A 60,948-nucleotide genomic window follows, 5' to 3' on the forward strand; every position below is an offset into this window, starting at 1 on the left:
CTCGCTAGTGTTGAACAGTTGGGACGCCTTGCACTTTATGAGAACCCTTGAGTTGTTTATCGTGTGCGTTCTTGGCATTAATGCATTTTTTTTTAACGTATAAGCCTGTTGAACCTTTTTTTTTTTTTTGGGGGGGGGGGGCGACTACATGCTATATCTGGTGTGCTATTGAGCCAAATATTTAAATATTATTATGAATGAATTTCAAAGCTACATTCTATGCTGAAGTATTTGAAATGTTGCCGTTTTTGTATTAAAGTATTAAGTATGTTGCCACTGAAGTCTTTAATCTTATGAAGCTTATGTAATAGGATTTTCAATAGGCCCGCGATGCTTGTAGATTATTACTCTGTCTGTCTGTCAGGGTTGATTATTTTACCATTTTTTCCCCACGTCTCATGAAATTTCGCACAATTATTAATTGTCAATGACAACAATAAAATTAACCGAATAAAAAAATTAACCGATAAGTTAATCGATTAGTCATAAAATTTATTTTGTTTTATTTAGAAAAGGAGATATAAACCTTGCAATATTGAGAAACAGCGCATGGATTGAGCGGTGCTGTTCTCTTAATATAGGCTTCGTTTAATTTGTTTTTTTACTTTGCTTTTGTAGTTAAGGTTTGTGGTTTGAGACACACGAATAATCATTCTAAAGATTTAAAAAAAAAAATGCAGTACTGTTTTTGTTTTGTCAGCCCAAAGCAGGAACGTTATTCGCCGAGGAACGCCTTGATAATGTTGTAGTTAGAAGAAGTCTCTACGCCACTGTTGAACAGGACAACGGGAATACAATCTATTTTTATCCTTACAACTTTACAACTGGGTTTACTGATTTGTAAGTTTCTTAGTTCGAAATATGTTATAATTTTTTCTGATGATTTTCTCATAAGTTGACTTTTTAACATAATTATTTTTAAAATATGGCAGTCCAAAGTATGATAGTTGAAAATATCGCAGTTCAAAGCAGTATAGTTCAAAGAATGATAGTTCTAAGCAGGGGCGGACTGGGTGTCAAAATCGGCCCTGGCATTTCTATAAAATTCGGCCCACAAATTCTTTATCATGTGATGGGCATCCATTTCTAGGTGTATTGGTCCTTAAAAATCATTGTTAAGTTTGATAATGTATCGATATGCATGCATACAGTGAACTCTATATCTTAATAAGCAATATAGCGTCTTTTCAAATCAACAATTATGTGGCCCTAAAAAGATGAAGCCTACTATTAGCACTGTCTACATTCTGCATTTTATTTTCGGATAATGTGTTCGATTAAAATACTATTACACTGTAATGTCTGTGGAATACTTTTTTTAAACACGACGCTCAGAGGGCCTGTTATACAAATAAAAATAATAATATAACAAGAATATTATAAAACCTTTAACAATTTGAAATGTGCCATAGTGGATTCGATCAGGCCATTTCGGTGACCCTACCGGCCCATTTGGGTACCGGCCCACCGGGCATTTGCCCAAATGCCCATATAGCCAGTCCGCCCCTGGTTCAAAGAATGATAGTTTTAAGTTTGGCAGTTCAAATTATGATAGCTAAAAGTATGATTATTAAAAGAATGATAGTTCAAAGTATGATAGTTCGAGGTAACTCAATTCAAGGTAACTCAGTTCAAAGTATGATATTTAAAAGTATGACAGTTCAATGTTAGTCAGTTGAAAGTGTTTTTTTTTATTATGTTATTTCAAAGTGTGCTATTTCAATAATTATGTTTTTGAAGTGTTTTTTTTTCCAAAGCGTGTATTTGTTTTTTGAAGTTGTTTGTTTAACTTGAGAATTTCAAAGTGTCTTCTTGAAAGCGTGTTATTTTATTCAAATTTATTTTTCAAAATGTCTTACTACAACGTATGTCCTTAATAAAAAAAATTAAGAAATAAATTTCAAAGTATTTTAAATCAATTTTGTTTATAAGAAACATTTTTACGAAGCGCATACAGAGTTTCTATTATGTGATACATTCTTAGATTCCCTTTCAATCAAAATAAATCTCAATTTTAAACTAAAACTTAACCCCAGATATTGTTAACTCTTTCTCTCCGTAATTATTTACCACATTCTGGTGGAATCAACGTTGGTATCGTCAGTTAGGAGAGAAAGAGTTAAGGAAGATCTTTTTGTTTTTCTCACTTCGTGAATGTATTGTAATGCCTACAGGAACACAAGTTTTGACAAGTCCCAGCTCAGTTGCTTATTACCTACTGATTTGGACTACACACACGAATGTGATAGAGTTGTTCAGCCGTCCACCACCCTTAATAAGGCTTTTAATTTCGTCTCATGGCCATACTGTTCTAAAGACAGGAAGGTAATCAATATGCTATGTTTTTATCTTGTCAACAAGGCTTTGGTATCGGCTTATCCAGCATTCAGTTTGATTCTTTTTAGAAGTTTTTTATTTTTTTTGTTTGTTAATTATAAGTTTAGCTACATTTGGTTCAAAGAAAGTAGACATTGGTTTAGTGCAGTAAATTTATAATCCCTATGACATAAATTATGCAAAATGTTTTTTACCAGACGAATGATAAATTAAAATACATACTTGAAAGAAATTAGTGTGCGTTTTGAGGCTACAAACGAAACAATAAACTTATAAAAGATCACTATATTTTCACACATGGGAGTTAATTTTCAGCATACTATCAATTTAACATGTGCATGGTATCTGCCTGCAGCCGTTTACAACATACATTGATGTACAGTTCAGTACATAGTGTAGTTATTATATGGTGTTCTTTAGTAGTTGATGACTATACAATATAAATAAGTTTTCGTTTGTAATATTCACATTCGGAAAACTATATTTGTTTTTATTTCTAAAATGTTTTAATATTAAATGAAAAAGATAATAAAGCGGAGCATAGCACTATGCTATACCCTAATTTAATATGAAATGCCATAATTTACTATTTTAAATCCATTTTTTTAACCTCAAATCAACCTATTAACAAAATGTTGACATTTCTGCAGAATAAAAATAGTGTATTCCTTTCAGACCTTGTGATCTATGAATCAATAAATCAGATGATTGAAAATTTATCTGGCCGACCATTAACTAGGGTGTCATAGATCCTGCAGAAAAACCAAAATCATTTACATTTCCTTATTAATGCTAGGTAGCCATTAGAGTTACTATATCAGGAATTCAAAATCTTAAACTTCATCGGCGTTCCCATCCACGACACTTAGAAAGCCAAGCCCTCTGTCCCTCAGCCACCAAGTCCATTGTACTTTATTATAAATAACAAAAACCGTGACCTCGTCCTATCAACTTGCATTTGCTCCTAATATTTGCGTCCAATGAATTTGCATTTGCTCCTAATATTTGCGTCCAATGAATTTGCATTTGCTCCTAATATTTGCGTCCAATGAATTTGCATTTGCACCTAATATTTGCGTCCAATGAATTTGCATTTGCTCCTAATATTTGCGTCCAATGAATTTGCATTTGCTCCTAACATTTGCGTCCAATGAATTTGCATTTGCTCCTAATATTTGCGTCCAATGAATTTGCATTTGCTCCTAATATTTGCGTCCAATGAATTTGCATTTGCTCCTAATATTTGCGTCCAATGAATTTGCATTTGCTCCTAATATTTGAGTCCTATCAACTTGCATTTGCTCCTAATATTTGAGCCCTATCAACTTGCATTTGCTCCTAATATTTGCGTCCCATCAACTTGCCTTTGTTTCCTATATTTGAGACCAAAATATTCACAATAGATGAAGTGTTGACTTAAAGAAGTCTGTTTCCTTTGATCTTAGAATCCACCAGTGTACAGCGCTGTGTTGACATGTGACACCATCAAAGTCAGTTTTACAGAAGTAAGCCAACTCTCCTCGACTCCAGAGGACCAAAGACAATATTTCGTCTTGACCAAGACTCAAAAGTAAGTGGCAAGCTCTGCAAGCTATTGAAAGCATAAATTACATCAGGTTCTCAAACCTTGTACCTGCCTACCCCCTCCCCTTGGCGAATAAAAATTTAGATCATCCCCCTCCAGCTCATGGGATCTTTGGAATCGTTACATGTTTCAGAAATGGGGTCCGGGAGGTTTTATTTTTGTTTAATGTACTTTTGTTTCTTTGCATATATATACATACTGTTAAAAACACTTTTTATTGTGACTGTGGGTCCCTATATATCGCAGGTTATGGTGGCTCTCGCTTTGGTGGTAGAGGAGCCCTGTGCCCCAAAATGCTTGCTTTGAAAATGATCTGCAGAGCATCGTCATTGACTTCTCAAGCGCACGCTCAGACTTTGGCCTTAACATTAACACAAAAAAGACTGTCTTATATTTGCCTGCTCCAGGGAAAGCCTACTCGGATCCAAGCATCAAGATAAATGTAAATAATATAAACGCAGTGGACAGATTCACATATCTTGGCAGCACACTCTCCAGAAACGGAAAGATCGATAATGAAATCGACCTACGTATCGCCAAAGCCAGTGCATCCTAAGGCAGACTGTCTAAAAATCTCTGGAACAGACAAGGTATCACCACAAATACAAAGCTAGGGATCTATCAAGCTGTCATCCTCCCTACATTGCTCTATGCCTCAGAAACGTGGACAGTGTACTGAAAACAAAGCAAAGAAACTGAACCACTTCCACATGACATGTCTAAGAAAAATACTGAATGTCAAATGGCAAGAACTAACACCAGATACTGAAGCATCCAAACAAACTTGATGCAATCCCAGCTGCGATGGGCAGGACACGTCTTCAGAATGGAAGACAGCCGCATCCCTAAGCGACTCCTGTATGGCAAATTAAGAGAAGGAAAGCGCTCGCAAGGCGGACAAATGAAACGTTTCAAAGCTTCTCTGAAGGCGTTCAGCATTGATCCAGCCACCTGGGATACAGAGGCACATGACAGAGCATCATGGCGTCTCGCTGTGAAAACTGGCGCACAGGTTGCTGAAGAAAAGAGAACTGCGCTGGCAGAACAGCGCCAGAGAAGAAAAGCAAGGCCAATGACACTAGCTCCAGCTGGAATAACCTTGCCAGTGTGCAGCCGTACATTTGGGCTCACATAGGTCTCACCAGCCACATGAGGAGGCACAAAACCACAGTGCAAACCCCTCAGCCCCCTGGATGACCAATGTAGCTCTATAGTTATTAGTGAAACAACAGAAAGTTCCTACTCCCTACCCAACCAAAAAATGGGATTTTAGGGAGCTTTGAAACTCGACAACAGGATTCGGTGCCAACTGTTTAATCACGTCTCAGTTACAGAAAATCATTTTCCTGGAGTCTAGAACATATTGTTTTTGTGCACATTAAGAAGAGCGCTGGTCAAAAAAAAATTTAAGTGAAAAAAAAAAAGGGGGGGGGGCGAGTTTTCATGAATTCTAATTACAGAATTGCATTCTCCAGGTGTCTTGTAAAAAGAATATAAAAACTATTAACTCAAAGGAGGTAGCACTTGCAAATATTATAATGCGATGGACATTCGGAATAAATAATGGACATTTGATCCAATGCTTCGTTACCGTAGCAATAAATAATTCCATTTTCATTTAAGTCTTTAAAATTCTGCCCAAACGCTCTGCTCAGGACTTTAACATTCTTAATTCCTTCATTGCGTTATGAGGATAGCCCTCGAATCCCTGGATAAAGTGCAGGCTCATGTACTGTGTAGTGTCCATCTTTCTGTTTTCACCATCCACTAGTCCCGTGATCCCGTTTAATATTAATCATTAAATTCTATTTGTAGCTTCTACGATCATTAATCCATCATTATTGCATAGTATTAACATTGTTTGTTCTTGTTGTCTACAGAGTCCCGCTACCAAAATCCTACACAGGAAATCAAAGATACTTCAGATGTCCCTGTAACTGAAGACAATGACATCTTACTTAACGATATATAACGTATACATATTTTTGTATAAATACTTACAGTGTGTGTAGCGCCAAAGTCAGTTTTCCTCCTTTGTTCCATTCAGCGTTTGCAGCCCTCATGACTTTCCAGCATAAAATCTGGTCCTGATTATGTTCTAATATCTTTAATGTAAAGCTGTACAAACCAGAAGCAATTGATAAAATATAAGATAGACAGCATCTTTTGTCAGCCTTGCTATTATCAGAGATTTGAATGTCATTTATGCATGACGCGTAGGACGTAATCATCTTCTTTTTTGAAGTAACGTTTGTACTATATAAGATTTAGAGGACCAGTTCAGTATCCACTCCTATATTTTCATTTTTTCTTCCCTTGTCACTTAAGCGGAGTGTATTGAGGTGCAGTGTCGATCTTAGTAATTATTTTTTCCATGTTAAACAGTTGTTTTTATCGCTTAACCTATACAAAAATTGTTTATACCTATCGCATTCAATTGTTCAGTAAATGATCCCTAATGAACTAAAAAAAAAAATTATTCAAGAAACATATACCCAAGAAACAGGCAATATGTTATGAATAAGAGCCGGGCCAACCTTAGGCATAGGCAAGCTGATTGGTCTCCTAGGGCCTTCGATTGATGGGAGCCTCGCACACGACCCTATACAAATATTTCAGAGAAGAAATGGTGAAACTTGTCCTCAATGTTATTGTTAGAAATAACTAAATTTTTTCTCTGTTTATATTTTATTTTTGTTTTGGGGACATCAGATTCACTCCGACTAGAGTATCCAATTATCTAAGGCCGGCCCTTGTGAGAGATTGATAGATGTTGTAGAGACTAAAGTTCATTCATAAAAGATTGAAATGGATGATCTAACTATTTCGATACATTGTACTGTTTAGTCTGAACGTTGCCAACTGTGAGAACTATTATTTTGGACTAAATGTCATCTTTAGCTTCACTTACTTTGTTGTTGGTTATGATTTCTTGTTCACTTCTACACCTAAATAAATGGTTTTTATACAGTTAAACCTCACTTTGTTATTTTACTTTGATTAACTATGTTTTAGTTGTAAAAAAAATTATTCATATTCATATTCACATATGTATAAAGCTCATGCAAGTTACACGTCCAATAATACAAAGTAGAAACATCTTATTTGCTAATACACGCGACGACGCGGAGGCTACCACATATCTAAATCATAAAGGTACATTGCTTGATTTATATTCTAGGACAATCAGTAAAAATTTCCTTCTTCTTTAGTGCAATTAGAACATGAAATGGTTGGCCTGAGTCAGCCAGGAAAACCAACGGCTTGACAGAATTAAGTCATTGATTAACACGCATGACTAGATTGACCTAAGGAGCGTAATCATCTTCTTTTTTTTAAAGTAAAGTCTGTATTTTTTAAGATAATAAACATAGCACACGCAATGCCTCTACCTGGTCGTGTGGTATGCGCTCTGGACTGCTGTCTCAATGTTGCCGGACCTTACTTCAGGTCGCTAGGATCACAGTCTCTCTCTCATCCTCAACTATGATGGTAAGACCAAAGCAAGTACCACAAACATACAGCTATTTTTTTTAGATTTGTTAATTTGCATTTTCCATACAGTTTATTGAGGACGCGTCGGTTGAGTGCCTTAGCGCTTGGCTTCCGAACTTGGGCTCCAGGGTTCGAATCTTTGTGAAGACAGGGATTTTCATGATCGGGATGTTAGGGCGCCCTCTAAGTCCACCCAACTCTAATGGGGACCTGACTTGAGTCGGTGAAAGTAAAGGCAGTTGGTCGTTGTGCTGGCCGCAGATTGATCTAAGGACCGCCTAGGGCGTCATCATACGTCTGTATTTTATGTGCTGGCCACGTGACACCCTGCTCGTTAACCATTGGACAAAGTAACAGATGACCTTTAACATCATTTGCCCTATAGATCACAAATTCTAAAAAAGCAAATTTACTTTTTTGTACTTTTCCATACAGTTGATTACACAATCAACAATGAGTTCCATTAATTAAAAAAAAACGAACATAATTTGATATGTTTTTTTATTCATATGGCTAAAGTTCGTAGATCTCAGCAGAGTAACGACAGTCGAGTTTTGTGCGGGAAATCCTACTTTTAAATTTTTGTTGCTAAAACATTGGCTAATAGAATTATGTCAGCGTTATTCCACTGCCATTATTGCAGTATAACCTAACCTTCTAATAGAAAATCATGCATAAGGAAAACTATATTAACAGTAGCCACATTAAGTATAAGCTGGCATGCCGTTATAGTTAAGGGCCTTTTTGGGGTTAGGCTCTCTAACGATTATTAAAAGAAAACATTTTGATCACTATGTTACAGCAAAGTACATATATATGAATAAACATGGCATGTAACATATAACAACAGCAGCACTAAGGTGCCAAGGTTATTAAGAGAAGCAGGTGAAGTAAATATGGCGAAACATAAGGAGGCCCAGACGGACTCAACAACTGCCCCCCTCCTCCATCCGGTGCTTTTACCTTGCAGCGACCAGGTATCTAACACCCACTTTAACCCTCCCGATCTTAAAAAAAATCAAGCTTTCAAACGAGTGCATACATTTGGTCCCGCATTACCACCCAGAGGCTTCTTGCAAAGACAAACAAAGACCCCAATTTAAATTGCACCCCTCTCTCCCTCTAACAATACAACAAGACGGCTGTAATACATAACGTAGACTAGTTTCGAAGTAGGAGTAATTATAGTTTCGAAGTAGCAGTAATTATAGTTTCGAAGTAGCAGTGATTATAGTTTCGAAGTAGAAGTAATTATGGTTTCGAAGTAGCAGTAATTATAGTTTCGAAGTAGCAGTGATTATAGTTTCGAAGTAGCAGTAATTATAGTTTCGAAGTAGCAGTAATTATAGTTTCGAAGTTGCAGTAATTATAGTTTCGAAGTAGCAGTAATTATAGTTTCGAAGTAGCAGTAATTAAACTAATAAAACATAAATGGAGTTGTAAGCCATATTTTCTTATCTTCTTCTCTCAGTAACCTTGGTATCTTTAGTGCTGCTATTATAATGTCTCATGTCATGTTTATTCATAATTTGTTTTACCACTAAAAAGCTTTAAAATTTATTTATAAAGTACGCAATTAATAAAAGCTATTTATGATTCACTCTCCTGCTCCTCAAGCGCATCCATTGCTTTCCGAGACAGCATTAGCCCAAATTTAAGGCTCTTATAAATTAAATTATGATTATTTGATTGACTAAGATATTGACAACATTCCCACCTTTTCAAGTGTTACAAGCGAGCTGAGCAAAGCGCGCAGGATAATATCCACTAGTTGCTTTTTTTTTTAAATAATTCCTTTTAGGTTGGTAATACATGGGTAATGATTTAACTTGGACACGGATCTCGAAAACGGCTCTAACGATATGTCCATGAAATTTGACATTCAATGTATATCTTAGAAGAAAAATTACTAGCTTAGTGTCCACACTGGGAAAACTTTTATTTTACCGTTATAATGCTTTGAAATATTAGCTTCTAAAATTAAATCTGGTCTTGAAAATCTTTATCCTGAACAGACCACTAGCGGATCCAGAACTTTGTAGTGGGGGGGGCGAATTTTTTTCAAACCCTAACCCTAACGCCCAGTAAACCCTAACCCTATGCATAAACGTGCGTACAGCGCGCGCGCGCGCACACACACACACACATATATATATATATATATATATATATATATATATATCATTTCTCAACCTTCGGCGAAAAACAAAACAACTGGGGCAGAGCTATAAGGCCCCGACGACAAAAGTGTTTTCTTGCTTTTTTCACTGTAGAAACGTATTCTCCTGACATCTACAGCTCATTATTCATCAGTGGAGTTCGGGGCGAAGCCCCGACGCCAAAAGCGTTTTCTTGCATTCTTCACTGCAGAAACGCATTCTCCTGACATCTACAGCTCATTATTCATCAATGGAGTTCAGGGCGAAGCCCCGACTCCAAAAGCGTTTTCTTGCATTCTTCACTGCAGAAACGCATTCTCCTGACATCTACAGCTCATTATTCATCAATGGAGTTCGGGGCATAGCCCCGACGCCAAAAGCATTTTTTGCATTCTTCACTGCAGAAACGCATTCTCCTGACATCTACAGCTCATTATTCATCAATGGAGTTCGGGGCGAAGCCCCGACGCCAAAAGCGTTTTCTTGCATTCTTCACTGCAGAAACGCATTCTCCTGACATCTACAGCTCATTATTCATCAATGGAGTTCGGGGCGAAGCCCCGACGCCAAAAGCGTATTCTTGCATTCTTCATTGCAGAAACGCATTCTCCTGACATCTACAGCTCATTATTCATCAAAGGAGTTCGGGGCGAAGCCCCGACTCCAAAAGCGTTTTTTTTTTGCATTCTTCACTGCAGAAACGCATTCTCCTGACATCTACAGCTCATTATTCACCAATGGAGTTCGGGGCGAAGCCCCGACGCCAAAAGCGTTTTTTTTTGCATTCTTCACTGCAGAAACGCATTCTCCTGACATCTACAGCTCAATATTCATCAATGGACTTCGGGGCGAAGCCCCGATGCAAAAAAGTTTTTCTTGCATTCTTCACTGCAGAAACGCATTCTCCTGACACCTACAGCTCATTTTCATCAAAGGAGTTCGGGGCGAAGCCCCTACGCCAAAAGCGTTTTCTTGCATTCTTCACTGCAGAAACGCATTCTCCTGACATCTACAGCTCATTATTCATACTATTAAAAAAGGACCTTGAAAAATATTCTAATATAAATTTATAGGCCCATAATACATTGCAAATAAAACTGATTTGTTCCTTGAAAAGATAGGATACCCCACATATTTAGCTTTTTGCTTTGAGGATCGCCGCCGAAAAAAAAAATTATTCGATAAATAGTATTTAAGAAAATTGTGAGTTATAGTCCCAAATTTATTTAACTAGAAAAATATCAGATTGAGTAAAGGTTGGGAAAAGGCGACTATGGAAACACTATTTGAGCTTAGAACTCATCTCAATCATGACTTTTATACTGAAAAATTTCGTTTGAATGCAAAGTCTTTCTTAAAATAATTATGATAAATTCATGTGAAATTATATAAATAAACTCTGTCTGGAAATGGGAGGGGCGGTAGAGTGAAAATGATTAATCTTAGCTTCTTTAATATTTTCTGCTAAATATTGCATTTGGCATTAAAGAATAGGGGTGGGGCGACTCGATATAAGAATTTAATTTATAGTGTATATAAATTATATTAGTGACAGATTTTTTTTAATTTTGTAATTTCTTAACTATAATACAAAAAGAAAAAGTATTGATTTTTCCGATGGGGGAAATGCGATTGCATGTATCGCCCCTCCCAACTGGTACAACCATCTTTCATTTAAATTTACTAATGATACAATTTGAGATTAGAATATGGTACGACATAATAAACAATGGGTCACATATCAATACGTAGTTTATATTATATAGATATTCAACTAATTTTGTTCACAAACTATGATTCTCCACAAAAATAGGACCGCCCCCCCCAACACTCAGAGGGCTAGAGTGGGGAGGGCAGTACATGCAATCGCCCCCCCCCCCCCTCACCCCACCGAATCGGCTAATATACCAGAAAGGGAGCGACATAATATAAAATGTATATATTAATTCAACTAATTTTGTTCACAAACTATGATTTCTCCATAAAAACGGACCGCCCCCCCCCCACTCAAAGGGTTTAGTTGGGAAGGGCAGTAGAGGTATTCGCCACCCCCCCCCCCACACACACACACCAATCGGCAAACAGGGAACGACATAAAGATCGGTTAAAATATCAATAATAAGTTTTAATAATATAGATATGTAATTGATTTTGTTAGCAAGCTGTGATTTCTACAAACAAATTGGACCGCCCCCCCCCCACTCGAAAGTGTAGGGGGGAGGGAGGGCGCGGGATTGATACCATCGCCCCCTCCTGACCCCACCAAATCGGTCAACATACTAGAAAGGGGGGGGGGGAAATAATCTAAAAATAGGTTGAAATATAAATAATTTGTATATATTTTTAACATAAGTAATAAATTCGTATACAAATTGTGTGAATCCTATACTAAAGTTCGTCCGCCTCCCCCCCCCCCGGGGGGGGGGGTCGGCCGAGTGGGGGGGGCGATCGCCCCTACCGCCCCCCCCCTGGATCCGCCAGTGGAACAGACTGATCAGCGGGTATTCCCGCATGTAGGCCATTTTCTTTAAATAGACGTTCAGAATTATTTAGAGTACTATCTTCTAAGTCTGGTCTGGATCTATAGGTTTATAATTAGAATTTTAGAAACTCGATTAACCAGATTTTTTGTTTCGTAGGGATGGGGAATTGGGGCGGCATAAAAAATTCCACTTTTTAAATTCTATCGTTCATTCGCTTTTACGAGTAAAATAGTCGTTTTTTGTAGAATCTAGAAATTAATAATCCCACTACTCACCAGGATTTGAACCCGGGACCACTTTACGCAAGCCAATAATGTAACTTGTTAAATTAAATAGTTGGAGTTATTATAAATGAAATTAATAATTTTTTGGGTGAAAAAAATGCAGCAATTTTTTTTCTCTATTTATTTTTCATTTGGTTTTGGAGAAATAATAAGCCCCGCGGTAAATAATGATACTAAGTCACATAAGAATAATTACACAACAAACTCCAATATTAAATAATGAACAAAATTTAGCATTGTTCCTTGTAAACAACAAACACATAAACACACATAGAACAACGATATGAATCATTTTTTAAAAGAGATAATTAATTCTTTTTCTTCTTTGTTTTCATTTTTTTTTATGTTGGAGCGTTCAGATGACTAGACATAAGATGAACTGCGCAGTGGTTTACAAATCAGGGAGCTCTCCATATAGTTTTCTTTCTATTGGGATGCTTTGGGGCAAGTGTCTTGTACGGGCCTCTAGGTAAAGAGACAATTTTGAAGGACATGGTCAGCATTATCTGGTGACATTCCACATGGGCAGATTTCAGTGGTTCCAACTTTGACATAATTAATGATTATGTATAATGTGTCAAGTGTCTAAAACATTGAGCGTCGAAAATCCAATGCGGACAAAAACCTAATATCCACAATGAACCCGCGGTCTGAATAATCAAAACACGTAACATCATCTTATCTTATAAAATACAGACGTTACTTCAAAACAGGTCCTAAGCGTCATGCATTTAGTCATGCATATTAACCAATGACTTGAATTCTGCCAAGTCACAGGTTTTCCTGTCTAGCTTAGGCAACCCATTCCATGCTCTAATAGCACTAGGGAAGAAGGAGTATTTGTACTAATTTGTCTTAGCATAAGGGATGAGGAATGTGCCTCTATATTTGTGTCTTTCTGAGTATTTTATTATTTGAAGATTATGGATTGCTACTTTACTTTTGAGTCTTGTCTCCCGAAGGCTTTTTAAATTTAGTGAATTTACTAAAGTTGTTACGCTAGTAAAATGTAAATATTTGTTATGAATCTCACTGGTCTATTTTGAGTCTGTACCAGTTTCTTAATGTTTACTTAAGTTACTGAAGCCTGACATTATATTTAAGAAATCAACTTAAAATTAGCTTACTCGACAGTCTTGCATCAGCACATCGGGTATTTGCAAGGGATTTTCAACAGTCTGCGAACCAGCCAGCCAAATACAAGTTTTATTCAAATTACATGGATATTGGTCATACGCCCTGACCATTCCGCAAAATAGCCGGTCATTTCGCGATCTGACCACACTTCAGGTTTTATGCCGTAATATACACATAAATAACACATTTCTAGAAAATCGTTGATGAGCAGTTATCAAAATACTCGTCCGGTCTACTTATCTATTCTTGCCTAAGAAGTTTGCAACCTTATCGGAGGAAAGTGTAGAAAGGGGCGTAAACGAATAAAACAAAATCAGACAGAATTTAATCTTGGTTGTCCCCCTTTCTGCAAGAAGGATGTTTTTATAGTTATTTACTCAATAAGATTAAGTTTTACTTTAATCTTGTATGCACTATCAAACTACGTCACATCATTGGCTATTGTAATGTACTAGTTTAGAGAGTATGTTAGTTTTGTTAGACAAATATATTTGTGTATAGTTTTAGCGACGGTAAAAGTAGTGACGTAGTAAGACAGACTAATGACGTAGGTAGACTTTGGCGAACAAGAGGCCAACATGGTGTTATGTTAGAAGTAGGTTGTGTTTCGAATAGTAATTGAATAGTAGTTAGATATAGCGACGTTTTAGAAAGACTGGACGGATTTCCCAGTGGTTAATAAAGTCTCATTTTATAGAACTGAATGTTGTTATCAAGTACATCTATTTTGTAATGTTCTGTGGCTAATGTTAAAGTAATAATTGATGCATAGTTGGAGTCAGATTAGATTAGCCCACAACACTATTTAATAATATTTTGGTGAAACTTTCCCGACGTTTCGGGTTCATTTACTCCATGCCCTATATTTTAGACGGAGCGCCGGTCACCGGAGAGCTCTCCATATTCGAGTGGTGAAGCGGGGGTAACCGGTTCGAATCCTAGTGAAGTTTGGCATTTTTAGTTCCAGGGTCTATAGGGCAACTCCGAGTTCACCCAGCTCTATAGGGTACCTTACATTAGTTGAGTAAAGGTAAAAGGGGTTGGTCGTGATGGACATATATACACTCTCGTTAACTTTGGGCCACAGAAACAGACGCGACATTTTTTTTTACATTTTATGACTGATTCCGGCCATATTAAAATATGAGTTCTCTGCTCGGGACTATTCAATTCAATAAAACATAGAGAAACTAGAACAGAAGCAAAATAGATCCGTAAGGTTAAAAACAAACGAATATTCTCTATTTCGTTGTACTACGAAAATAAAAAATGGAAAGGTCATTCCTTCAACGGTAGATAACTGTTGGAAGTACATCATGTATTTTAAATTATTGCAGTATTACTAAATTTAGAATTTTTTAAGGTCAATTATAATGTCAGAAAACAAAAAAAATTCTAATTATGATTTAAAATTTAAAACATTCTTCTCATTTCTTAAATTTTTGTTTTTAATCAATATTTGCATTATACTGAATTATAAGTTGTAGGGCTAGGTTTCTGAAAATATAAAATTCAAAGTATGTATAAATAACCGTTAATCTCACATTTTGATTTTGTTTAGTGGCATTTGCGTAGATCATTGGCCTTTGAAGCGCAAGGTACAGAGTTCGATTCTCACGTTGTGTACAGTTTTTTTTTTTAAATACTATATTTTTTAAAAATGAATAACAGTACTAAGATAATCAAAAAATGTAATAAAATAGCGCTTACAGATTTTTTAAAATACGTTTATTATCATCGATACATTTTAAAGTTGTCGCTAAGGTGCTGTTACGTTTCGCTTAATAAAATGTCTTCACTCTTACCAGTTAGCAGCTACCATTTGCAGAAATCAAAAGATACTTCGGTCCATTGTGTGACGTCCAGCGTTTAGCTTTACTTTGTAATCTTATACCTTTTGTACCTTTATGAATGAGGATTTTGATGTGAGTCAAATGACAGTGAGTCAAATGACAGTGAGTCAAATGACAGTGAGTCAAATGACAGTGAGTCAAATGACAGTGAGTCAAATGACAGTGAGTCAAAGGACAGTGAGTCAAATGACAGTGAGTCAAATGACAGTGAGTCAAAGGACAGTGAGTCAAAGGACAGTGAGTCAAAGGACAGTGAGTCAAAGGACAGTATGTCAAAGGACAGTGAGTCAATGACAGTGAGTCAAATGACAGTGAGTCAAATGACAGTGAGTCAAAGGACAGTGAGTCAAAGGACAGTGAGTCAAATGACAGTGAGTCAAATGACAGTGAGTCAAAGGACAGTGAGTCAAAGGACAGTGAGTCAAAAGACAGTGAGTCAAAGGACAGTGAGTCAAAGGACAGTGAGTCAAAGGACAGTGAGTCAAAGGACAGTGAGTCAAAGGATAGTGAGTCAAATGACAGTGAGTCAAAGGACAGTGAGTCAAAGGACAGTGAGTCAAAGGACAGTGAGTCAAATGACAGTGAGTCAAAGGACAGTGAGTCAAAGGACAGTATGTCAAAGGACAGTGAGTCAAAGGACAGTGAGTCAAAGGACAGTGAGTCAAAAGACAGTATGTCAAAGGACAGTGAGTCAAAGGACAGTGAGTCAAAGGACAGTGAGTCAAAGGACAGTGATTCAAAGGACAGTATGTCAAAGAACAGTATGTCAAATGACAGTGAGTCAAAGGACAGTGAGTCAAATGACAGTGAGTCAAATGACAGTGAGTCAAATGACAGTGAGTCAAATGACAGTGAGTCAAATGACAGTGAGTCAAATGACAGTGAGTCCCTAAATAGCTCACATTTCGTCTTGTTTCAGTAAAAGGCTCCATTGCCTCCCCGTATATTATATATATTATACTGCAAGCTGGACGCACTTTATAATTATGGTATGTGCAGCAAAATAATGTTCTCGCCCCTTAGTTAATTGATCAGCTGATATGTTTTAAATGAAGCCCTGTGGTGAGTGTTTACATTTCATGACTGATTCAAGCCCTAATTAGAATATGCGTCTTTTGTTCGGGACCTTTATATTCAATAAAACAGAGAAACTAGAACAGACGCAAAATAGATCCGTGCGATTAAGAACAAACGAATATTCACATTGGATTGTCCATTGCATCAGTGGATTAAAGATTTTCTGATAGGGAGAAAACAAACTGTAATAATAAATGGCTCTAAATTAACACCGATAAAAGTAAACTCAGGTATACCTCGAGGAAAAGTCTTAGATCCACTACTCTTTTTAATTTACATAAATGATTTTCCAAATTGCATTAGTTCAGGAACAAAAGTCAGACTATTTGCAGACGATTGCATAATATATATAACAATAAAAACAACACAAGATACAGACATCTTACAAAGAGAATTAGATGAATTACAGAAATGGGAATCAAATTGGAGCATGTCTTTCCATCCAGAAAAATGTCAGTTGTTAAGAGTAACAAAAAAAAAACGAACACAAATTAATTCCACTTATCTTATTCATGGTAAACCAGTAACACAGACATAAAGCACAAAATATCTATAGTAATAATAGACCAATAATAGAATATTTGTCCTCTGTTTGGGACCCCTCAACTGAAGAAAACATTAAGAAACTGGAACAGACACAAAATAGAGCATTGAGATTCATAACAAACGAATATTCACATTTGACTAGAGTAAAATCACTAAATTTAGAAAGCCTTCAGGATAGAAGTCTCAAAAGTAAAGTAGCAATTTTACATAAAACACTGAACCATAGTCTTCAAATACAAAAACAAAATCTAATAAAATACTCTGAAAGACACAAAGATAAAGGCACATTCCTCGTCCCATATGCTAGGACAAATTTGTACAAATACTACTTCTTCCCTAGTGCTATTAGAGCATGGAATGGGTTGCTTGAGCTAGACAGGAAAATCATTGACTTGGCAGAATTTAGGTCGTTGGTTAATATGTATGACTAAATGCATGACGCGTAGGACGTAATCAGCTTCTTTTTTTAAGTAACGTCTGTCTTATATAAGATAAGATAAGATTGATATTACTATTAATGACTTTACTCAGAATATAGAAAGATCACTTAACTAATACAAATAGATAGAAATCTCTCACAAAAAAGCTATTAGATTAGAGTAACAACTTTAGTAAAATTCTTAAATCTAGAGACACATTAGGGCAGAAAAATAAAAAGTAAAATGCAAATTAAAATGAAATACTGAATACGTAGTGGTCGATTGGCAAGTCATTTGACATCCAAACAGAGAGCCCAGGGTTCTAATCTCGATGGAAACATTTTTTTTTTTTAGTTTTGGGATTTTAACAGTACTCCTGAGTCAACCCGAACTTTAATCGGTACGTGTGATTAGTTGGAGAATTTAAAGCAGTTGGTCGTTGTGCTGCCCTCGTAAGACCCTCGTCAAACTACGGCCACATCTAACCTTTTCATTATCTACCATATAAATCTGAAAGAGGTACTTTAAATAATGTATTTTTCTTTTTAAATACACATTAGGCTACTCTAATAATCTGAAGTGTCTAAATTTGAGATAAACTATTATAATAATTATAAAGGCAACTCTTATGAAATAGCAATAATTCTGACTGAATTTTCAAACATGACAAGTTGGCGTCGTATTTAATTATACAAGACTTTAATGACACACTAAGAGCCGTGTTGTACAAAGGAAGCCTTTAGAAAGGCACTCTGGGTCTCAAGCAACATGTCATTACTGCCAACAATGCAGCTTTTCATGCAATGACGTCGTGACACAATGCGCTGTTGGCTCTGCATGTTGCATAGATTCAACAGCTGTGACTAAGTTATATAAGCTGAATATGTTATATATGTTGAATATGTTATATATTGTATGTATGTTCATTAGAGGATCATCAATTTTTTAAAGGGTTCTGGTAGTGGTGTGGTGAGTTGGTGATTTTTGTGGTTGTATTGTTGTTTGTTTGGATGTGTTGTGTTTGTAGTTTGTGTATATGTTGTTTGTTTGAATGTGTTGTGTTTGTAGTTTGTGTATATGTTGTTTGTTTGAATGTGTGGTGTTTGTAGTTTGTGTATATGTTGTTTGTTTGAATGTGTTGTGTTTGTAGTTTGTGTATATGTTGTTTGCCTCTGAGGTGATGTGTGGAATATATATAGAGTTTGGGAGGTGTGAATGTGTGGTGTTTTATGTGTGTGTGTGTGTAGTATATGAGTGTGTGTGTGAGTAGTAGATCTATGTGGTATTTGTGTGCTATATGTGTGGAATATCTGTAGCATGGTGTGTAATTTTATGTTGCTTTCCTTCACAAAACGTATATAGCATGAAATGTTTTATCTATCTTGCTCTCTCATTAAACGTTTTTAAAGTAGATTTTTAACATTTCTAACCCGATAATATCTGATCATATCATGTCTTGTACTTTGTTAGACCCATGGGATATTATGTGATGTTTTGAGCATTCTTGCTGGTTTTTTTTAGCGGCCCCACAAAGGGAAGGGGGGGGGAAGAAAGCTATTCGTTTTGTGTGGTTTGTCTGTCCGTCCGTCCGTCCGTCAACTATATCTCTTTAATAATCTGAATTATATCGTAATTGGCCGCTTTTATTCTCCAAAGTGTCAGTTCGGATTTTATTATGGCTTATAATGCTCAAGTCACATGGATACATATGGCATTCTTTATGACACAATGAAATCTTATAGTAGGTTAGCATTTATAAAATGTACACTTCGGTTAAAAGTCATAAGCTTATTGACTACCTAACCTAGGGGGCTCAGGATCGAATTCCGATGTCTACTAGAATTTAGCATAGGAGACTTAAGCTGTGTTTGCTAAGCAGTAGCACATCCATCCTTCTTCCACAAATCCCATTTCAAATCCGCTCCACTTTCATCCCCTGCCGTACAGGTTTAAACCAGGACGTAATAATATTTATTTCTGCAGAAATGTTCGAATTTTGGGATTGTATTGCATTGTGGGATACTGTATTGTATTATATTGTATTGTGGGATACTGTATGGTACTATATTGCATTGTGGGATACTGTATTGTATTATATTGCATTGTGGGACACTGTATTGTATTATATTGCATTGTGGGATATGTGGCTGAGAGGCAAAAACCGCTTGGCTACCTTTGCAGGTCACCTAAAGACTGAAATCCTCTGCCAGATACCCCTTTCTACAACCTTTCCACAAATGAAATGAGATGTTGTAAGCATTATGGAAAAAAAAGATAACTTTAAAAAAAAAAGAAACTCTTTTTTTTTTTCACAAAAATATTTAGGGCGAGCTTTAGTTATGGCTTGAGAAGCCTTGAGTTATTACAGCGCCGTTACCCTTGACCGATTTCGTAAGGTGAAAAGATCTCGTAAGAGTATGTCACAATGTCACAGTGACATTGTCAACAAGAAGTCTACTGACTGGCCAAGACAGACACAATGTTTCGGCTTGTCTTCAAGTATTGTGATGAGCAAAGGTTCAATGAATGCCACTGGAAAACACTAGAAATCGTTACACATATTAGACGCAACATTGGTTCTGTCCTGGAGTCAGATAACATATTCATGTAAGTTGAAACCATAAATATAACAACAAATTAGACGGGAATAAACATAACATAGTACTTACATCTTGTCGTGGTAATGATTATTTCATTACACACTGACATATATTATAATTAACTCCACTTGATATTTCTAGCAATAATAACATAACAAAATGTTGATTTATGGACATATATAGTTTATTAACAATATATTGCAACATGGAATATGGTTCTCGTTGAGTTAAATTTAAACAAATTGAACATATTAACATTCGTATTGTCCAAAACCTGTTCGGAACTAACATACGTATATCTATTGTTAGTTTAGGTCCTACGTATTCTCACAGTATAAACTCTCTTATATCCTACAGGATAAAATATTGTAAAAATTATTTTTTAAAAACATTAAGATTTTATCCAAAGGGAAAGAACTCCGCTCTTAAAACTATATCCGTCAAATGAACAAGTTATTTCCCTTATTCGATATCAAACAACATAAGAAGTTACCAGTCATTAATTCACTAGTTGGGTATTTTAAAAACTGATTCTTGTTTCTTTAGGTACAAGAAATGATTATTTAAAGTATCAACTTGATCGGAGAATGGGTGAGGGAGAAATAGCGTTAACAATAATAGAAGGGGACTAAACACGACACATTTGTGAATTATTAGTTTCCCTTTTTTAGTATCAAGCACACAAAAAAATGAATAACCTGTAATTAATTGATTAATTGGTTACTCTATTCATTGATTCATGTCTTGTCTATGCCAATGTGCAAATTTTCAACTTAATCCGAGAATGGATGCGGTTAAATTACCAGACGGAGAAAGTGAGTTGCTATAAGCCTTATAATAAAAGGGGCTGTTTCAAGTAGCATATCCAAAAATATACTCCTATATATTATAGAACAGACTTGCATTCCCTATGTTTGAACACTGTGTACTTAATAACATCCCTTACATCTAATCACATACCTCAATTATCTCATGGGACTATGTCTCATTAAATACGATAAAAACAAGCAAAATATCTAAAATCCTTTAAAAAAAAAAACTAAGCTTATCTACGTGGAACAGCTCAGTAGTGTAGAAGTTATTTCCCTTATTCGATATCAACCAAAATGATTAATTATCAATAATTAATTGACTAACTGGTTTATTTTTATATTGATTTATGTCTTGTTATGGTTAGGTGCATTTACTGGTTGTTTAAAGTTTCAACTTGATCCGAGAATGGGTGTGAAAGAAATACACTAAATGTTACATATATAACCATATCTGTGATCTGTGAAGGATTAATTTCCCTTTTTGGTATTAAACAAAATAATTAATTCCCAGTAATTCATTAACTAATTGGTTATTTTTTTATTGATTCATGTCTTGTCTATACCAATGAATAATTGTGCTAAGTTTTAACTTGATCCGAAATTGGGTGTGGAAGAAATAACGTTTAGAAACCTTTTACCAGACAGACAGACAGACAAAGTGAGTTCACATAAGCTTTGTAAAAATTATATCGATTTGACTAATTAAGTACTGCTAAGTAGTTATGCACAGTAAGTACTGTTACGTACAGTTAAATACATGTAAGAACAGTTAAGTACAGTTAAGTGCATTTAAGCACTGTTAAGTACAATTAACTAGTGTTGAGTACAGTAAACTACAGATAAGTACAGTTAGCTACAGCTATGTACAGTTAATTACAGATTATGTATGCTATGTGCTATGTGCAATTAAATACAGCTAAGTATAGCTACATATTGTCGATAAAGAAAAACGACGTTTCAGCAATTTTTTAAAAGTCAAATACTAATTAAATCGTGGTCAGTCATTAGCTCTGGTAGATTTCGTTTATTGCTACCTCTCTTAGAGTCTAATAGATTGCCAATCTAGTGTTATGAATCTGTTGAGCGTTGCGTTTGAACCATAGATATTGCAAATAAGGGCAAGACATACAACTAATGATGTGTGCCCTGGCTCTGAAAGAATTTTTTAAAAATCTATTAGATTACATTATGGTTAACGGTTACTCGAAAATGCAAAGGCGTTCAGGTTATTCAGATAATACCTTCATTTACACTAACACACAAGACAAACAGGTTAACGCATCCACGTCCAGACCATATAGTACTGTTGAGCAGTCAAGGTTATTAAGAAGTTGTATATAGGTCATGATGAAATGCACTATTCATTGTAATATGCCCACTGGAGTTCATCTATAATGGAGTCATAGTCCCAGATTTAGGAGCATAAGCGAGTGGTCCAAACAAGATCAGTTTCTCATGTTCATTACAAAGAGCTAAGAACCAACATTTTTCATAGTTAATGGTTTTGTTGGTGTGTTTACCAGCTGGCAGATCAGCTTGAAGTCCTATTGTTCTGATATTTTTATGTCTAACACTATAAATACCTAAAGCTGGGCTAATGTTCCCCAATGTTCCTGGACATCACGTTGCGGATAATACGTGAGTTCATCGCCATTGTATACAGGTTCAAAGGAACTTTATTAGTCTGACCGTTTCTCCTCATCACTATCGGAGAAACACTTAGTGGGCAGAACTGCACCGGCTTCCAGAAGTTAACTTGTTATTAAACCAAAAAATTGAAGCCAGACAGCATTGCAGTTCACTCATGAAGAATTTATTTGACTAGATTTATGTAGATTATGAATACAAGCATGTCAGGTCTGGCGATAATGTTTCCCCCACTGAAACTCAGGGACAACTAATCTTCACCAGTTGACACCGAGACGTCCTGTAGTTACGTTAGAATCACCACAGAGTGAACAGATAAATTATCTGTGAAATGCACTTCAATAAAAGTAATTAGAGACGGAACAAAGAACTTTTACATTGCCAGAAATAATTAGAAATACATTATACTATATTATGGTCAATGCAAATGTGCATAAAACTAAAATAAAAAATATTACTAAACCTAAGAGATGTGTTGAAATGTAAGTGTCTCCCTTCCACTTCCTCCAAGCAATCGACTAGTCTATATAATAAGAAAAATAATGAACCCGACTGCCTTCAGCATTTCATGGCGTGAACGAAATCAATTGACGGACTTAGACTTCGCTAAAGAGGTGGCTTAAAAATCTACAAGTAAATCCATACAAAATTGTCTTGTCATGTAAACTTGGCTAAAACAAACAATTTGCGAGTAGGATTGAGAACAAGTTGCGTCCCCGTCAAACTCGGTCACTCAGAACTGGTAAAGCTAAACAAGTTTAAATACTTAGCGTCATTTCAAGTGATAGGAACGTAGCCGAATAGGACAAGCAGGGGGCCATGTCCGAAAGGTTGTTTTCACGTTGATCCTTCTCCAGCGTGCAAGTATTGCTGGTCGTGGGGTTTACGCGTTGGACTGTCGTTCAGACTTCTAGATAGTCCCGAGTTCATACTCTGCCCGCTGCCATCCCCCAGTGTACCCGTCGTCCTGCGGGAGGTTTGGACTAGGAAGAAAATTTTCTTCAGCTCGGAAGGAACATTCGAAACATGTGAAACATTTTACAAACAGTTTTTACAATGACATAAAAGGTTTAAATAACGGACAGTGTTGATATTAAGATTAGACCGGTAGAATAATAGCACACGTTATAAATTAGATTTTATTATGAGAGAAACTGGTTAGCGGCCTCCGAAAGGGGAAAAGACGCTATTAGTTTTGTGTGGAATGTCTGTCCTTCCGTCCGTCCGTTCCGTTTAGATCTCGTAAACTAGAAAAGATATTGAAAATCCGACATCATGATATTTTAGAGTCATTTTAGACCATTCAAAGTTCTGATACAACGGATACTTTTTTCTTTACTGAAAGCGAAAAATCTATTTTTTTATTCACTTATGCAAGCAGTTTTTTCATAAAAATACACCACTTTTACAACTATTCGTATTAATAGTAACAAACACTGAAGGCTCTTTAGTAGGGGATATAACCTATTGCCATATTTTAAACACATTTATGCCAATGGTTTTAGATTTTTTGTTAAATCTTTTTTTTTTACATTTGTATTGCTAAGTTACGTAAGTTCTGTCCTACTAATTATAACATTTACACACACACACACACACATTTAAGAGAAAACATCTATTTAGTATGCATATAAGTTGGACATAATTTAAAACAACAATTAAGATTCACTACTTCATATTATCGCGTAAACTGCAAATAGCATCACAGTCACAATGAAACTGAACTGTAGGATATTAATTTTATTTATTACGTAAATGTTATTTTCTTGAGGAGTTGAATAAGAGATTGACCCTTTACAAAACAATTAGGTCAATTAAATATTCATTATAAGACTTTAGTTAGGCCAGGCTCACATCTAACTTCACATACACTTTCTTCTATCCTTTAGTCTGCTGGACGGCTGGGGCACCACACAAGAACTGTCAACTTCTTTCTCCATTCTTCTCTGTCATTTGTCTTTGACAAAATTTCATTCTGAAGTTCTTTCTGAAAATATTGAAACCTGACTTTTTATCTGAGTTTGTGTCTCACACAAACTGTCTTTGTAACCTTGTTTTATATTTTCAGTTTGATTTCAGAACGCAATTTCAACAATGTCAAAGTATTGGATACAATGTATTGCATTGATTCTGTTGGTTCTACCATTTCACTTTGTGGAGGCGGAAGGTGAGTCGCAATGAAACACCGTGCGCTTCTGTGTAAGATGTGTGGCTGAGGTGCAGAAATCTAACTGAAGGGAAACGAGTTTAAATCTCAATGTAGACTAGGAATTGTTACAAAGCTTATATCAACTTGGGGGCGCGGTGGTTGAATGGTTAAGCGCTTGGCTTCCGAACCTGATGTCCTGGGTTCGAATTCCGATGAAGACTGGGATTTTCAATTTCGAGATTTTTAGGGCGCCCCTGAGTCCACACATCTCAAATGGGTAACTGACTTTAGTTGGGGAAAGTAAAGGCGGTTGGTCGTTGTGCTGGCCACATAACACCCTGCTCGTTAACCGTTGGCCAAAGTAACAGATGACCTTAACATCATCTGCCCCATAGATTGCAAGGTCTGAAAGGGGAAACTTTACTTTTGTATTTATATCAACTTACTTGGTCTGGTAGACTCCAGTTCAAATCTCAATATAGACTAGGAATTGATACAAAGCTTATATCAACTTACTTTGTCAGGTAGACTCCAGTTCAAATCTCAATATAGACTAGGAATTGTTACAAAGCTTATATCAACTTACTTTGTCAGGTAGACTCCAGTTCAAATCTCAATATAGACTAGGAATTGTTACAAAGCTTATATCAACTTACTTGGTCTGGTAGACTCCAGTTCAAATCTCAATATAGACTAGGAATTGTTACAAAGCTTATATCAAGATTCTTACATCCTTTTTTGTTTTTTAGGTAACGGCCAGGAGCCCAGCACTACTCTCTTAAACTTCTTGTCTGCCATGAGTGGGAAATATTTGTACACAGAGCAGATGATTGGAAATCAAAGTTACTCCAGGCCAAGTTCTCTGATACTCCGACCAGTCTCTGTGCCCATGTTTAATAGAGTAGGCCTCATATTTTATGTCTCTATCTTTACAGTATTTCCATTTCCAAGTCTTTACAACAACAAAAAAATATATAAAGAAATTTCCCGCACATAATGACATCCAAACTACGACCCGCGGGCAACATCCGGCCTGTTCCACGTGCTATCCAGCCCCCTCTCCGAAAATATCAGCTCATAACGCAAAATGATGCCGCAGAGACTCCGTCTGTGACATGCATATCGTAAATGAATATGATCCCTAGACTGAAAAACGTTGTGCTTCCCCTAAGACATTCCAAAAGGTTCTTGCAGATCTGAACTAGAGCGCGGAAATGAAAGGAAAGGATATAGCTAGTGTAATTATACATCAATATACTTATATTTACAGAGAGGCGCGGTGGCTGAATTTTAAAATGCTTGCTTTCCGAACCGTGGGTACCGGGTTCGAATCCTGGTGAAGAGTGAAATTTTTATTTTCCGAGTCCACCCAGCTCTAATGGGTACCTGACATTAGTTGGGGAAAAATAAAGGCGGTTGGTCGTTGCGCTGGACATATGACACCGCTAACCGTGGGCCACAGAAACAGATGACCTTTACATCCTCTGCCCTATAGGTAGCAAGGACTGAAAGTGGAACTATCTATAGAGAAAAGGGAAGACATAGATAGTATTCGATAGATAGATGGGTACAATGGATAGAGCACGTAAAAGGGTGGTCGAAAGAAAAGCTGACTGGACAACATATAAAAGGGGACCGGCCTCTCTTTTGACATCTTGTTACGAACAGCTGCTGACCGGGAAAAGTGGAAGGATTTGGTTACGCGAACTGTCATAGCACCCCTACGCCGAAAGTCAAGAACAGGTGATATTGATAAATTATAATTTTTTATGCATATATATATATATATCGAGATAGATAGATAGATAGATAGATAGATAGATAGATAGATAGATAGATAGATAGATAGATAGATAGATAGATAGATAGATAGATAGATAGATAGATAGATAGATAGATAGATAGACGGACGGACGGACGGACGGACAGATAGATAGATAGATAGATAGATGATAGATAGATAGATAGATATGTGGCTGACACACTACTGTTTTGTACCAGCTAACACATAACAAGAAACAGTGTGTTTGTTTCTCTCTGGTTAGCCTAGTTAGTCTTAAGTTCAGCAATGAATCTGTACTGTCTTATGTTGATGCTAGTCTCTATCAGACAGGCACACTTTATGCTGAGGAGTTTCTCAGTAATGTGACAGTACGGAGAAGTTTGATGGTGTCAGAAGTGAATCGGAAGAACAACACAATCTTCACTTACCCTTTCAACTTTACAGAGCAAGTATCAAACCTGTGAGTGTTGTCACCAGTAGGTTTGAGATCCAGTATATCTATTGTAATATCTATACCTCAGCTTAGGTAGGCTTACCAGATGACTGGCAAAAGGAGGACATTTTTGAGGTTAGGTCCACCGTCCGGCAGGCGTTTGCATCAAGTCTGAAAATGCCCGGCTTTTACTCTATTGTTGAAATCGACAAACTCATAAATGAGCAATAAAAATAAAAATAAACTTTATAGAATCCTAAATGCTGCTGGTAAAATCATTGGCAAAAAACAAACCCCATTTGGGCAGTTGTTTGAGACAAAGATCTATATTAAAAAAAAGCTAACAAGATCCTCGAAATAAATAATCACTCTTTGTGTCAAGATTTTGGGATTTTACCATCACAAAAGAGATACAAGACACCGATAGCAAAGACAAACAGACACAAACACTCTTTTGTTCCCCTGGCAATCAAATCATTAATTAAATAAGAACAATCTGATAATAAACTTTGTTACATGTAAATTATGAGTGAGTCTGGTGTTTTTTGTTTGGTGTAATGCACAAATTGTAAGACAAATTTCCATATGGACAATAAAGATTATTATTATTATTATTATTATACAGTAAGCCTACCAAAAGTAGGTCAAATACGCCATTCAGACTTTACGATCTATGGGACAGATGATGTACACGTCATCTATTTCTATTGCCGACTGTTAACGTAGGTGTCGTATGGCCAGCACAACGACATGTCAGGTACCCATTTGGATTGGGTGTACTTAAGGACAACGGAAATTAAAAATATGAATCTTCATTGGGATTTAAACCGAGAACGCCTCGTTTCGGTAGGCGCTTCACAACTCGGCCGTACCTATGGGATTGGGGTATTAGCGGCCTAAATATGATATTAATTTCAGTGGTGTTTCCAGGGGCGGAAGGGTGTTAAAATCGGACCGGGCATCTCTATACAATCCGGCCCACTATTTGTAGCCTATATCATAGGATGGACATCCATTTCTACCTGTCCTCAAAATCATTTTGTTAAGTTTGATAATGTATACAATGAATTCTGTATCTTTTTAAGAAATATAGCCGGCCTCTAGTTGCTGTTTAATCGTTAAGTATGTAGGTCCTAAAAGGATGAAGCCTACTAGTAGCAATGTCTATAGATGTAGACCAGGCTTAGTAAATTATTTCCGAAAATGTGTTCGATTAAATTAGTATTACACTGTAGAGTCTGTCTTAGATTTGTAAAAAAAAACACGACGCTCAGAGGGCCCCTTTTACGAGAGTATATTAGAAAACCTTTAACAATTGAATACTTCTATAGAGGCATTCATTAGACCCTTTAGGTGGCCTTACCGGCCCATTAGGGTACGGTCCACCGGGCAGTTGTCTGAATGCGAATATAGCCAGTTTGCCCCAGTGTGTATCAAAGGGAGGGCAGATAAGGCAGCCGCAGGTCTGCTAAATGAGTATCAAAAGACTATTTGTAGTTATACATATTCCTACTGCTATGTTTGTAAACTTCATTTACAATTTATGTTATTTTTATATGCTGCAGTGATTGTTCTTTTGCAAAAATGAATAGCGCACTACGCCGAACGGTATTGGATCTTAATGGGAGGGGTCATTACCGACTAACTTTAATATTTTTTTTGCAATGTATTTATTTGTGAGAAAGAATGATAAATACTAATCGTATGTAAACAATATTATGATGTTCTCTTCATATTGTGTTGTTTAGTTGTTGTTTTTTAATTCGTTATTACTAATGTCAAGCGTGTTGTGTCAAGTCTGTATCACACTCACAGTCATTAAACACATTGTTTCTAAACTCTATGTTGCTTTATTTCAGAAATGGCAGTTTCAACTTTTCAATCTTGGACCATCTTCTCTCTTCGGATTTAGTCTACAGCCATGTTTGTGATAGAGTTGTGGCCCCAAGACGTAACAAAAGAGCTGTATTTGATTTTATTTCTTGGCCATTTTGTACTGCAACTTTAGATGTAAATAAAAGTTTTAAGCTATTTCTGATTACTTTTTAAAGAGAAATTTAAATTTGTATATTTTATACATCTATTTAATTTTTAATTACCTAGATCTATACTTTCAGGAATGGATTTATTTATAGCCATTTAGAGTTTTTTTTGTTTTTCAAATTCTTCTTATCAGCTTGCAAAATCTTCAAGACTATAAAAAGTAAATAACTAGATGGACATTAAATGGAAACTTGGTGGATGGGAACGTTGAGAACTGCTGCAAAGATTTTCATAGAAATTTCGCAGTTTATGTCTATGTGAAAAAAATAATCTCGGGTACGGTGGCTGAGTGGTTAAGCGCTTGACTTCCGAACCTGGGGTCCTGGGTTCAAATTTTGGTGAAGACTGGGATTTTGAATTTCGGGATTTTTAGGCCCCCGCCCCCCCTAAGTCCACCCAACTCTAATGGGTACCTGACTTTAGTTGGGGGGAAAAATGCGGTTGGTCGTTGTGCTGACCACATGACACATTGCTCGTTAGCCGCTGGCCATAGAAACAGATGACCTTAACATCATCTGCCCTATAGATTGCAAGATCTGAAACGGTACTTACTTAATTGGCCTAATAGAGAAAACTGTTGGTTTGAGTTGAACGTTTTAGTAAAATGTAAAGTTCCCCTTTCAGACCTTGAGATCTATAGGGCAGATGATGTAAATGTCATCGTTAATACTCGGCCATAGAAATAGATGACTAGTACATCATCTGCCCCGTAGATCGTAAGGTCTGAAAAGCGTACTTTTGTTTTTTCACTTTAGGTAAGCTTGCTGTATGTCATTTATGAGTTTTTCGATTTCACCAACAAATATATAACATTTCAATAAGGCTTACGTCTTTTCATTGTGAAAAAAAACAACTTTTGTGGGAATTCCCGCACTTCATTCAAATGTTTTCTTTGTGTTCAGTAAAGAAATGAAGTTAATTTAATTAATAGACGTACGTAAACATGTTGAGTACCGCCTCAATTATAAGCTGGGCTGTTAATAGAAGTACTTGATTGTGCAAAGTTGACTGGAAAGACTCCTTTCAATATTGAAGCATTGCTAGGAATAAGTTTAATGAGAAATCAATAAGCAACCAGTAGTACTATATAGGAAAAATGGATTTAAAAACAACTTTTATTTATATTCGTTGTTTTGTTTTTGGCACATGTAGCTTGGTGTATCATGGTGTAGCTTGGAGTATCATGGTGTAGCTTGGTGTATCATGGTGTAGCTTGGAGTAGCATAAAATTGTAGAATTATGTAGAATTATGACGCAGCCTTGTGTAATATGGGTAAACAGACATAAAACAACGCGGTAGCATGACCCCGAATGTTGAGAACCTCTGCTGTGACACAAATGATGAGAGCCTTTTCTGTGTCCCAATGTTGAGAACCTCTGCTGTGACGCAAATGATGAGAGCCTCTTCTGTGACCCAATGTTGAGAACCTCTGCTGTGACGCAAATGATGAGAGCCTCTTCTGTGACCCAATGTTGAGAACCTCCGCTGTGACCCAAAGCAAAAATGAATATATAAAAAAAAGTCAACAATGATTTATGTTTTCTACAGGATCTTTTGTGAATACAATTTAAGTAAACCTTGTGTATAATGTATTCAGTGAGAACAGATGACCCACAGAGGACGCCTTAAGTTTTCCCTTGTCGTAAATTTTACTTCATAGTAAGACTATTACAATTTAATATCAAATGTACAGCTTTCTTATTGACGATGTTCCTCAGAGCCCTCCCATCTACACGGCAGTGCTGACGTGTAAGAACATCACAGTCACCATGCATGACGTCAGTGTGGTCAGTTCCATCCCTGAGTCTCAGAAAGTCAAGTTCATACTACACAAAAGTGAGAGGTACGTGGCTATGTCAGGCCTTTGTGAAGTGAGAGGTACGTGGCCATGTAAGGCCTTTATGAAGTGAGAGGTACGTGACTATGTCAGGCCTTTATGAAGTGAGAGGTACGTGACTATGTCAGGCCTTTGTGAAGTGAGAGGTACGTGACTATGTCAGGCCTTTGTGAAGTGAGAGGTACGTGGCTATGTCAGGCCTTCATGAAGTGAGAGGTACGTGACTATGTCAGGCCTTTATGAAGTGAGAGGTACGTGGCTATGTCAGGCCTTTATGAAGTGAGAGGTACGTGACTATGTCAGGCCTTTATGAAAGTGAGAGGTACGTGACTATGTCAGGCCTTTGTGAAGTGAGAGGTACGTGGCTATGTCAGGCCTTCATGAAGTGAGAGGTACGTGGCTATGTAAGGCCTTTATGAAGTGAGAGGTACGTGACTATGTCAGGCCTTCATGAAGCGAGAGGTACGTGACTATGTCAGGCCTACATGAAGCGAGAGGTACGTGACTATGTCAGGCCTTCATGAAGTGAGAGGTACGTGACTATGTCAGGCCTTTATGAAGTGAGAGGTACGTGACTATGTCAGGCCTTCGTGAAGTGAGACGTACGTGACTATGTCAGGCCTTCATGAAGTGAGAGGTACGTGACTATGTCAGGCCTTCATGAAGTGAGGGGTACGTGACTGATTGGTTGTCCAACACGGATGGAGTCTGTTGTGTGCGCTCCGAACTCTACGTCTTGTTAGTCCTGGATGTACCTGTGACCATTGCATCAGAAAGAAAGAATATTACATTTAGGTTAAAACTTTTAGAAGGAAAGCAATTGTAGCGACAGACAGAATTCAAACTAGGGACCTTTCTAACGGCGTGCTAAACAGAAGCCATTTTTGTGTGTGTGTTTTCTAATGACTGCATCTTATTCTAAAGCATGTGAATGGACCAAAGTTTTTCTTAAGATCACAAGCCTATCAAACGTTAAAAAATCAAATTAAATGACAAAGGGATGTAACTACAATTTTGAAACATTAAGCTAGATTCTCTTTTTTGAGTCCCTTGTGACCAGGGCTTTTTTTTTTATTTACGGTACGGCGTACCGGCACCTTTTTCAATGTGGGGAAAAAAAATAATTTTTTCTTGTATTTTAACGTGTATTATTAATTTATTGATAGTTAAAAGGTATGCAATCCATCACTAAGTACCGGTACCTATTATTTTTACAAAATAAAAGCACTGATTGTGACTAAAAATATACATTCACTGACATTTCTGTTTCAGCTTTCCTTTACCCACTAGCATGCTGGGGAACAGACAACAGTACGAGAACCCTTGTCTTTAAACAATGACGAATTGTTTAACTCATAGCAACACTGTGCCATATTGTGCTGACTACATGATACAAAGAATATTATTTGTTAAAAAAAATGTCGCTTGTTAGAGTTTGTTTCTCTGTTAATGTTGTATTCTAATTGTTACAGCTGTTATATTAATTGTCCACTCTTATTATCATAGCACGAAAACAATTTAGGGTGAATGATTATTATAAGATTAATAATGTAGTTATATATATTATTGTATATAATCGTATAATAAAAAATGTTGACAGGTTGTTTATATATTTGTTTTCTAAAGACCACACTTACAACCCTACCATAGTTTGTTGAGCTTTTTCAACAAAGATGTCTCAAAATACAACTACAAAAAAAAAAGCTAAATTAAGAATACTTGTATAAAAAAAAAAAAAAAAAAAAGCTAAATTAAGAATACTTGTATAAAAAAAAAAAGCTAAATTAAGAATACTTGTATAAAAAAAAAAAAGCTAAATTAAGAATACTTGTAAAAAAAAAAAAAAAAGCTAAATTAAGAATACTTGTATAAAAAAAAAAAAAAAAAAGCTAAATTAAGAATACTTGTAAAAAAAAAAAAAAAAAAAGCTAAATTAAGAATACTTGTATAAAAAAAAAAAAAAGCTTACATTAAGAATACTTGTATAAAAAAAAAAAAAAAAGCTAAATTAAGAATACTTGTAAAAAAAAAAAAAAAAAAGCTAAATTAAGAATACTTGTATAAAAAAAAAAAAAAAAGCTAAATTAAGAATACTTGTATAAAAAAAAAAAAAAAAAAGCTAAATTAAGAATACTTGTATAAAAAAAAAAAAAAGCTTACATTAAGAATACTTGTATCAATAAGTTTGGATCAGCCATGTAACTAAATTTTTTATAGATCTAGACTAACAATAAAAGATAATCATTTCTAAAAATATTTTTAAAATGGTGGGGGAATGACCTGAATTCAAACTAGTGGCTTAAACCTTCTCCGGCTTTTCAAACCAACAACTTAACCACTCTGCTAGTGGAGAGACTATCGAAATGGAAAGTGTATAGTTACCATTGTTGCAATAGTCTCGACCTATTTCTCATGTTATGTTTACTAAGACTCAGATGGTGACCTATAAATGTACTAATTCAGCTAATACGACCACTTCGGTTAAGTAACATTTCTTTCTCTTGTTTGAGATGACTTCCCAAGGTCATAAGTCTTAGTCTAACATTGTTATAACATAAGTCTTAATCTAACATTGTTATAACATAAGTCTTAGTCTAACATTGTTATAACATAAGTCTTAATCTAACATTGTTTTAACATAAGTCTTAATCTAACATTGTTATAACATAAGTCTTAATCTAACATTGTTATAACATAAGTCTTAGTCTAACATTGTTATAACATAAGTCTTAGTCTAACATTGTTATAACATAAGTCTTAATCTAACATTGTTTTAACATAAGTCTTAATCTAACATTGTTATAACATAAGTCTTAGTCTAACATTGTTATAACATAAGTCTTAATCTAACATTGTTATAACATAAGTCTTAGTCAGGTGCGGACTGGCTATTATATGGGCATTCGGGCAAATACCTGGTGGGCTGGTACCCCATTGGGCCACCGAAAGGGACGCATGAATGCCGGTAAATTATTTTAAGATTTATATAATTGTCTTTAAAGATATCACTTTGAGCGTCATGATTAAACAAGAATACTTTTGACACTTTTCAAGTCTAATACAAATCTAAAGCATTGCCGTAAATATCCTTCATCCGTATTTAGTGCTTCTAGTAGACGTCACTAAACTCTGCGACAGAAACTTAAGGCCTTTATTTCTTATAGAGATCGACGTTAGTGTGAATCTATTTGGATGAATCTTGAACGTTCAAAGTCATTTAGATAACATGTCCAGTCATATATGAAATATATTTTGTTTGGTGGAGTTGTCGCATGATCTCCAGTTGGCCCCGCTACGAAGTCCTTCACAATCTTAAATATTATATTGAACAGTGTAGCCATGGAATCAAAATGCAAAGGAATTTAAAAAGAAAGAAAAAGAAGGAGCAGAAAATAAATAAAAATGACTCTTGCTGGAATCCAATGCAAAAAATGTAGTAAAATTATGAATACTAGTCGACCGGTGGCGACCTGGAAATCTCCTGAAATTGCAAAATATACGAAAAAGTCCTGGAAATATCCGGAAATTATAAAATCATTTGAAAACTCATACCAATCTCCTGAAATATACAGACCTAGGATAACTCGCTCCGTCCTAGTTGCAAAAATAAAAGAGTGATCTTTCCATTGTGTCCAAACTCTTGAGCGTGCTCTGTCGCTTCGATAGTTAGATTACTCCCCCCCCCCCCCTTTTTTAACGTAAGGTAGAAATAAAAAAAAAAAAGAGTGACATTGCAACGGTCCTGCCCTGATATTTTGTGACTACGTGTTCTCCCCCCCCCCTCTTGTTTTCTCGTGGACTATCCGCAGAGTGATCTTTCCTTTACTCCTTACTACTCGTTTAAACTGTTGAGGGAAGAAGAGAATTATATATTGTTACAAATGAACAGTGATAGGTAGAGGTCAACGTATGACCCCGGCGAGATGACACAGCAACTAGTGTTCCCTGGAATCTACATGTGCAAACAGAGACAGGATGTGACGTTTCCTCACGTGTTATTTCAGAGAATACTAGCCGTGTTTGTGCAACTTTGGACAAGCGATTAGGGACTCTATATAAGCCAGAAAGTTAATGTGAAAGTCAGTCGTATGGAGTCGTGAGTGAGCCGTTACAGTCGATACAGACTATGTAAGACGTGTGCGGCTCTGTGGAAGAGAAATGTGTACGACTCGATGCAAGTTAACTAGGGTAGAGTTAACTGGAGTGGACTACTGTCGTTAAAGTCTATACAGCGAACTACAGTGGACTTGAGCCGTTACAGTCGATACAGTCGATGTAAGACGTGTGCGGCTCTGATTCTGTAGACTTGAGTACGACTTGGTTCAGCTTTGGGAGACCTGGAGCGACACTGGGAAGTGTGTCGTTGGTCTGTTCTGTGGAATACGGCTCGATGCAAGTTGAGAAGAGAGGAATTGCAACGAAGTGAAGAGATGCAGTGCAACGAAGTATAGCTAACTGTAAACTGACAGATATTGTACAGTCTTCTACGCTACATGTTACAGTAATGTTAGAGTTAATAGTCATTAAAGTTATATGAAACTGAAAGTTTAGTAGTCAAGTTCTTTGCAGTGTTTTTATTTGTGTGCCAACTAATACATCTAGCCAGAAGATTCAGAAATACGTAACAATTGGTGTCAGAAGTGGGATCTTTCTGGCTAGAATGTGTTCCATCAAACTTCTTAATGAACTTGACATGAAAGAACTTAGACAAGAGCTTCGAGAAAGAGGTCTACTGCTTAACGGAAATAAGGAAACGCTAACAGCACGTCTCCGACAAGCCCTGTTGGAGGAAGATGAGAACCCGGACACCTGCCAATTTGAAATCAAACCTAATATGACGGAGCTCCTGAGAACTTTGCAATACAAAATGAACTCGGTGAAAGAGAGCATTAAGGAGATAGAATCAGAAATCAACACTCGATTTTCTTCATTTAACCAGTTGATCAAAGCCATGAATGAAAATGAACAAATAGCTACCACGCCCAACAAGACAGAAGAACAAACAGATACGATAAAAGATCAAACGAGAATCATGATTAATGAGCTGCTGAACACCCAAAAGTATCAGATTGAGTCGACAGATAAAAGAGCTACACCATTGATGAACAGCGAACAATTGTCCAACCAAGAATGTGGCGTTACAGACAATTACGATAGGGATGCTGGTGATGGTTGTGCTGTCTGTGACTGTGATAGCAAACCAAACGAATGTGGCCCACAAGAAATGAAAAGAGACGGTAGCTGTTACTATTTCAACGAAAAGCAGAATGAGACCGCTGAAGAAACAATAGAAGAGACCTATAGTTTGACCGAAGCTTTAGCTACAGATAAACCTGATATGAGTACCTCAACCAGCCAAACAGATCAAGACAACGTTGGGTCTGCGTCCAAGCCTGTTGCTGTGGGCCTTAAAGACTTCTGTCTTCTATCTGCCAGTGTCTACGAGAGGAACTCGAAGCTTGATTATTGCACCCATGCGTTTGACAAGAACTGTACGTACGTAGCTTTACAAGAAGACTGTGAATGTCAAGAAATACACCAGCAAGGTCTGGACTTAACAGAAGCTTGTCCAGCTGTCAAGATCAGCGCGAGAAGTCCTGGTCAAAGTCAAGGAAACACAATAGAATCTGATGCTGAAGTTGATGGACCTTTGCACGTTGAATGTTATCAACCTGCCCCACAGGCGAGTGCTCCAGACTCGGATGAAGGTGATGACGTGTTTGACACCTTGCCTTCAAGTGGACTTGCAGCTCATTCGCAAAGCACCCATCGAAGAATAATGCTGAAGCAACTTGTTAGATCAACAGTCTTGATGACTACAGCTATGAAATGCAATGCCTTCCTATCTGCTAAGTCGCTGCCATCAGCATGGATCGACAAGAAAGCAAGACAACGACAACAACATCAACGCAACCAAAGAAATATCAAATTGAGGAGGCGGAGAAAGCGACATATGCAGAGTGCAACGTGGATGGCTCCAACAAGATCAAGATACAAACCCACCCCTTCTCCCACTGATAGACCCCCACCTGCATTTATGAAACTCCATAGCCCATGTTGTTAGAAAACAAGCCCACCACTTCTCCCACTGATAGACCCCCACCTGCACTGATGAAACTCCACAGCCCATGTTTTTAGAAAGATTCTGTCCGGAACCATCAGACCAAAGAAGAAAGCCTTACGAATCAGTTAAAAGTGTGAAGCCACTAATGAATAATCTAAGAACATTCCTCATGAGAATAGGTTGATGAAGTATAACAGAGGTTTTAGAAGAACGCTAATTAAGTCAGAAGCAAGAAGGACAGAAAAGAAGTAGTTTAAGATGTCAGAACTGTAGTGAGTAACCATCTGTGACAGAACTGTACAAGAAGATCAACCCAACAGGCATCGTACAAACCCAAAGTCAGTTGCTGTTGTAAGAAGAACATGTGAATATTGCTGTACTGTAATGAACCTGGTCATCTCTGAAGAAGCTCTGGAAAAAGCCTAACCCATCTGTAAAAAGATGCTTGAAAATGTAAAACTCAGCCAGTGAAGCACGAACTCGTTAGAATGATGATGAATTTTCTCGACAAGAGTGCCCAATGTCGTCATCTGAAGGTCGATGTTTCCATACCAAGATTGATGAAAACATTTGTGAGGAACTGCTGAAAAATGAGGATTTGGCTCCCATTCTTCTATGGAAAGAAGATGGACAACTGCCAGATTGAAAGAACATCTCTAAGAAGGGGGCAACCACCAAAGCTTCCTAATTGATCGTCGATCGATTTCATCAGTATCGTGATGAAGTAGAATCTGTTCGGGACGAACAGATCTAAGAAGGGGGCAGTGTTACAAATGAACAGTGATAGGTAGAGGTCAACGTATGACCCCGGCGAGATGACACAGCAACTAGTGTTCCCTGGAATCTACATGTGCAAACAAAGACAGGATGTGACGTGTCCACACGTGTTGTTCCAGGGGACGAACAGATCTAAGTAGGGGGACAGTTACTAATGAACAGTGACAGATAAAGGTCACTACGTGTGACCCCGACTTGATGACACTGCATCGAGTGTTTTCTGGAATCTACGTGTATAAATAGAGACAGGATGTGACGTTTCCTCACGTGTTATTTCAGAGGATACTAGCCGTGTTTGTGCAACTTTGGACAAGCGATTAGGGACTCTATATAAGCCAGAAAGTTAATGTGAAAGTCAGTCGTATGGAGTCGTGAGTGAGCCGTTACAGTCGATACAGACTATGTAAGACGTGTGCGGCTCTGTGGAAGAGAAATGTGTACGACTCGATGCAAGTTAACTAGGGTAGAGTTAACTGGAGTGGACTACTGTCGTTAAAGTCTATACAGCGAACTACAGTGGACTTGAGCCGTTACAGTCGATACAGTCGATGTAAGACGTGTGCGGCTCTGATTCTGTAGACTTGAGTACGACTTGGTTCAGCTTTGGGAGACCTGGAGCGACACTGGGAAGTGTGTCGTTGGTCTGTTCTGTGGAATACGGCTCGATGCAAGTTGAGAAGAGAGGAATTGCAACGAAGTGAAGAGATGCAGTGCAACGAAGTATAGCTAACTGTAAACTGACAGATATTGTACAGTCTTCTACGCTACATGTTACAGTAATGTTAGAGTTAATAGTCATTAAAGTTATATGAAACTGAAAGTTTAGTAGTCAAGTTCTTTGCAGTGTTTTTATTTGTGTGCCAACTAATACATCTAGCCAGAAGATTCAGAAATACGTAACAATATAGAGAGATTTTCTCGCAAGCACTAGAGATTCGCCAACTTTATGATGACAGCATGTACGAACGAATTAACAGGATCAACGTCATAAGTAACACTAATGCCACGACGACAAATTTATTGACTTAAGTCGAAATACAAAGAGATTATCTTGACAGCGTTTGTTTTACTGAACGTAAGGATATTAAAAAACAAAGTGGACATGTTCTGTTGTGTGTGTGTAGCCAACTTTAAGATGCAGTCAAACTAGGTTTACAAGTTATTGTACACGCAGTATATGTGAGTAAATTAAAGTTCTCTTTCAGACATTGCGATCTATAAGGGCAGATGATGTTAAGGCTATCTGTTTCTTTGTCAATGGGTAACGAGCAGGGTGTCATGTGACCAAGCACAACGACCAACAGCCTTTACTTTCTCAACTTAACCATTCAGTCACTGCGCCCCATGACCCTCTCAATGCGCAAGTCTGGATCATGTAAACATGCAAGATAGCAGCAGGGGCGTAGCTAGGAATTTGCCATCATTTGGGGGCCCGGGGGGCTTGACCTCTTTGGGGGCCCCTGCATTTTGAGAAATATTTAATATTTAATGTAAAAAAAAACACTCATTTGGTGGCCCATCTCAAGTGATGGCTCGGCGGGATTTTCGAATTCCCACCTCTCCTCCCCCACCCTAGCTACGCCACTGGATAGCAGACGCGTACAAGTTTCAAGACAAAGCGAGTAACTCTAAGGCAATTATGTACAGTTATAACTGAAGTCCACTTTACAGACATTGCCAGTTAAAGGGAAAATGATGTAATTTTTTGTGTGTAAAGGTCATCTGTTAAAGAGAGTCTCATGTTGCCAGCACAACGACCATCGGCCTTAACTTTTGCTCAACTTGGCCTAAGGCCGGACCTAAATATTGTTATGCACATCTTGCTAAATACATTATTTATCGATTACCTTTTTAAGAAGCATTTCTTTTTAGATATCTGCCACGTCGGCCTTCCGCTTGAAATAATTTGACCTCCTGGAAACTGATTACGATGGGCTTCTATGCTTCCGAGGCGCGGTGGCTGAGCGGTATAGCGCTTGGCTTCCTAGCCTGGGGGTCCCGGGTTCGAATCCTGGTGAAGTCTGGGATTTTTTAAATTTCGGGTTCTTTTGGGCGCCTCTGAGTCCACCCAGCTCTAATGGGTACCTGACATTAGTTGAGAGTTGTGTTAGCCACATGACACCCTCGTTAACCGTGGGCCAGAGAAACAGAGGACCTTTACATCATCTGCCTTATAGACCACAAGGTCTGAAAGGGGGACTTGACTTTTCTTCTATGCCTCCCCCCAACATGCTAAAATCTTAAAATACGTACACACACACTGAGCGTGAAGAAGGGACCCCTTCTGTTGGAACCCCTAAAAGAGTTCTCTTTGTGCCCCTTTTTTGACGGCAGGCCTGGTATGTGTGTTTATATGTATTGTTTAGATATGCTGTATGCTTCTCAGGTTTGTGTGTGTGTTTGTGTGTGTGTGTGTGGGGAATGTATGTTTGTGTGTGTATGATGAAATAAGCTACATGTCATATTTTCACACGAAAATTTCGCAATCTTCTAAATAAGTATAGGTGAAAGGTCAAAGCAATCAATGGCATTTAGAGCAAAGTGTCAATTATGTTGCTTATGAGTAAGTAATTCATATGCTAATGTAACCGTTTGATGATTTGGCGCCTCGGTCCTCTCAGCAAAGTGACATCTGATCGGAAGCTAACAGTATAACTTTTAGTGCATGAGCTAGATCAATAGTATCATAGTCAAATGTCAACAAAATGAGTTCGCTAGACACCGGTAGAGTCCTACCATCTCATTGTAAAGCTGGATGTAGTGTATCCACTATCCACCTCTACAAGGCCGACAAACCTTATGTTCATATTATCGTAGTAAATCTAATGCAATCTCTTAACGGTAGGCAGGAGGTAATAACAAACGATGTATTTATTTACAGCTATCAACAAATTGTTAGACATGGACTTCAGCTATCACGTCACAGGGAGTAATGTCTTAAGTTCTACTTAATACTAGAACAGACCACCGACGCACTTCCCAGTGTCGCTCCAGGGCTTCCAGACCACCGACACACTTCCAAGTATCGCTACAGGTCTTTCAGACCACCGACATACTTCCCTGTGTCGCTACAGCTCTTCCAGACCACCGACAAACATCCAAGTACAGGTCTTCCAGACCAACGAGACACTTCCCAAGGTCATTACAGGTCTTTCAGACCACCGACACACTTCCCAAGGTCGCTACAGGTCTTTCAGACCACCGACATACTTCCCTGTGTCGCTACAGGTCTTTCAGACCACCGACATACTTCCCTGTGTCGCTACAGCTCTTCCAGACCACCGACAAACATCCAAGTACAGGTCTTCCAGACCAACGAGACACTTCCCAAGGTCATTACAGGTCTTTCAGACCACCGACACACTTCCCAAGGTCGCTACAGGTCTTTCAGACCACCGACATACTTCCCTGTGTCGCTACAGGTCTTCCAGACCACCGACAAACTTCCAAGTATCGCTACAGGTCTTCCAGACCACCGACACACTTCCCAAGGTCACTACAGGTCTTTCAGGCCACCGACACACTTCCCAAGGTCGCTACAGGTCTTTCAGACCACCGACACACTTCCCTGTGTTGCTACAGGTCTTCCAGACCACCATCAACACTTCCCAGTGTCACTCCAGGGCTTCCAAACAGTTCACTAGTATCACACAGGACAGAACTTAGCCCCAGACAGTTCAGACTTCCATAACATCAGCCTGATCTAGCATTTTGGTATCAAACACAATTAATAACCAGTCATTAATTATGTCAATGAATAATTGTGCCAAGTTTCAGCTTGATCCGAGAATGGGTGTGGGAGAGATAACGTGTACACACTTTCCACCAGACAGACAGACAGACTGATTGAGTTGATATAAGCTTTTTTTTTTAAATACATCGTTTGCTAGTTATACTATGTTGGCCTAGTCTAGAGTATTAGTACGAATACTAAGATAGTATCTTATTATTACAGGTCGGTGAATATTTTTTAGATAGGTGCTATATTCTTTTACACTCTACACGCTCTACTATGAGATGCCTGTGTATTATAATACTTTCGTGCTATTTCAATTAGAATGTTTTAACTCTTTCTTGATTAACGACACCATCGTTGATTTGACCTCATCAAATTAAATAAATATCTGTTTTTGTAAACATTAATTTGTGTTTTATAAAAAGAGCATGCATTCTCCTATAATTCTATACCAAAAGTCACGTTTTCTGATTACGAACAAAAATGATATTGAAGTTTAACCCTAACAGGGCAGAAAGTACAAATGTGGGAAATGAACAATTCTGTCAGAAAAAAATGGAAAAAATAATTACGGAGATAAAGAGTTAAATAGGACTTACAAATGTAATGACTCAGTGAAAACTAAAATGTAATTCGTAAGTTGTAGAGTGACTAAGACCAACTCAAATGAAATGTAGAAGTCAAAGGTAAAGTAATGACGTCAACAAATTATTAATTAGTGTCACTGACAGCAGCCTGAACCTGTCAGCATGACTTAATGGACAAAAACACGGGGGCACAGAGAGGGAACGGACCAGTGTTTGGGGCGTAGAATAAATAGTGATGACTAACCAATGATCTCGTGGTTGTCATTCACCTCTGCCCTCCCCTCTTTCAACACCCCCCTCCTTGTTCTCCCCCTTTGTGTTTCTCTTAATTTCCTTCGCACTACGCTACAGTAATCTCCCCCCACCTCCCAGTTCAACGTGACCTTATTCAGGCCTTATTAAATCTATAAATAGATAGACACTCTTCGCAGTATAATGATATATATATATATATATATATAGCAGCCATCCCTTGTTTTCTGTAACAGTGTATCCACCCGTAATAATGATTGCTCCAGCATTTCTGTTGACCATTGTACTGTTGTATAGCACATGTGTTCATGGTTTCTTTTTTAGCTCAGGTAAGTTGTAGACATGTTTTTAAGCATAAATATTGCACTCTGGGCTAAAACATTCCGAGTCTAAAAAAAATTTTCATGCAAATATTTCATTTAAATGAACTGCTGACGGAAACATTTGAATAAGTCCAAAACTTTGAAATGAAAGGTTTATTTTAAAATTCTACAAGATTCAAATGTTTTCTTTAAATTCGAAGATAATACTAAAAAAATACTTTAAAAAATTGCACTTTTAAGACCATAAAGCTCAAAAAAGCTCAGAATCAAATAAAATGTGTGTGGAAAGTGCTAGCAGCATTCAGGCAGAAACAAACAAAATGTGTATGGAAAGTGCTAGTAGCATTCAGCCAGAAACAAACAAAATGTTTGTGGAAAGTGCTAGCAGCATTCAGGCAGAATCAAACAAAATGTGTGTGGAAAGTGCTAGCAGCATTCAGGCAGAATCAAATAAAATGTGTGTGGAAAGTGCTAGCAGCATTCAGGCAGAAACAAATAAAATGTGTGTTGAAAGTGCTAGCAGCATTCAGGCAGAATCAAATAAAATGTGTGTGGAAAGTGTTAGCAGCATTCAGACAGGATCAAACAAAACCGTATGGAGGAAGTGCTAACAGCTTTCAGGCACTCATAAATGGGAGTTTTAATGGTGATAAACTAGTAAACTAGAAAAAAAAAAAAAGAAAACTGAAAGAATTAAATTCATATAGATGTACCATAATGTACCATAACTTTTAAAGGTATAATTCAAATCATGCTAAATTGAGAATCTTTACTAAAACGAATATACAACGTAACATAGTATAGATGGGTCACTAAATAAATTACGTCATTATATGTGTTCTCGTGAAATAAAGCAAGAATTAGAATGTGTGGTCAGGTACCCATTAAAACTGAATGGACTCAGAGGCGCCAAAAGATCCCGAAATTTAAAATCCCAGTCTTCACCAGGATTCGAACCCAGAATTCCAATTCGGAAGTTAAGCGCTTTACCACTTAATCACCTTCAATATTTAAAGCTGAACATATATGTTGTCAAAATTCAGAATCCACTGGCTTTAATAGCAACTTCTGTAAGAAATATTTCTTGTTTCGTTGTGTGTAAGCCTACACGTCTTTTCTCTTTAAATATTGTTACAAATGAACAGTGATAGGTAGAGGTCAACGTATGACCCCGGCGAGATGACACAGCAGCTAGTGTTCCCTGGAATCTAAATGTACAAACAAAGACAGGATGTGACGTGTCCACACGTGTTGTTCCAGGGGACGAACAGATCTAAGTAGGGGGACAGTTACTAATGAACAGTGACAGATAAAGATCACTACGTGTGACCCCGACTTGATGACACTGCAGCGAGTGTTTTCTGGAATCTACGTGTATAAATAAAGACAGGATGTGACGTTTCCTGACATGTTATTCCAGAGGATACTAGGAGTGTTTGTGCAACTTTGGAGAAGCGATTAGGGACTCTATATAAGCCAGAAAGTTAATGTGAAAGTCAGTCGTATGGAGTCGTGAGTGAGCCGTTACAGTCGAGACAGACTATGTAAGACGTGTGCGGCTCTGTGGAAGAGAAATGTGTACGACTCGATGCAAGTTAACTAGGGTAGAGTTAACTGGAGTGGACTACTGTCGTTAAAGTCTATACAGCGAACTACAGTGTACTTGAGCCGTTACAGTCGATACAGTCGATGTAAGACGTGTGCGGCTCTGATTCGGTAGACTTGAGTACGACTTGGTTCAGCTTTGGGAGACCTGGAGCGACACTGGGAAGTGTGTCGTTGGTCTGTTCTGTGGAATACGGCTCGATGCAAGTTGAGAAGAGAGGAATTGCAACGAAGTGAAGAGATGCAGTGCAACGAAGTATAGCTAACTGTAAACTGACAGATATTGTACAGTCTTCTACGCTACATGTTACAGTAATGTTAGAGTTAATAGTCATTAAAGTTATATGAAACTGAAAGTTTAGTAGTCAAGTTCTTTGCAGTGTTTTTATTTGTGTGCCAACTAATACATCTAGCCAGAAGATTCAGAAATACGTAACAATTGGTGTCAGAAGTGGGATCTTTCTGGCTAGAATGTGTTCCATCAAACTTCTTAATGAACTTGACATGAAAGAACTTAGACAAGAGCTTCGAGAAAGAGGTCTACAGCTTAACGGAAATAAGGAAACGCTAACAGCACGTCTCAGACAGGCCCTGTTGGAGGAAGATGAGAATCCAGACACTTGCCAATTTGAAATCAAACCTAATACGATGGAGCTCCTGGGAACTTTGCAATACAAAATGAACTCGGTGAAAGAGAGCATTAAGGAGATAGAATCAGAAATCAACACTAGATTTTCTTCATTTAACCAGTTGATCAAAGTCATGAATGAGAATGAACAAATAGCTACCACACCCAACAAGACAGAAGAACAAACAGATTTGATAAAAGATCAAACTAGAATCATGATTAACGAGCTGCTGAACACCCAACAGTATCAGATTGAGTCGACAGATGAAAAAGCTACACCATTGATGAACATCGAACAATTATCCAACCAAGAATGTGGCGATACAGACAATCACGATAAGGATGCTGGTGATGGTTGTGCTGTCTGTGACTGTGATAGCAAACCAATAGAATGTGGCCCACAAGAAACGAAAAGAGACGGTAGCTGTTACTATTTCAACGAAAAGCAGAATGAGACCGCTGAAGAAACAATAGAAGAGACCTATAGTTTGACCGAAGCTTTAACTACAGATATACCTGATATGAGTACCTCAACCAGCCAAACAGATCAAGACAACGTTGGGTCTGCGTCCAAGCCTGTTGCTGTGGGCCTTAAAGACTTCTGTCTTCTATCTGCCAATGTCTACGAGAGGAACTCGAAACTTGATTATTGCACCCATGCGTTTGACAAGAACTGTACGTACGTAGCTTTAGAAGAAGACTGTGAATGCCAAGAAATACACCAGCAAGGTCTGGACTTAACAGAAGCTTGTCCAGCTGTCAAGATCAGCGCGAGAAGCCCTGGTGAAAGTCAAGGAAGCACAGTAGAAACTGATGTTGAAGTTGATGGACCTTTGCACGTTGAATGTTATCAACCTGCCCCACAGTCGAGTCCTCCAGACTCGGATGAAGGTGATGACGTGTTTGACAACTTGCCTTCAAGTGGACTTACAGCTCATTCGCAAAGCACCCATCGAAGAATAATGCTGAAGCAACTTGTTAGATCAACAGACTTGATGACTACAGCTATGAAATACAATGCCTTCCTATGTGCTAAGTCGCTGCCATCAGCATTGATCGACAGGAAAGCAAGACAACGACAACGACATCAACGCAACCAAAGAAATATCAAATTGAGGAGGCGGAGAAAGCGACATATGCAGAGTGCAACGTGGATGGCTCCAACAAGATCAAGATACAAACCCGCCCCTTCTCCCACTGATAGACCCCCACCTGCATTTATGAAACTCCATAACCCATGTTGTTAGAAAACAAGCCCACCACTTCTCCCACTGATAGACCCCCACCTGCACTGATGAAACTCCACAGCCCATGTTTTTAGAAAGATTCTGTCCGGAACCATCAGACCAAAGAAGAAAGCCTTACGAATCAGTTGAAAGTGTGAAGCCACTAATGAATAATCTAAGAACATTCCTCATGAGAATAGGTTGATGGAGTATAACAGAGGTTTTAGAAGAACGCTAATTAAGTCAGAAGCAAGAAGGACAGAAAAGAAGTAGTTTAAGATGTCAGAACTGTAGTGAGTAACCATCTGTGACAGAACTGTACAAGAAGATCAACCCAACATCGTACAAACCCAAAGTCAGTTGCTGTTGTAAGAAGAACATGTGAATATTGCTGTACAGTAATGAACCTGGTCATCTCTGAAGAAGCTCTGGAAAAAGATGCTTGAAAATGTAAAACTCAGCCAGTGAAGCACGAACTCGTTAGAATGCTGATGAATTTTCTCGACAAGAGTGCCCAATGTCGTCATCTGAAGGTCGATGTTTCCATACCAAGATTGATGAAAACATTTGTGAGGAACTGCTGAAAAATGAGGATTTGGCTCCCATTCTTCTATGGAAAGAAGATGGACAACTGCCAGATTGAAAGAACATCTCTGAGAAGGGGGCAACCACCAAAGCTTCCTACTTGATCGTCGATCGATTTCATCAGTATCGTGGTGAAGTAGAATCTGTTCGGGACGAACAGATCTAAGAAGGGGGCAGTGTTACAAATGAACAGTGATAGGTAGAGGTCAACGTATGACCCCGGCGAGATGACACAGCAGCTAGTGTTCCCTGGAATCTAAATGTACAAACAAAGACAGGATGTGACGTGTCCACACGTGTTGTTCCAGGGGACGAACAGATCTAAGTAGGGGGACAGTTACTAATGAACAGTGACAGATAAAGATCACTACGTGTGACCCCGACTTGATGACACTGCAGCGAGTGTTTTCTGGAATCTACGTGTATAAATAAAGACAGGATGTGACGTTTCCTGACATGTTATTCCAGAGGATACTAGGAGTGTTTGTGCAACTTTGGAGAAGCGATTAGGGACTCTATATAAGCCAGAAAGTTAATGTGAAAGTCAGTCGTATGGAGTCGTGAGTGAGCCGTTACAGTCGAGACAGACTATGTAAGACGTGTGCGGCTCTGTGGAAGAGAAATGTGTACGACTCGATGCAAGTTAACTAGGGTAGAGTTAACTGGAGTGGACTACTGTCGTTAAAGTCTATACAGCGAACTACAGTGTACTTGAGCCGTTACAGTCGATACAGTCGATGTAAGACGTGTGCGGCTCTGATTCGGTAGACTTGAGTACGACTTGGTTCAGCTTTGGGAGACCTGGAGCGACACTGGGAAGTGTGTCGTTGGTCTGTTCTGTGGAATACGGCTCGATGCAAGTTGAGAAGAGAGGAATTGCAACGAAGTGAAGAGATGCAGTGCAACGAAGTATAGCTAACTGTAAACTGACAGATATTGTACAGTCTTCTACGCTACATGTTACAGTAATGTTAGAGTTAATAGTCATTAAAGTTATATGAAACTGAAAGTTTAGTAGTCAAGTTCTTTGCAGTGTTTTTATTTGTGTGCCAACTAATACATCTAGCCAGAAGATTCAGAAATACGTAACAATATCTATCACTGCCAGGCCTAACCAAAAATTTTAAATCTATTTTAAAGTTTAGCCATTTTTTTAAATATCATTAAAGGTTACAATTTGTGTTGTTTTACGTAATGCTGTAGGATTGTAGGAAGAATGTAACTCTCTAATACAAATTAACACTTAATGTCAATGTCTAGAGCCTGAAAAGACATGGAACGCACTGAAAACTACATGGGGAGCTAACCCTTTCAGTTCGGATAATTTTGTGGAAATGCCAAGGACCGAAGAAAAGGCTATAAAAGAAGGGTAGGTAATTCATTTTGCCGGATGTGTACATAAAAGCATGAAATTATTAGTTTTATAACAAACATATAGTACGAAAGACAAAAATGACAATTTTATGCTAATTTGCATTACCTCAACAATTAAAACATATGCATTGGGTACGAGTTACACATGTTTACATACTATCATATTCACACACCTACATCGTATATCAAATTCATAGCTGCACATTTCTTATCGGAAAGATTTCAGGCACTAAGCTTTCATATATAATATTCTACGACCTTGACCGCCATCTACCAGAACGCAGAACTTCTTAATGTGCTATTAGTTTCCTACGGGAATGTATATCTTTATACCATTGACCTTTCTTTATAGATGATAAAATGAAAATTCAAATCTCAAAATCTTATCCTCATTTTAGAGAGAAGACGAAACAAACAATAAAGAAAACACTTACACTATTTCTTTGCTTATAATCGCTATTAACCCTTAAAACGCGTGTGGTAGTTTAGCCCCTAAACATCAGAATTGTAATTCCATTTTATATATACCCTTATTGTAAAAAAGCTCAGCACTTTAAGGGTTAAGGCTATATAAAATAGTCCTACCTAATTACGACCTACACACAGGCTACAAAGACTTTGAACTGTTCTTAATTGTTTTTTGCTAGTTCATTGCTTTTATGATAAGACATGGAAACAGAATCAGTAGAAGAGGGGTGCTGCTTCAAGGTTAATGCTAGTCTCTTGCATAACTTATTATTAGGTATTTCTGAACCTCGGGCGCTGTGGTCGAGTGGTAAAGCGCTTGGTTTCCGAACCGCAGCTCTTGGGTTCGAATCTCGATAAAGACTGGGATTTTTAATTTTGGGAATTGGGTACCTGACATTAGTTGGGGGAAAGTAAAGGTCGTTGAGGTCGTTGAGCTGGCCTCGCGACAATCTCGTTAACTGTAGGCCACTGAAACAGATGACCACACAGCTAAATCGCTAAGTCTGGAAAGGGTTTTTAAAACATTCAGAGCTTAAAATCCCATTTTTCACCTAAATTTCAATTCGTGACCCCTTGTTTCGTAAGCCAAGCTCTTATTATCGACCCACCACGACAACACTTCATATAAAAGGCTAAACTTAAATCAAGCAAAATATTTTTAAAATACTTCACATTTACAGCCGCATTCTCTCATTACTATAAGATTTATTTCCCTTTTTCGAAATTTAATTAATTATCAATTATCTAAAATGACCGCCTGCGGACAATGGTTATGCTTGCCCTGGATGTGGCAAAATATGTAGGTCACAGTTGGGATTGCACAGCCACGGGAAATACTGCAATCCTCAATAATCTTTGGACTCGAAGACTAGCCTTATTATTATTATATATATATATATATATATATATATATATATATATATAGGTCTGTGGGTTGATCAATCGTGGATAAGAATCTGTTTCCGTTTTCCAGTCTAGATATAAAATATATAGGTCTGTGGGTATGTATGTTAACGTAGTCTTTTGTTTCATAATCATTACATTCATCTTTTTTGTTTTGTTTTGTTTTAATCCACAAGTTTTGTAAAAATCAGTGGATGCAACGAAAGTAGTGCGTTCAGAGGTTCTCGTTACGTGAAGTCTGGCGACTATGCAGTGGTTCTACTCTTCGACGCCAATGGCTACATTGCAGGAATACAGACAGGCGTGTCGAATCATCTTGGCAACGGTTTTCCATCCAGCAACATGCGGCCCTTGTTTAGCGAAGATAGGGATCAATTGTTTCTCACGGCCTACTTCGTAGAGCCTTGTAAGTCACCTAGTCTGTGCCTAGTCTATCTATCTATCTATCTATCTATCTATCTATCTATCTATCTATCTTTCTATCTATATGTCAGTCTTTCTGTCTGTTTATCTATATATCTTTCTATCTATATATATGTCTGTCTTTCTGTCTGCCTATCTATCCATCTATCTATCATTCTATCTATCTATCTATCTATCTATCTATCTATCTATCTATCTATCTATCTATCTATCTATCTATCTATCTATCTGTCTTTCTGTCTGTCTGTCTGTCTATCTATCTATCTATCTATCTATCTATCTATCTATCTATCTATCTATCTATCTATCTATCTGTCTATCTATCTTTCTATCTATCTATCTTTCTGTCTGTCTGTCTATCAGTCTATGTATCTATTTATCTATCTATCTCATTGGCGTTTCTAGAAGGCTGAGTGAGCACCGGGTGACACCCACTGTACTTTTATATGTAGCCATTTACACCTACCGGTTTACTCTAAAATTAGTCTTTAGTGTTCAACAGAAGTAACTTGAATATTTCTTTCATTCTACTTCTACAAAGTTCAAAACTACAGTTTTTCATTTACTTTCATTTTAATAGTTTAAAATTTTTAAAAATAATTTACAGTATAAACAGTGTGCACTGCAGGCGTACAAGTCTACTCCAATTAGGTCACAGGGTTGTGACCCCCCCCCCCCCAGAATGCAATTAGATTTAAGTCAACATTACAGTTGTATTTTTAGATCTACAGTTCTAACACGGAGTATTTTTTAATCGTCGACTACAATGGCGTAAACATTCGCTAGATTCTAAATCTAGATTTATTTAGTGTCAAACAAAATAAAAATTAATCAACTTTAATTTTATTTCATTGAAAAATTGTTATTTATGCAGACATTTACAGTGTATTTCGCTGTCTAGGTGTACATAGGCCTATCTATAATATAAAGCAGAAAGTAAGGCGTAGTATGTGAGTACCGGTATGTGAGAATAAAAATCGAAACCGTTTGACCCATCTTGATAAGACTTAGCATAAATGTTCCTTAAATTATGGCGGAGACCGTAGTGTATGTTTAATGCCCCTCCCACAAGCGGGGGGGGGGGGGGCGCTTAAAATAGACCAAAAAAAAAACAACAACAATCACTATATAAAATATTACTGTAGTTCAGTCGTCACGATGGTCCTGGGTTCATACCCTCCCCGATGCCATGCCCCACTCCCCAATGTTCTGAGGGAGGTTTGGACTAAAAAGTATATTATCTTCAACCCTCAAGGAACATCCGAAACATGTCAAACAAACCAACAATTTCATTATTTTTCTACTTGCGAATCTATTATCCAAACCCTGTCACAGCAGTATTTCCAATTAACATTGTCTTCATTACTGTAAATCCTCTCTTTTTCTGTGTTTCTCTTTCATTCTGAATCGTCCTTTAGAGATACATTTCTTTCTTTTTTTCTGCCAACTCTCAATTTCATATCTCTAAAGTGGGAAGCGTGGTCAGGTGTGCTTGAACTTGGCTTGGCTACCTAGAAGGAGGCTCGAGGTTCGACACCCGACTCGGGCAGAGTTGTACTTACTGAACGCCTAAAGGCAGCACGGAAAACCAACTCCTAGATACCCCCTCCCCCCACTGGTCCACAAATGAGATTGGACCAAAAGCGCACTAAGCATGCTGTAAGCATGAAAGTAGCGCTATATAAAAGCTATAATAATAATAATAATAATAATAATATAAATTCACGTTTTCCTGAGGAAAAAAGATCTTGTAATTCAAACGTTGTTACTCATTTTCTCTTTAGTTAGTTGTTGTTGTTTTTTTTAAGCTTTGATCTGCGCTAAAGGAAGATCAGCCTCGGAGTTTGAACTTCAAGGCACTGGGTCTAACTTATACTTTCAAAAGGGAAGCGACCCAGCTGACCTTATACTGATGCCGAGAGACGAGAGTGCTCTCTCTGGAACAAAGTGGGGCGATGGGAAATGTTTTATAACCATGGGTAAGTCCATTAGTGTATTGACAATGTTCACTTTCATTTTCCCAACTCTTTTGTGCCTTCAGACTCTGTTCTTGACTTTTTCTTCTTCTTCTTGAAACTGTCAGGTAGAGTTGAGCCTTCGGCTCTTGGAACCCTAGGCCAGCAAAAGTGAACAAGAGCACCCTCTCACCGGCCTGTATGAAAACAGTGTACACTGTTTAGTCTGGTGGGTGGGTCAGACTCACGTCAAGAGGCTGCGTATAGATCTACTAAGACCCCCGCCATTTTTCTTTTCTATACCAGGCTAACCGTGCGGGACACACCATTTATTATGTAATGGCCCCTTGAGGAACAGCGCCTGGATTGTGACAAGGTTGTGGGAGCTTTTTTACAACTCCGCGCAGTGCAATGGGGATGCTCTCGCACCCCCTTAGGCACCCCCACGGGAGTCTTGTTTTTCTACCCTTTAGCCTAATCGTTTCCTCCTACGATCATTTCCACCCGGGCGCCACTATGAGGCAGGGTAGCATGCCCGGGGTGTTCTTGACTCAACTTTAAGGAAAATAATAGTGTATATTGTATTGAAGTATCGGTGTGTACTTGTCTCTATCTCTTACGCTACCAGCTATTCCGGCCTTAGTCATACACAAACTAGGTAGCTGCCTAGGGGCCTCCAATTGATGATGGGCATTGCACAGGAATAAAAAAAAAGTTTAGAGAACAGATTGCAAACTTGGATCGAATCTGAAACATAGTAGAGCACTATGACTCTAGGTTTAACTCTTGCTCTACTACGGGAATTAAGAAATATGAATTTTAAGTATTTGTGTATTTAGATGTAGACGTGCAAACGTATAATTAATAAATGATGTGATTTTTTTTGTTTGCTGTTTTTTTTTTTTATTTCATTGTGGGCCACCGAATTTGCTTCGCCTGGAGCCTCCAAATATCAAAGGCCGACCCTGCTTCAGGTGTTAGTAGAAAAATATATTTATCATTGGTGACCTACTTACAAAAAAAAATGTACTGATTAGAGTATAGTTCATTAGCTTGTTGATGAATTCTGAAGATATATCGTTAGATAGACTTGTTGACTGTTGGTAGTTTGCGTTCTGTTAACTCGGTTCCTCACAGTTGTTGATCTACTATTCCAACACATGCTTGTGTGCAGTACATCTCCAAACTAATATTCCAGTACTAGTTGTTTGTTTTTTACTTAAATCAACTCACTTTGTCTGTCTGATTGTTAATCTGTCTGTCTGGCTGGCTAAAAGTTTCTACACGTTATAGCTCCCACACTTATTCTCCGATCAAGTTGAAACTTTGCACAATTATTTATTGGCATAGACTTATCAATACTAAATAATTAAACCACTTTTTTAAAAACTAATTACTAATTAATTGATACCAACAAAGGAAACTGATCCTCTAGTTTTTACAGATACTGCACAATCCTTTTTCCTACCATTCTCTGATCAAAGAGATACTTAATATACAACTTTTATTTTTACATAAAAAAAAAAGAGTCAATGAAAAGTTAACCAGTTAGTCAATTAATTATTGGTAATTAGGTCTTTTGATATCTATCTTCTACACTATATAGAGATATAGTTGTACGAATAGAATATATAGAGATATAGTTGTAAGTACTGAGTTTTTTCCCCTTTTTTAGTTTCTTGAATGATTATGAGTTTTTTTATATTTCGTTTTATTTTTCAAATACTTTCGAGAATAAAGTCTCTTCTGGTTGCAAATATATACATAGCAAATTATTACTTATTTATAACATAACAATAGTCGTGCTCGGCTGTACAATGTATAACGATAATTATCTAGACACTGCTATAAACATGACGAGGGTAATTTAACCCCTAACATGCTGTCTCACATTTATAGAATGTCAGAGGCGGATGATACAATGTCAGCGGCGTATCACAGTGATAGTATGTCAGAGGCGTATCAAAATGATAAAATGTCAGAGGCGGATCAAAATGATAGAATGTCAGAGGCGGATCACAATGGTATAATGTCAGAGGCGGATCAAAATGATAGAATGTCAGAGGCAAATCACAATGATGGAATTCAGAGGTAGATCGTGATGGTAGAATGCCATAGGCTTATCACAATGATGCAATGTCAGAGATGGTTCAAAATGATAAAATGTCAGAGGCGGAGGATAGAATTTTAGAGGCGGATGACAATGATAGTGTGTCAGAGGTTGATCATAATGATAGAATGTCAGAGGCTGATTTTTGGGCTTCCAAGCCTCTTTTCTGTGTTTTTGTTTTGTGTGCAAGGATACAAGGTTTGGTGTCTTAGGCATGTTGTATATCGTATAGGGTCGATATGCGCTCGAGAGGATGCGGACGCTCCTCATTCTGTCGTGAATGGAACGACTTCCAAACCGTTTATACAATGATTTTCCGACTGTACGGACATTTATTTGAAGTGAAGTTTCTAACACGGACGCCTTAATATTAATGATGTAATTTTTTACCTTAGAGAAAGTGTTATTGATACGACACTGGGTGAATGGAAACTGAGGTCATGGGGTGGTAACATGAAGCGTAAGGGGGATAATGGAGTATCTATGGATTTTTTGTATGTTTCTTCCTAGGGTTTGGGGTCTGACTATATCTGGACTCCTACATCAATAATTTGCTCCTGTTTTAGGTCTATGCAGTGTTCATCTCGCTAGATATAGAGATCTTTATCCATTGAGAATTGTAAATTATTAGTGGTTGCATACTGTAAACACGATAGAAACCATAATCTTAATATATACTTCTGATATTTTTAAATCTACCTTTTTATACACGTTAGTGCTTGATGCATTGTTTTGTAATCCAAGATATTTTTTGGTATATGGTATATTCGAAATGGTAGGCTTCACGAGAAACTTCTGATGTTTTTTTTTTCTTATTATTGCATATTTGGTTTATAATTTGGAATCATTTGTCAATCTAAAAGTTATTATAGATTTTTTTGTTTTAATGTTGGCTTATATAAAAAAAAAAAGGATAGTGGAAAAAAAAAAGATTAGCTAAAACCTTTTTTTTTAGTTTTCTGACTATATTTACATATTTTATGCTCTTTATGGTATCAGTTAGTATTAAGGGCAATGTATTTGCCATTTCTCTTTTACATCAACAGGGAAACATTACTGGTATGACTTCAGAATAGACACATCATGCACGGATTACTTCCCCATGTTTCTCATGTATAACGATGGAATGCTGAACGCATTTGGCTGGGCGCTGGCTGCGGAACTCACATCGAGGCGCTTTGAGCACCCACCAAAAAGCCTTCTCAGTCTTTTCATAGACACTGTCCCAAGATGCCTGTACGACCTTGACCACATGTCCACCATGCATATCTTTTTGACGGACAAAATCCGTAAAAACCGGTGTTAAAATATTTGTATAGCACTAGTGCCTCCATATTTTCATTGATAATCAAATAAGTCTGAATTAAACATGACTTAATGTATTGTATGTTACATGTTCATGAAGATTAACGCTTAGCCTAATCATATAAAGATAGATTTGAAATACAGGCTGTGGTGTAATACAAAAACACATTCTAAATATGGTTTTAAAGATAAACAACAACAAAAAAAAACTTTTGTTTTAAACAAAGCTTATACTAATGTCTACATTAATTAATAATAACACTAATAATAACAGAGACTTTGTGTTCATACAAGTAGACATAGAAGACTATCTTTTTTTATTGCCTCCCTTCCTGTTAATTACTTTCTCACTAAACATTCACAACATTAACGTGACATTGTATCAATTAGTTTTGATCAGTCATGTAATTAAATTTGTAATAGATCTGGACTAACATCAATAAATAAATCTGATGAAAAATATTTTATCAATTATTTTTGTTTAGAACAATTTCATGCTTTTAGCTTTCTCAATAGGCTATGATCCTATCACTTGTCTGGTCCAGTTGGGAAGGGGTGGGGGAGAAAGGAGGTCGCTTTTAAATACATTTATAAAAAAATAAGGGAACGACCATATATATATGGAAATGAGAAGAATGCCCGGGCATCAGCTGTGGTCGGAACGATGTCTCCCACACATCAGTTTTCCCCTCTCCACGCTGCTGATGTATCCAAAGGATGCGATTAGGAAGCAAGCTATTGGAGCGCTTACATCCATTACCACTTTTGGCAATGGCAACCTTGCGGAAGCACTCTTTTCACATAGTTTAAAGGGAACCAAATTCAACTTATACCACCACATCAGTCAAGTACAATTTCTTTCCCTTCTTCGAGATACCAAACAAAATAATTAATTACCAAAAGTTAATTAACTGATTGATTAATTATTTTTTTTTATTGATTCTTGTTTAGTTAGGTAAAAGAAATAATTGTGCAAAATCTGAGATTGAGTGTGAGAGATATAATACGTACAACAGTTTTACCAGACTGTTAAGAGTCTATATAACGTTTCTAAAAATATAGAACATGTCATATTTGATTTCAAGAGAACTTTGACAATCGAGAATATGAAATGATTTCAACACATTGTAAGAAATGTGTTTTTAGTCAATATGATACCTACGTTCTACGGATGGCGTTTAACCGAAAGCAGAACATTAATTTTTAAGCCCCAACATACATACCAACATACACACCGAGCAAGTCAAGAGTTCAATAAAGTGAAATACAAATACCAGCATGTCAAGCGACATATACATACAAACACTTTATAACGAAGAGCCAAGATTCCAATAAGGTTCTGAAACCAAGCACGTCTTATAAGCTTTATGTAACAATCACAGAATGTTTACATAATTCATTAAAACATTTCATTAAAACTTTTCCTTTTCAATTAAAGAGCCTAATGCATTGAAAGGAGAATCCATTAAAAAAGCTTTTAAGTATTTAAAAAAAAAGCACGTTTTATTTGTTAGAGTAGCTTGCTATATTTTCATTTTCAAATCTAAATTCTTATTAATGTTGTTTGAAGAAAGAGATTGTTTTTATTTGGTTTCCAGGGAACAAGATGCGTGATATCTTCTTACGATTAAATAAATAAAATGTCAAGATTTTTTAAGTTACATAAAACATACTTTTATCCAGGGGCGTAGCTAGGAATTTACCATCGTTTGGGGGCCCGGGGGGGGGGCTTGACCTTTTTGCGTAACTATTAATTTCTAATGTAAAAAGCACTCATTTGGGCCCCCCCTCAAGTGGGGGTCCGGGGGGGATTTTCAAATTCTTTCCCCTCCTCCCCCACCCTAGCTACGCCACTGATTTTATCACTATTTATTGAAATAGTAAGTAAAGTACAGTTTCCCTCTCAAACCTTTGCAATTTATAGGGCAGATGATGTAAAGGTCATTTGTTTCTGTGGTCCACGGTTAACGAGGGTGTCACTTGGCCAGCGCAATGAGCAACCGCCTTTACTTTTCCCTAACCATTAGAACTGGGTGGACCTAAAGGCGCCAAAAAGATCCCGAAATTTAAAATATTCAAGTCTTCACCAGGGTTCGAAACTGAGGAGCCCCGGTTCGGAAGCCAATCGCTTTACCACTCAGCCACCTCAACTCCCGATTGAAATAGTATTATGCGAAATATGTTTACCTCTTCTTAGTAAAAGAAATGATCATATAACCTAGCCTTTGGAAAACATAGCATGTCAATGAACGTAAATCATATCTTATATAATACAGACGTTACTTCAAAAAAAAAAAAAAAGATAATTACGTCCTACGCGTTGTGCATCAAGTCATGTTAACCAATGACGTCTCCTTTACTTTGTACACCAGATCCACCAATGAAAACGAGCTATGTATTTGTTTTTCCTCCAAGTATGAGAGTCTTTTCTTAAATGGATAAAAATACACATTATGGATGAAATATTTGGATCAAGGACTTCATAAATGGCATCTCTAAAATTCTAAACATTTTGGGGAACTCGTAATTGTTTGGTTGCAAATTGTGAATTCCGCATCGACCATCGCCTTCTCGTCTAGAGAACAATGATTGGAAAGACACAATGATAAATGCTGGCTTGTAAATGTTGGTGTTAGTGCCCCTTCTTTCCTAGTGCGAAAGGCGATTGGGACAAGGATTAGATAGAGAGATAACTGGTTCATGGCCGACACAAAGGTTGCTCGCTTCCTCTCACATGCTCTAAGGGAGTAATCCTCAGCATGTTTTTCGCTGCCAATGGGGTTTCTGAATCGGGGCAATCAAACAGAATAAGAGGCACGGTTTCCTCTTCTTCCCCGCAGAGGAGGCACCGTGAATCGAAATTTGGACATAGCACTGTGCTATAATAGCTTGCTCAGCCCTGAACAGCTTTCACCACGGAGAAGTGCGGTCAGGGCGCCTCATGCGCTCATAAAGACTCCACGGGCTTTTTGGGACTTGTCCCAGCACTCAAACCACTTTTCCATTTCTGTTTTTTTTAAATTATAGTGTGGGCATGATGAAAACTTACAGCCTGTTCAGTTGGTGAAATTTGCTCTCCCTGGTGGGTCAAGGAGTCTGCAATAGTGTTGCCAGTTACACCTATGAGACTCGGTACCCACTGCATTATTACAGGGGTGCCATAGCGTTGCTTTATGTTGTGTGAAGCCATGATGACAGTGTCGATATTGGGGGGCCATGGTCCGGGGCTTTGCAAAGCCTGTAGTACAGATTTTGAGTCAGTGATCACAACAACTTGTGTTGCCCTCAAATGTCCCTCGCCGAGTTGAGAGTCAATGACTTTTAAGGCTTCACAGACTGCCATGGTCTACGCATCAAAACTGCAAACACTACCACATGGTCCAAAGATTTTGACTGTTTAAGAGCCAAGAAAGTCGATGTAAGCTCCATAGCCTGCTCTTCCAGAATCTATCGATGCCGACCCATCAGTATATGCAAAAATAGCACTGGGCTTAAAGGCATTAATGGCCTCCAGTGCTAGAATTTGAAGGTCGTTAGATGAACGACTAAGTTTAGTGACATTAGGGTCTACTAGTTTCAAGCGTATGTCTGGGCGACACCAAGGGGGAAGGGGGTGAAAACGTTGAATGTTTTGTCGGTTGGTGGAGAGGACAGCTTTATCAGATAGTCTAGTGGCATGATGCATAACAGAATGCACTTGCATACGTCTTCTGCATCTTCAGCCATCCACTAGTTTTCTAGCTGGGAAATATTCATCCAGCCTTTTATACCGCTCAAAACAAGTCAGTAGGCTACTGATTTTTTCCTCCCAAGGCTTTGTGGACCTACATTAGCCATTATTTCAGTTCAGCCGCATTTATTGGGCTTGTCCTAAAGGTTCCACAGACAACTCTTAGTGCTTGGAAATGTATTTTATCAAGTTGTTCAAGAGCTGTCCTAGAGCCATAAATTTGCGCAGGTAGGCTGTAGTCTATCTGTGATCGGACTGCTCCTAAATACAGTGATCGGAGCATGTCTGCTCGGGCTCCCCACTTCGTGGATGCCAGCTTCCGCACAATGCAAAGTCTCCCTGATACCTTTCTTGCAACTTCCTGGATGTGTTTACACATTTTTAGTTTGCGATCTAAAGTTACACAAAGTTACTTGGGTAGCTTTTCCATTCTGAGAGCCACTTCTGGCAGTAACAACCTTAAGGAACCTACATATATGTGTATGAACCAATTTGTGTAGTTTCATCTAAAAAAAATCAACTTATTTTACACACTCAGCCTACACTTATCATCGGTGTATTTGCTGTGTTAAACTTATCACATTCATAAGACAAGAATGAAATTGCACTTTAAATGGCAGAAAAATATTCACAAAATTATGAATAAAGGGAAAAACAAAGATTTCTCTGTCGTTAGGATTATTTATCAATATTTCTGTTACAACTTTAAAAAAACAAAACTAGTTACAATGTTTGTCATAACCACTATTTAAAATGCTCTTACAATGCAGGCTGGCCTTGGTTTCCTTTTGAACATTGCTAGCAGAGTACTTCGGAATCTTGAGCTTATCTTGAAGTAAATGACGATGCTGACGGTGGCGTTGATGCACTCTAGAAGGATCCCGAACGACCAAAACACTTGACCAGCGTTAATTTGATCCCCGTTCTTGGCGAAGTCCTGGACAAGAGCCGTAAGCAGTTGACTTGCCGTGTTGGGCGTGTAGCAGACGAGAAATAAAATGGACACTATCGAGATCATTTTGCCAACGCGTTTATTTCTGTAAGACACAAGCGGAAGATGATTCCCGGTGGCTATTCCCACTACTGTTGTTTCCCGCCATTTTCTTTTCTTTTTAAGACTCCAGACTAAAAGAGATGTGCAAATAGAAACTCCGAGGAACGACACGACAGAGAGAAAGACGCCAATGCCGAACACGTAGTTATCCACAGCGAAACGATCGCTGGTGAAAGCGAGGCTAACGATGGATTTGTTCCGGGCGGGGTCATGACTCCAGACGAGGCGGGTGGTGTAATACAAGGGAAGCACACTTGCGGTCATCACGACGTAAGTGACCACAATGAAAGCCAACGATCTCCTCGGGGTGATGATCGACTTAAAGGCTAACGGCTTCATTATACAGAGACACCTCTCCACGGAGGCGAAGGCGAGAATCCAGCTTGAGACACGGGAACATGTCAGACGCGGCAGACTTGCCGTCAAGTAGACGAATTGGATAGGGCTAAAGGGCAGATCCAGGCTAGCGAACAACGGATTACAACACAAGCACATCCAGCTGGCGAAGATGACCATGCAGAGGTCCGCAAAGGCTAGCCCCGCTAGAGTGACGTTGAGGGCGTCTCCTAGACCTTGCTTGACAAACACGCAGATGTTCAGGATGCTTACCACCACACCAGCAAGGCTAACGAACTGACACAGCACTGCCAAGTTTACTGTCAGGATGATGTCTCTAAGGGCGTCACTGATGATAGGACTTGATCTTTGTACCTGAATATTGTCCAGGGTTGAATTAGGGCCTGTCCATTTGTGTGTCACATTTTCCAATAAGGCTAAACAAGACCCGTTGCTATAGGAAATCACATTACTTATGTTCAGTAAATTAACACTCAGAAAAATGTTAGCATTTTTCGTGGTGGCTTCTGAAAACGTTGAATTCAATGATACCTTTTCCATAGTAACCAGTCCTTAGGAAGATCCACCTGCTCTTCAGAGTGTTACTTCTTACAGTATCACTAAATCGAAATAATCATTTATAAAAATCACTTACAGTAACTTGTTTATATCCGGAATCTGAAAATCGGAACTGGTGAAATGTTCACTTGTGGAGAGTCACCAGAGAATGCTAACCATGTCCTTTAAAACTGCATTCTCCAACAAGAGGCTCGAACAGGACAATGATGTCATAATACCACTATAGAAGAAAGACTCTATGGAGAGCT

General features: G+C 37.8%; 5 protein-coding genes across 8 annotated transcripts in view; 4 read left to right on the forward strand and 1 right to left on the reverse strand.

The window, feature by feature from the left end:
• Positions 1-6,898, forward strand: part of LOC106065786 (uncharacterized) — a 12,273-nt gene extending 5,375 nt beyond the window's left edge. The window contains exons 3-6 of the mRNA XM_056014171.1: positions 701-840; positions 2,175-2,325; positions 3,783-3,907; positions 5,803-6,898. Of these exons, the coding sequence (XP_055870146.1) occupies positions 701-840; positions 2,175-2,325; positions 3,783-3,907; positions 5,803-5,863 (477 nt within the window). The 3' untranslated portion in view covers positions 5,864-6,898. The remainder of the gene's footprint in view (positions 1-700; positions 841-2,174; positions 2,326-3,782; positions 3,908-5,802) is intronic.
• An 8,493-nt stretch (positions 6,899-15,391) lies between these two features.
• On the forward strand, positions 15,392-16,255 carry LOC129923416 (germ cell nuclear acidic protein-like). The gene is made up of 2 exons (XM_056014290.1): positions 15,392-15,405; positions 15,661-16,255. The coding sequence occupies exons 1-2, from the start codon at positions 15,392-15,394 to the stop codon at positions 16,253-16,255; spliced, it is 609 nt and encodes a 202-aa protein (XP_055870265.1).
• Positions 16,256-18,322: 2,067 nt separating this feature from the next.
• LOC106065787 (uncharacterized) lies at positions 18,323-32,266 on the forward strand. 4 transcript variants are annotated; one of them, XM_056014873.1, is made up of 7 exons: positions 18,323-18,344; positions 24,503-24,601; positions 25,333-25,484; positions 26,693-26,826; positions 28,659-28,809; positions 30,562-30,686; positions 31,953-32,266. In XM_056014873.1, the coding sequence occupies exons 2-7, from the start codon at positions 24,529-24,531 to the stop codon at positions 32,011-32,013; spliced, it is 696 nt and encodes a 231-aa protein (XP_055870848.1). In that variant the 5' UTR covers positions 18,323-18,344; positions 24,503-24,528; the 3' UTR covers positions 32,014-32,266. The 4 variants fall into 4 exon arrangements, with proteins under 4 accessions (XP_055870848.1, XP_013080142.2, XP_055870849.1 ...); XM_013224688.2 differs by lacking the exon at positions 18,323-18,344 and adding an exon at positions 19,829-19,982 and having other exon boundaries at positions 31,953-32,265; XM_056014874.1 differs by lacking the exon at positions 18,323-18,344 and adding an exon at positions 19,847-19,982 and having other exon boundaries at positions 24,514-24,601.
• A 10,000-nt stretch (positions 32,267-42,266) lies between these two features.
• On the forward strand, positions 42,267-55,468 carry LOC106065788 (uncharacterized). Its single transcript, XM_013224689.2, has 5 exons — positions 42,267-42,425; positions 47,724-47,832; positions 49,385-49,614; positions 51,440-51,610; positions 54,743-55,468. Exons 1-5 carry the CDS (start codon positions 42,350-42,352, stop codon positions 55,000-55,002), a joined length of 846 nt encoding a protein of 281 aa, XP_013080143.2. The 5' UTR covers positions 42,267-42,349; the 3' UTR covers positions 55,003-55,468.
• Positions 55,469-59,479: 4,011 nt separating this feature from the next.
• Positions 59,480-60,682, reverse strand: LOC106065785 (adenosine receptor A1-like). Its single transcript, XM_013224685.2, has one exon. It carries the CDS (start codon positions 60,680-60,682, stop codon positions 59,480-59,482), a length of 1,203 nt encoding a protein of 400 aa, XP_013080139.2.
• Between the last annotated feature and the right edge of the window lie 266 nt (positions 60,683-60,948).

Source organism: Biomphalaria glabrata, chromosome 16, assembly GCF_947242115.1.
Source record: "Biomphalaria glabrata chromosome 16, xgBioGlab47.1, whole genome shotgun sequence".
Classification (NCBI taxonomy): domain Eukaryota; kingdom Metazoa; phylum Mollusca; class Gastropoda; family Planorbidae; genus Biomphalaria; species Biomphalaria glabrata.

Excerpts from the sequence above, each read along its gene's own strand:
- LOC106065787 (XM_056014873.1), top strand. The coding sequence starts at position 24,529 with ATGTCAAAGTATTGGATACAATGTATTGCATTGATTCTGTTGGTTCTA. Across the intron at positions 24,602-25,332 it reads TCACTTTGTGGAGGCGGAAG|GTAACGGCCAGGAGCCCAGC; the intron begins GTGAGTCGCAAT and ends TTTGTTTTTTAG. Across the intron at positions 26,827-28,658 it reads ACAGAGCAAGTATCAAACCT|AAATGGCAGTTTCAACTTTT; the intron begins GTGAGTGTTGTC and ends GCTTTATTTCAG.
- LOC106065788 (XM_013224689.2), top strand. The coding sequence starts at position 42,350 with ATGATTGCTCCAGCATTTCTGTTGACCATTGTACTGTTGTATAGCACA. Across the intron at positions 42,426-47,723 it reads TGGTTTCTTTTTTAGCTCAG|AGCCTGAAAAGACATGGAAC; the intron begins GTAAGTTGTAGA and ends GTCAATGTCTAG. Across the intron at positions 51,611-54,742 it reads GAAATGTTTTATAACCATGG|GGAAACATTACTGGTATGAC; the intron begins GTAAGTCCATTA and ends TTACATCAACAG.
- LOC106065785 (XM_013224685.2), bottom strand. The coding sequence starts at position 60,682 with ATGGAAAAGGTATCATTGAATTCAACGTTTTCAGAAGCCACCACGAAA.